The following is a 72,089-nucleotide window of genomic DNA, read 5'->3' as shown; positions in this document are numbered from 1 at the left end:
CCCAACTATTCTCATGTTGAGACTCAAACCCTAAGTTGATCTACCCAATTCCATTTAAACCCAACTCTCGCTGTGATAGAAACAATGGAATAATAACAATACTAATTATCTCTAATCTAGTAGTGGCTTAATCACAATCAATTTAGCATAAGAAATTGCAAAAGTCATTAGAGAATATAAAGAATTAATTCATGCAGCAATCATAATTGGGCTACCCTAGATCTTGGAATAAAGAAACTACTCACTCATAATGGAATAAACAATAACAAAAATAATTAAAGAAAACATAATTAAGAAATAAAAGATGAAAAGAAAATACCGAATCTTGAATTAAATGGAGAATTGAAAGTAGAAATCATGAATCTTGAATTACAAAAGCTAAAGCAAAATAATGGATAGTACTAGGTTTTAACAATGTAAAACTAGACTAATAAAAACCTAATGATCAAATAAAACAATACTTACTGTATTTATAGCCCTAGAAAGATAAGAAGATAATTAGATTTCTTGGCGCATAATCCTTCCAGGAGGCACGAACGTGCCTACAAGAGGCACGGAAGTGCCTCTGATCGAGTACTAACTTCCTTGGCATCTGACTTCCAAGCACGGACGTGCCTGTTCTGGGCACGGACGTGCCTCCCCTGCTGCGCGTATCACTCATCTTAAATCAGTCATAACTTCATATCCAAAGCTCCGTTTGAGGCGTGTAATATTATGTTGGAAAGGCCTTCAAGTCTACTTTCCAATGCAATTTGAATCACTCCATTATCATTTTTATATCAAACGTTATGCGCATAATAGTGAATAGGTGTCATATTTGTCATGTATTTCATCAACGTTTTGCTTCATTTTCACTCAAGTTCGTCTCGAACGCATGATTTGATATTCTTAAGCAATATGTTTTCATACTCCATGATTATTATACTCAATATTAGCCAACCATACTCCATTTGCATATAAATCACTGTCGTAGGAATCACGATTGCATTTAGCGTATGCAACAAGCCCTTTAAACCCTTAGGCTACCCTAGTGGACGAGTAAGGTCTCGTGAAGGTTCGTGGGCCTCGGCTTAGCTTCGTGACTTCGTAAAATCTCCAAATTAGCTCCGTTAATCCTGAAATACATCAAAAACAACGAAACTACCCATAAAAGCACCGAATCATCGAAACTAAACCAAATTACACCAAAATGGACTAAAACACTCGACTAAGCTAATAAAACCAATGATAGGCGTGTCGCGTACCTAACAAAAATAACCTGAAATTCATCAAAACACACAAACGAAGAGTAGTAGAGGACAACTTAAGGAAATAATGCAAATACACACCAAAGATCTCTAATTTTATAATCAAATGAACTTAGATACCCACCTAAAACATGTGAAAAATAAGACCTATCAAATTCCCCCAAGCTAAACCTTTGCTTGTCCCTAAGCAAAGCAATGAATAAATAAATCAAAACTTCACCCCAAATACAATTTCAATCAATAAATATGATTCAAGGTAAATCCGATAAACATGCATCACAGTCAACCAATCAAATCCACCCAACTACCAATCTTCCCTAACAATTGTCAAATAGAGCAAACCACAAGAGCATATAGAATTCCAGACTAGTGCTCACACACTCAACTCTCATTTATGTGGCAAGTAGAAATTGTACTCGATCGCTCTCCAACCACTCCTTTATATGTGAACAATGCCCTCTCAACTCATGCACTCGTGTGTTTAAGAAAACAAGCGCTCAACCTAATAGTCGACTCGAAATATATCAAATCATTCTTTGCATTGATAAACAACTAATTTCACATTCATACAACTCTATGCACAAAGGTCAGAAGGTCTTCAAAGCTTGTAACGTAAGGCTAGGGTAAAGGGTAGGAAATATTTGGGAAAATGTGAGAGTAAAGCCATGCTAAAGGGAGCCAAATCCTAATAATAAAACCAAGGTCAAAATTAAATAATGACCAAATCATCTCCAATACAACTCAACCCTACCAAAAATTCACCAAACCTCCAATTATAATAAAAATTCCCAACACTTACAATTTCACTCATATATTCAAAATATAGCACTATAAAACTAGAGTGAACAAAGGAACTTTGAACTCTCTTTTTTTTTCTTTTCAATTTGAATTATTCCCTTTTTTTTTCTTTCTATTGAGCAACCTTCATTAGAACACTTGAACATTGAAACAATTTCTTTTTTTTCAATTACTCTATTTTTTTCTTTTTATCTCACATTGGAAATTTTCAGCTTTGAACATTAACTTTTCAATTCTTTTTCCAATCCACAAAAAATTAGAACAAATAAATAACTTCTCAAATTCACCCAAAATTGTGCAAATTATGTGCACACTACAAACTCCCTCACCTCACTCACTAATAGCTCCCCCAAGCCAAGCTTGGGACTAGTAACCAATGGGGCAAATTAGGCTTGTAATGTGGCTAAATAAACAATAAAAGGGCACAAGCAACAACATGGGTAGCAAGAAGGGAACAAATGTATCTAATAATTTTGAAGGCTACCTAAAAGAACAAATGCCTTCGTCCTCCTCAATGTGCATAATAATGAGTCGTATAAACATTACTAAGAGTTATAAACCAATACTCAACTTCATTGACATACCAGGAACTGACACACATTCCTAACCAAATCAACTAGTCAAGCACTATATTCACAGGTAGTTGGACAAAACTGACACATGTTAAGATTTCATAGAAATCAAATTCAAATCATGATCAACTAATCCACAATATTTATCATCAATAACCAAGAATAAAAACAATTTCGAAAAATTTTCATCAAGGGGCACAGGGAAGCATGATTCATAATTCATTGGAACATATTTTTGGAATTTTTTTTTTTTTTTTTTTTTTTTTTTGAAAGCACTAAATCTTACTACTAATCTAAACACACCAAATGAAAAAAAAATATATATATATATATAAATATGTAAATAAAAGAGAGAGAGTGAAAGGTATACCATGCGTACACGAGAACCTCCCCCCAAGCTAAATCAGACAATGTCCTCATTGTCTTAAAGGAAAGCTAGTAGTCAAGGTGACTACTCCTCATCATCATCACCAAAATAATGTCACCAAAGCCTCGAGGATTGCAAATGCATCTCTTTGGAACAAATTTGAGCAAGAATGAAACAAAGTGTTAGTGGGAAAAAGATAAAAATTGAGTCATGTGCACTATTCTGATCATAACTTTTGATGTATAATTCATAATGCAGTGATTCCAATTGGATTGGAAAGTAGACTTGAAGATATTTCCAACTACAGGTCACACGCAAAAATCCAATAAGTAACGAGAAAGTTATGGCCTGTCGAAGTTGAGCAGTTTTGCTGATCCGTACACGCGCCCGATCGGGCGAGCTCTGCCCGAGCGAACCCGAATACAATCCAGCTTTATTCTCCTTTTAAATCACCCTTCTTAGATCAAAAACTACACAAATATAAACTCCCACTAGCATAATATACACTCTCCTTACCTCTCTAAGAACCAAAAAAACGAAAACACACAAAAATTAGAAAAGACTAAAATAAAAAAAACAATAAAATACGGGTTGCCTCCAGCAAAGCGCTAGTTTATTAAGGTCCCACTCAACCGTACTCCATCCCTCCTCAATCGGAAGAATTCAACGCCTTGAGTAACTTATCAAACGCTCTTGCAAACATTTCATTAAGCACTAGATAGGGCTTAATTGCAAGCACACTTATCTTTACATAGAGAAAATTGGGAGCACACAAAGAAAACTCAAGGTAATAGGAAAAATCAAAAGAAAAAGACAAAATACACCATAACTATCTACTTCCTCCGATAAAAATTTAGAATTAATAGAACGAACATGGAGGTAGTCTTATTCTTTATCATCACCCAATAACGACCTATTATTTTACGCTCACGAATAAGTTCATTAGCAAAAGAAAAAGAATTTTCGACCATTGGTTCTACAACCATTGACTTTTCAACCAAAGGTTCTACAACTATTGATTCTTCTTCTATTGGAACCAATGATACCTCAACCACTGATTCTATAGCCAATGACTCTTTAACCATCGGTTTTTCAACCAATGATTCTTCCTTCAACGTATTATACAAATTATGATAATATTCATCATGAATCCTCCAATAAATTTCATTTAAAACAAACCGTTTTTCTGAATAATCATATATAAATGGAAAGATTCTAAAATCGTCCAGCGCTTGAACAAAATACACGCTATAAGGGCAATCAGGATTTTCATGATAAAGATAATAACAAGAACAATGCCTAGATGCAAGACGTGAGAATAAATCATCCATCTCTAAGGCATGTATATCTTCATCTCATAAGCAACAAGTCAAAAACGTAGTAAAAATGAATCACAAATAATCTAATGAAACCGTTAGTCCCCGGCAACGGCACCAAAATTTGATAGGCGTGTCGTGTACCTAACAAAAATAACCTGAAATTCATCAAAACACACAAACGAAGAGTAGTAGAGCACAAGTTAAGCAAATAATGCAAATATGCACCAAATATCTCTAATTTTGTAATCAAATGAACTTAGATACCCACCTAAAACATGTGAAAAATAAGACCTATCAACCAACCAAAAATAAGCTAACAAATATGCACAAAACACGACTTATTAGAAGCAATTGATACTCGAGAGAGGTCCTTGGTATTTATTAGGGTTTGCTTTTCCCTGTGTTAATTGGATTTGTATGCTAGGGGTAGATAGATAATTGCATCGATCGTAATTGTGGTGATACTTGATCTTGGAATGTTTTAGTTTATTGATTCATTATATTCTTTTGATTAATTCTAGTTTTCCATAGAGTATTTCCTAGTTTATTCCACCATTGAATTGATTCTTGCTGAGTGATTATTTGAGTCTAGATAATTTAGGTGAACCTTAGTCTCTTGGGATTCAATCCTTACTTGCCCGTCTACATAGTAGTGGTCTAGTTAGGTTATTTTTGCTAGGTGTACGACCGCCTATCACCATTCCTTATGAATACTCAAGTTTTGGGTTTATAAGGCATCTCATCATTAGTGAGAAAACCATTAAGTTCGTTATACTCTAGTTATATTTGGTCAAGTCCCGACTAACCTTCAGGATTAAGACCGCTCGGGTCGGGTCGAGGGTGCGAGCCGTATGTAGGAGGTCGTCGCACTGGTGAGGTTAAGCTTTCAAGTAAGAGCTCGAGATCGAGCGAAGTACGCGTCGAGGGTAAGAATGTCTTTTCTCCTTCTCTCTCTTTTGTTGTTAATTATGTGATTGCATGTTTAGTTGTTTTAATTAGTCGGCGGGTCTTGGGCGGGTTTCTCTTCCGCATAGTGTTGGACACTACGAAACCCAACAGCGGTATCGAAGCCGCGCTCAATACAATTATTGTAACTAATAATTAATTGAGGTGATTTAAAATGGATTTAAATTTTGGTTTTGCTTTCTAATTAGATAAGAAGCTCGTTCTAATTAGTTTTAATCTCGTATTTTTACTAATTTTGGCTAACAAACCCAGATTTTGACTCAAAAATAGTGATTTTTGGGTGGAATCGATGTTCTAAATCGTTTTTTATTCTCATTGAGGGCTTTCCAGAAGCCAAAATCCACCCAGAAACTTGTTTTTTGAGGGGTTTTTCGTTTTTGACGAAAAAAATTTAATCTTTAAACCTTGATTAATTATGACATTTTAAAGGTAGATTAAATGTATGGTTGCGTCACTAATCTACTGCAATTATAAACCTTAATAAGCATGTTTATGAAGTCATAATTGGTGATTAATTTGGTGAGTTCATTTTTCACATAAACTTGAAATTTTCACACTTTTGCAAATAAATTGCTTCAAGTGTGAATGTTTATGGTGAACTTGTAATTTTGAAGTCCCAAATATGTTAAAGATCCAATCTTTAATTGTTTATTTGATTGGAACTTTGATTGCTAAATTCCATGTTGAACTAATTTTTGGATTTAATCATTTTTGGGTTAATTAAAGTCCTAAAAGTTCAAAACTTGTGATTGAAGTTTAATTAATCTTCATATTGGAAGATGTAATTTTTCAATTATACACAAGTTAGTGTCAGAAAGTTTTCATTAGATGAAAGGGTTTATTTTTCCAACCTCTTTAATTTTGTCAAATCTCATTATTAATTTATGTATGGTTAAATTAACTATGAGTATAGCCCTTCAATTTTGTAGCATCAAGATGGACCTAAATTGATTTAAAGAATGTTTCTTGAATAATTTAGGCTTGTCCACTATTAAAATTGAATTTAATTATGTTGAACTTGTTTTATTTTCATTTTTGCTCTAAATTGGTTCTAAAATAAATTTAAAATTAATTTTTATCACACATAAACCGAGAATCAAAATCTCGAGAGTAGTGCACGCTATTCGAGGCAAGGACCTTTCAAAAACGCACCTTTGGGCTAGCCGGGCTGCTCACGCAACCCACATGTGGCTGCCAAGATGTGTGTGTGTGAGGTGCCTTGCCCCATTGATGCACAAGTGTGTGGTGTGTGCAAGTTAGCGCACACTTGGTGCTACGGGTTTCATGCTATTTGCTGCGTTTTTCTGAAATTACTTCGGTTTGATGCGGCACTAAGGTCAGTGAGCAGCCATGCTGGTAGGCCACCCACAAGCTGCCAGCACAAGCAGCATGCGAGCATGCGAAGCATGCTGCGAGGCTATTGGTGCCAGCAGGCAGTGAGCGCGTTGCTGGCTGGGCAGGCCAGCTCCCTAGGCATGCGAACCTCGAGCCATGGTGCCTAGCAAGCCTAGGCCCGTGGCTTTGATGCTAGGAACTTGGGCTTGCGATAGGCTATTGTTTTGCGTAATTAGGCCGTTTCAATTATTTATTTAATTATTTTAACGAGGCTAGGCCTCGGTTCCTCCGGCACTTGCAAAAATAATTTGACAAAATATAGGTTAACCGGCTTAATTAATTGGATTAATTAAGTAGGATGCAGAATTTAGTGGGAGCTTCGTTAATTACTTGAACTAATTGCATCTTAATCACATAAAATGGTAAACAACTTTGACTAGTTCTAATTAGGCACGTTAATCGGATTAACCACCTAAGTTAGTTACTAGTTCATGCGTGTTAATGCATTGTTACTTGTTTTTCGTTGTAAAATTCATGGGCCATTCAAAAATAGTGAATGGATGAATGGTATGTATATTGTTTCGCAAGTTTTGTGAAAATGGCAACTAGTTGGGCCCGATTAGGATAGTAAATACGAATTGCGATCCGTTATGTACTTTTTTAAATCTAAATACGGTCTGTGTATCGTTGCGTATTTTTGTACCTTAATATTTAGATTAATCTCGGTCGTAGTAACTAGTAATTGCATATTTGACGGAGATGTCTCAAAGACAGCGTTTCTAAGAAGACGAGCCAAGAGGATGCATCGAAGACCATTGAACACTCAAGGGGTCATGCTTGTTTCGGGGTTTTTTGATGTCCTGCGGGAGAGTTACAATTCCGAGACTGGAACCGGACGCCTGTACCTGCAAAACAAACGGATGCTCCGGATGATTGGAGATCCGCCTCCGACGGTCAAGTTAGTACTTGATTAAGGAGTAATTAATGCGGAAATTAAAGTGATTGGGTCTCTCTAGGTGAGAGTGTTTAATGTGTGTAATCTGCGTTTTTAGCGTAATGTCCCTTAATGAGGATTAAGGGAGGTATTTATAACCTCGGGAAACGTGTCAATCTAGGTTTAGGTTAACCTTGGGCTGATTGGGCTTCCCTCGGAAGTTGGGCCTAGGTGACCGGTTATCCCAGGTGTCATGGGAAGGACACGTGTCGTGTCATAATTGGTCCATAGTGGACGGATCATTGCTTGACACGTGGCAGGCTCCTATTGGCCCATGTGACGGACACATGGCGGAACCTGATTGGTCCACTTGTCAGATGGTGATTGGTGGGGAAAAATCCCCTAATCATTTGCCCCTCACAGGTGGCACGTGACTGGTCACGTGTTACCTGTGACCGGTATCACCCTGTAACAGGTGACGGCCTGCTACAGGTGTCACTCGGCGAGAGGCCGAGAGATTCTCCCGCCAAAATTTTGAATTCTGGAAGTGACCCTTCGCCTTCTCACTTCGCCTATATAAAGGAGTGTTGACTTCGGTCATTTTCACACTTGAAAACTTTGTGAGAGAACATTCGGACCCCTGAACTTGCTCCGACATTTTGGACCCTTTCTGCCTACCGCCTGCTCTGACAAGCCGACTGCAAAGGATTTTCAGAACTTCATCAATCGTCACTCGTTCAGGTAACCGTCGGTTCTCTTACTCTTAATTTTCTCTTTACTTTATTCTTTTTTGAAATGGCACCACGGAAGCACACGACACGACCTAGGTTAGTGATCAGCCGGTCACCGGGGACGGCTGAATCTAGGACTAGGAGTGCCGCCTGCCCTTTTCTGGACCCATCTTTGCCCTTTATACAAAGTCCGACTGTATCTGTGTCTATGCAGAGCATGATGGCCAGAACAAAAAAGACTGCCAGGATCTCAAACTCAGACGGCTCCTCCCACAGGGTGCCGATTAGTGAAACATCTGACCAGGCGCCAGATGTGGAAGTGAAACAAAGCGGCTTGAAAGCCGGCAGTTCTGAGGGAGGAGCCAAAGTGGCCCCTCCGGAAGAGGGGAAGAGTCGTCCTCTTCGGACTCGTCAGAGGACGATTCCGAGTCTAGCTCTTCTGGCCATGCTTCCCTGGACACAGAAGAGAAAAACAGTCGCCTACAAGAGGCGAGGCTTTCTCACGCAGTTGAGAAGGGGGACGATTGGGCGGAGCCATCCGCCTCTCACCGAGAGCAAAATACCCCCTACTACTGCACGGTACCTCGGGGCCGGATCACGGCCATGCAAGAGAAATGGGAGAGCTTTATCGCAAACCACACAATGGGCCCCGGCTTTTTAGTGTTCGTGCCGGATCCAGAAGACAAAGTCGTATGGCCGGCTGGTACCAGTTATGTTGGCGCCTGCTTTGGCTGCTACGAGGCGGCCATCAAGGCTGGGCTGCGCTTCCCACTACATCCAGCTGTTCCGCGGATCTTGGATGGGTATGAGTTGGGGTTATGGTAGTTAGCCCCGAACTCCTGGGTCAACGTACTCGGCTATCTGGCCGGGTGCGAACTGCACGGGGTGGAGCCGAGCTTCGAGGCTTTCGCCCACATGAACTACCTCAGCTGACGAGAGGTAAAGCAAACAAATGGAAGGACTGGCGGAGCACCTTCCTCATCATTGAGAGTTCAGACACAGAGCTGAACAAGCGCTTCAACAGGTGGAACAGGAATCCGCCCCTTCTTGCAGGCGGCCGCAGCATGCCGCCTGTTCCCCCCAAGTCTAAGAAAGAGATCCTAGATAAAGGACTCTTCAAAGTAGAGTCGAAGGTGAACTCTACTTCAGGGGTACGAGAGCAAGTACCCCTGCACTGCGTCCCGAGCTTAAAATGGCTCTACGACGAGTACTTTTTGGCCGCCTGTGGCCTCAGCAGTCGGTGCTCAAGAGGAAGCCGGCCTGTCGAATACTCTGTTGTTCCGTGCATTTCTTGTTATGACTTTTATTAACTTTGCTATTTGTTTTTGCAGCGGACGCCATGAGCAAAATTACCGCCTCCAAGACTGCGGCGGCCATGTTGCGGGCCTCCATCATGCAACAGTCTTCAACCGACTCCCCCAACAAGGGGGCACCCTTGGTGGGCTTCGAACCTTTCACCCTCTTTTTGGAGTTGTGTTTATGCATATACTGACTCTTTTCTTCTTTTTTAGACGGGCGCTCCAAGAGCTTCTTCTTCCCAACAGCCGGACCCCAAGGCCCGGAGGACGACTGTTGCGAGCTCTCCTGGTTCTGCCAGGAAACATGCGGCGGCTGAGAAACAGCCGGCCACTTCTTCTAAAACTCCAGCTAGGCCACCTAGAAGTATGAAATTGTCCTTGTAAATTTTAGACTTGCTCCCATCTTTACTAGGTCTAATCCGTTTGTTTATGCTTGATGTAGCCGGCCCTCAGGAGCCTCACTTGGTCGAGGTGGCCAAGTCTATGATCAAGGTCGTTCCTCCAGCTGAAAGGGAGGCGGTCAGGGGTGTCGGCACCCTTGACCTAGACGGGATTGCAGGGGTCCTTGCTGAGGTATACTTAGCATATTTTTGAGTATTTGAATTCCAGAACGCCTGTTTTCTTTTTGTTTGGAAACTGACGCCTGTTCCCCTTTTTACTTAGGCCCTGCTCCGAGTGAACGGCCTTCGCAAGCCGCTTGACCGGAAGAACAAAGAGGTAAAGGCTGCAAAAGCTATGGCCGCCTCTGACTGTGATAAGGCAATGTTTCAAATTGCCCAAAATGAAGTTCTGACCATTGATATTCTTTATTATCAGGCGTAGGCTACCGCCGCTATCCGGGCTCAGTTAGAGGCGGACCAGAAGAGGAATAGCGAGCTGGAGGCGACCATCAACAACCTCAAGGCCGAGCTGAGACCTCTTCGCCAAAAGATGTCCTCATACGAAACCTTTGAGAAATCCTTGGCGAGCGTAAAGGAACGCCTGGTGACCCAGGAGAAGAGTCTTACTCAGGAGCTCTCGGAAAAGGCCGAGCAATAAAAGAAAGAGCTGGTCCGGGAGATGATGGAAGACTCTGCTCAAATCCAGCGCATGACTTGGGGCCGCCTCTTCCACAATGCCGACTTTGCCTCATGGGAAAAAACGTACCGCCAGTGTTCTGATAGATATAATCAAGAGATCCTGGCGGCTGCTGAGGAAGAGGCGTTGGAGGAGGAGGAGCATCCGGTAGTGGCGCTTGTGCCGCTTGGGGGTAATGCATCAAAGAAGGATGCAGCTGAAGCCGAGTCCAGCAAGAAGAGTGCTGACTAGGCGGCAGCTGCTGATATTGAATATCTGCCCCCTTCTTAAGCTTTATGTCTTCTTCCCACGGCCTGCGTGCCGTTTGTTTGTATTTACCCGGCCAGGGGGCCGGGGCTCTGAATATTTTGCCGGTCTTTAATGACCGGCTTCCTTTTAATGAATATTTTTGTTTTGCTTCAAACTTGTTCAAGTATTGAATATTCTGATATCCAATTGTACACTATACCGACTGTTTTACATGGCCGATAGTTGCAGACAGGTACAGATAGTTAGTCACGCCGCCTATGCCCCTGGACGACTTGTCGTCTGTTTCCAGGCTAGACGATCAGTCGGCCATTTATCCAATCAGTATTCGAACCATTTTAAAGACTGGATCCCCTTTAGGCAGGCGGTTCTGTCATATAAAATTAACCAAGTAGGAAAGTGGTTTCCTACTTGTCATGTTTTTAGGCTAGAGACTTTAGGCCGTCTAGGCCGACTATTCCCCGCCATATTTAATCTAGTGTGAGTCGGTGCTGTATGAACACCTTTTTAGTTTCATACTAAATTTTTAAGGAGTGACCAAGTAAACATGATTGTTACCTAGTCGCCAAGTAACTGAGTAGTAGAGGTATCAAGCGGTGGGTACCGGTTGTTCCCCTTTATTCGCCAATGTTTGATGGCTTTTAACTCATAGGTTGTTAACCTAGCAGGAGTAGTGGTTGAGAGCCCCTGTTTGCTAAAAACAGGCGGACGACTCATACCTTTTAGGCTCCATACTAAGTTTGAGAGAGTGGCTATGAGTTAACTTTGGTGTTACTCAGTCGCCGTCATTCCTGCTTGAGTAGTAAAGGTACCAGGCGGCGGAGGCCGGCTGAACCTTTTGATTCGCCAATGTTTGTTGGCTATGAACTCAAGAGGTACCCCTGCATTTATCCCAAGTAATACAGGCGGTCATCTGACTCAGATGTCCACTGCTACCACTGGTTTGGTTAGTGATAGAGTTATCCTTGTCTCAAAAACGGCTACGTGGTTGCCCTTGGGGACAGTCGTATAGGTGCCGTGTAATTAGTTTATAGAGCAATGTTCCACCCAAAAGGGAGCTGCTCTCTGCGACGAATTTCATCCGGAGGGATGCCGCCGGACGCCTGCTATGATGTTGGGACAGGTCGTATTAGTTTTGAACATTGGATCAGTTGGCTTGGCGCCTGGTCTGATCATTCGGCCTGTGACCTTGGTTAGTTCTTGGTGAACGTAGGTGCTAAGTAAAAAGAGGGTAGCCGCCTGTTTAGGCACAGGGTCGGCCAGGCCCTGATCATTTTTAGTTAAGTATAAGGGGGGTGGCTGTGTGTTTCGAACCAGTCGACCCTCTTCTATGGAGAGTAGCCGACTATATGTCCAGACGGCATGCCCCTATGGTTATAGAGTAAAATATTCAATGGAGAGTAGCCGACTTTAAAGGTACAGGCGGCATGCCCCTCTGAAGATAGAGTAAAATACTCAATGGAGAGTAGCCGACTGTTTGTCAGCAGGCATGCCCCTCTTAAGTAAGAATAAAAACTGAGTATGGAGAGTAGCCGACTGTTTGTTAGTAGGCGTGCCCCTCTTAGTACAAAATTGAATATTAAGTATGCAAACTTTTATTAAGTAGCCCTTGACTATTTACATCATTCAAAAGAAATATTTCTTAAGATTATCTACATTCCAAGTTCGAGGCAACGGTTGTCCGTCTGGTGTTCCCAGACGGTAGGTACCGTCCCTGACCTCTTCACAGATTCGGTAGGGTCCTTCCCAGTTGGGAGTTAGTTTGCCAGACTCATTTGCCCTACCAACTGCTTCCATTTTTCTAAGTACAAAGTCCCCCACTTTGAGTGGACGCCTGTGTACTTTTTCGTTGTATGATCTAGTCATTCTCAGGCGGTAAATTTCATGGCGCAAGACAGCATTGCCCCTCCTTTCAGGAAGTGAGTCTAATGCCAGGCGCATGGCTTCCCAGTTTGCCTCTTCGTCATATAGCATTACTCGAAGAGTCGGCTCGTAGTGTTCTATTGGAAGAACAGCTTCCGCACCATAAGTTAGGAGGAATGGAGTTTCTCCAGTCGCCCCTTTTTTAGTCGTCCTAATGGCCCAGAGAACATGTGGTAATTCATCCGCCCATAGGCCGCCTGCTTGTTCAATCTTTTTCTTGAGACCGTCTGAGATGATTTTATTAAAGGCTTCTACCTGGCCGTTTGCTTGTGGACGGCCGACAGATGCAAAGTAGTGTGCAATTCCTTGGTCACCCAACCAACTTTTGAGAACAGGCGTCTCAAATTGGGGACCATTATCAAAAACCATAGACTTGGGAACCCCGAACCGAGTGATGACATTTTTCCAAATGAATGAAATTACATCCTTCGTCTTGATTCCCTTTACAGCCTCCGCCTCTACCCATTTAGTGAAGTAGTCGACGGCAACAAGTATGTACCTCCTTCCGCCTGTAGCAGGCGTATATGGACCCAGAATATCCATGCCCCCACTTAGCAAACGGTAGTGGGCTATGAATGGTAGTGAGGTCAGTAGCCGGACGGTGAATTAGTTTGCCAAACCTTTGGCACTTGTCACATTTTTTCACCATCTCCATTGCATCTGCTTCTAAAGTAGGCCAAAAGTAGCCCTGCCGCCTTGCCCGTTGAGCAAGCGTCCTACCGCCTATATGGGAAGCACAGTAACCAGAGTGAAGATCGTCCAGTATCTCTCGCCCCTTTTCTGGAGTAACACACTTTAAGAAGGGTTGAAGGTACCCCCTTTTGTGAAGTTCTCCCTTTATTATTTCAAAACTGGTTGCTCGTTTTTTCAGTGCTGCCGCCTGTTGATGATCATCCGGCAGGGTACCATTTGTCAGATATGCCCTGATTGGATCCATCCAGGTTGAGCTTCTATCTAAGATTCCAATAGGTTCTTCCTCAATGCTTCTCCTCTCCATTACTTCCCAAAAAACAGTTCGAGGAGTATCACCGGAGGCGGATGATGCTAATTTTGAAAGTGCATCCGCCTGGTTGTTTTCTGATCTCGGCACTTGGGTCAGATGGAAATCCTCAAGGGAGCCGACTGCTTGTCGGACCGTCTGTAAATACTTGATCATGGCTGGATGGGTTGCTTCGTATTCGCCATTGTACTGACTCACTATCAATTGTGAATCGGAACAGGCGTCTATTTTTCTTGCTCCTGCCGCCTTGCACATGCGGATTCCGGCTAGTAAAGCTTCATATTCTGCCTCATTGTTTGAGGCCTAAAAACTGAAGCGTAAAGCATACTCGTACCTGTCGCCCTCTGGCGACTGACATATGACTCCTGCTCCACAATCATTTTAAGTAGAGCTTCCATCCACATATACCTTCCAGACTTGGTCTGTAACTTGAGAGTCCGGAGGACGAGTCATCTCAACAATAAAGTCAGCAAAGGCTTGCCCCTTCAATGCTTTTCTAGGCTCGAAAGTAACTTCGAGGCTCTGTATTTCTATGGCCCATTTGATCATTCGGCCTGACGACTCCATGATGGTCAGTGGCCGCTTGATAGGTTTGTCTGTATACACGACGACTGCATGTGCCAAAAAGTAGGGCTTCAATTTTTTAACAGCCATGAAGACTGCATGTGCATTTTTCAGTACATGACTGACAAAGTAGACCGGAAGCTGACAGCCATCTCTTTCAGCAAGGAGAACAGCGCTTAACACATGATCAGAGACGGCCAGGTACATGTAGAGTACTTCTTTGGGCAAAGGGCTGACCAGCCTCGGCAAGGAATGCAAGTGAACTTTCAATTTCTGGAAGGCCGCCTCAGCATCCGGCCCCCATTCAAACCTTGCCTTTTTCTTAATTGCCTGGAAAAAGTATAGGCATTTGTCGCCTGATCGGCTTAGAAATCTTCCCAAGGCCGCCAGACAACCTGTTAACTTCTGAACCTCTCGGATGATACGAGGCGACTGCATGTTAATGACCGCCTGCACCTTCTCAGGGTTCGCCTCTATTCCTCTCTGATTGATAAGGAATCCGAGAAATTTCCCAGACTCAACTCCAAAGACACATTTCTTGGGATTGAGCATGACATGGTGCCGCCTGAGTGTGGCGAAAGTTTCTCGGAGGTCCGACAGATGATCTTTCTGAAGTTTAGACTTGACAATCATATCACCAATATATGCCTCGACATTTCTCCCAATTTGATCAAAGAACAAAGTGTTTATCATTCGCTGGAAAGTGGTCGGGGCATTCTTAAGACCAAACGGCATGACCGTGTAACAGTATAACCCCTGATCAGTGACGAAGGCCGTCTTCTCCTGATCTTTCTTCCATAAAGGAATTTGATGGAAACCAGAGTAGGCGTCCATAAAGCTCATCAAAGCATGGCCAGCTGTTGAGTCGACAAGGTTATCAATTTTAGGCAGAGGGTAACTGTCTTAGGGGCACGCCTTGTTTAAGTCTGTGTAGTCTACACACATTCGCCAGGTGCCATTCGGCTTTTTAACAAGCACCACATTTGCAACCTAGTCTGGGAAGTAACATTGCCGAATGAACCCTGCATCAAGTAATTTTTTAACTTCGGCGGCTGCCGCCTGACTTCTTTCTTCGCCATGGTTCCGCTTCTTCTGCCGTACCGGCTTCTTTTTCGGATCCACGGCCAGTTTATGTACCGCCAGATCAGGACTAATGCCTGGCATTTCATGGACTTCGAATGCAAAGATGTCCTTGTATTCTTTCAATAGTTTGTGAAAGTCGTCACCCAGGTCCCTTAGAGAAGTCGTCCCAACCTTGATTGTTCTGTCAGGACGCGAGTCATTTAACATCAGGTCCGTATGCTCACCAGCTGGCTGAGGGCGGAATTCATCCTACCGCTCCTCTGCTAATGATTGTTATTTTCTTTCTTTTCTTGCGGCTGACAAGCGCACTTTAGGGCGCGCTTTAGAGCATATTTTAGGATGATTTTGGATGTATTTGGGGCCGCTTTGGCCGATTATTACCTTGTTATGCTTACGTTCCCCATATTACGTGCTTCACGGGTTTTCGGTTTGTTTTTTATGTGTTTTCAGGTAATATCAACCGAGTTTAATCGGATCCCGAGCCCTTGATGCGTAACCGAGCTAGCCTTGACCGGAGTCCGAGGAGTTAAGGAAGTTCAAGTGCCGTGCATTGATTACATAGCACAGGCAGCACGACCGTGTTACCATAGGCACACCCGTGCTGGCCTATAAGCAAGCAACCCCTGGCAAGGCAGCACGGCCGTGCAAGCCAATAGCACGGTCGTGTCAGTATCCACGCACCCGCACGGCCGTGCAGGCCATTAGCACGGCCGTGCCAGATGTTGCACGTGCCCGTGTCAGCTTCAGTATGAGCCCCGTGCTAGAGCATATTTAGCACGGCCGTGCCATTTTTAGCACGGCCGTGCAAGGAAGCTGCACGGCCGTGCCATATATAGCACGGCCGTGCCAATTTGAAGAAGAAATCCGGTTTACTTACTGACAAGCTAGCACGGCCGTGCCAAATACAGCACGGCCGTGCTGATCTAGGGTTAACTGCGCGCTTGACTTCTCCGCATTAGAAGACGTATATAAGGCCCAACTTTAAGGGGATTTAGAGAGAGTTTTAGAGATAGTTTTTGAGAGCCTTTGTAGAGAGTTATTGGAGAACGTTCTTAGTTTTAGATATTCATTAGTTTTCTTAGAGATTATTCTAGAGATTTTAGTTTTCTTGGATTGATTTGAAGCAAGATTTGCGAAGATTCTTTGTATTATTCATTGACGACGGATATCAAAGTTCTGAACTTTTCCATTGATTCGCATCAATACAATTGGTAATATTCATTCTTGTTTATTAATCAAGCTTTATTATTCCTTAATCAGAATTCATGTTTATATCTATTATGCTTTTGGAATTCATTATTGCTTTGATTATGAATATGTGTGAGTAGTCTCCTAGCTAGGGTTTCGGGATGAAACCCGGCCTAGGTAATCTATGTAATTGAGGATTGATTTTGATAAACGGATTGTGATTAAATTGATTATATGCGATTGCATGTTAATTCATTATAATAGGAGTAGCTAACCTAGAATCTTTAATTTGATTGCATGATATTCTAGATTTGAACAAGAGATTGTGAATTGAGTATTTCATTATTGAATGTGGTTTGATTATGTATCGAGTAATGTTAAGTGCATGAGAAATCCAAGCTTAGTATTGCCCGTTGTCTTCCTATCACATGATATTGATCAGACTTATAGTTTTTGCATATCCCGTTTGTCTCTGTGATTCCTTGTTGCTTAGTTACCAATGGTTAGGCGGATTCTCGTTCTCCCTAGTGTCTTAGTTTATTGATTTATTCCATCTTATTAGTAGTATTTTAGAACACCATTTTCCATTGATTTCGAACTAGCTTAGGTTTAAGATTAATTTGCAATTACTCTCGTTCCTCGTGGACCGAACCTTTATTTGCCATTGTACTTGGTTATAGGGTGTTCGTATAAGTATTGTTTGATTGAGAGTTAGATTGTAGCGACCGATTTAATCCTTGTCAAAACGGCGCCGTTGCCAGGGAGCGGTGTTTGTTAATTGCTTTTTGATTTCTTGAGTCTAGTTCATCATAAAAAAAGCACAAAAAGATTTTTCCCTTTTGGCTACACTTGTAGCCCTGCTATTTAATGGGTTTGGTTAGTGTGTATGCGCAGGTCTAAACAGAGAGAATTAATACCCTTCGATCCAGAAATCGAAAGAACTTTGAAGAGCAATCGTAAATCTCGATTGACGTCATCAAACTCTCAAGGAAAGGAACACAACACACAACAGGTTCCAATGGCAGACATACCGCGCCAACCCAATCGGCCAGCACCACGACCCCTTAAGGAGTTGGGAACTCCTGGGGCGTATAGAGCTTCAAGTGGGATTGCTCCACCCACTACTGAGGCCAATGATTTCGAGATCCGGCCGGCTATGATCACCCTCATCGAGAGAAGGCAGTTTAGTGGTGCCAAGCATGAGAGCCCTTTGGCTCATTTGAACGAATTTGAGAAGTACTGCAATACCATCAAGGTTAATGGGGTGAATCAAGAGTTCGTCAGATTGAAGCTTTTCCCCTTTTCACTTATTGGGAGAGCTCTCGAATGGTTAGAGAAGGAGGTGAAGCCGAACTCTCTACACACTTGGGATGATGTCACGACAAGATTCTTGGGAAGATTTTATTCCCAAAAGAAGACGGCCGATGCTAGAGCTTTGATCCAGGGATTTCGGCAAAGGAGTGGGGAGTCAATCTACGAAGCATGGGAAAGGTACAAGGAGTATCAAAGAGAGTGCCCACACCACGGAATCCCAACATATCAAGTTTTACAGATTTTCTATGGAGGATTGAGTCCTCAAGGGAAGACCAGTTTGGATGCGGGAGCAGGTGGCCCCATTATGAACAAAACCGAAGAAGAAGTCATTGATATCATAGAAGATGTGGTACGACACCACATGGATTGGCAAGATGGAGAGAGAGAGGCCATGAGCAAGAGTGGAGGAGCGGTCTATTCGGTAGACCATCTTAATGCAATCGGGAATTTGACATCGCAAATTGTAAATCTAGGTAAGGAAATGTCAATTATCAAAGAGAAGCTCAACGCTCCACCGCATCAAAATCTTCCATCCTATTCTAAGGGAGCAGGTATGCACTCTAACTCTAATAATATGCCTGATGGATGTATATTCTGTGAAAACTGTGGGTCTTATGACCATGATACCTCTGCTTGTAACGTAGATTCCCAATTTCAATCCAACTATAATGATGGTAATGAGTGTGATAATGAACAAGTCAATGCCTTGTCTTATGATAATAGACCTAGGAATGACAATAACAGATATTTACCACCTAATCAAAGAGGGAACAATTATAATCAACAGGGTAATAATTCTGACTACCAACAACAAAACCAGTGGGGAAACAGGAACCAAAGGGACCGAAATCCCCAAGGGTCTTATAATCAACATGGTAATTTTGGTAATCAGAATAATTACCAACAAAATGCAGGTAATCAAGGGCAATACAATCAGAACATGAATGCCAATAACAGGGGAAATTGGAATAACAATGGTAACAGGAACAACATCCAAAATCAAAATCCCTAACAGTCTAATGCGCGTGGCTCCCGAGCCTCTAATGACAACTACAATGCTCAAGGACCATCGCAAAGGACTAGTTTGGAGGAGATGATGGAAGCACAGACCAAAATGTTCAACACTTTCATGGCCACCAGTGACAAAAAGTTTAATGAAGTGATGACACATAATAAGATGCTTGAAACCCAGATTTCTTAGTTGGCTAGTGCTATAAAAGATGGGGTTGGAGTTTCAAAACTACCGCCTCAAGGTATTGACCCTAAAAACTCTGTAAATGCTATCACCACTAGGAGTGGAAAGACATTGAGGGGGAGCGATGAAGTAGTACCCCCTAGGAGTCAACCTGTGACTCCACCTATCACTGATAATGTTGTAGGAAGTGAGGATGAGAGGACTAGAGAAAAAGATAAAATTAATGAGGTCCCAAAGGAACAGGTGGGAGCACAAACCAATGAACCCGACCTATTACATAGACTCCCCTACCCCCAAAAATATGTAAGACATAAGCTAGATGCCCAATTCGGGAAGTTTTTAGAGACCTTGAGAGAAGTCCACCTTTCTATACCATTCACTGATGCTATCAAGCAAATGCCTAACTATGCTAGGTTTTTAAAAGATATATTGAGTGGTAGAAGAAACTGTGAAGGGGTAGAAACTGTTAACCTCACTGAACACTATAGTGCTATAATAATGAACAAAATGCCTCCTAAGTTAGGAGATCCGGGTAGCTTTTCAATCCCTTGTGCTATAAACAAAATGAATATTGATAATGCTTTGTGCGATCTTGGAGCTAGTGTTAGTCTCATGCCATATTCTGTTTATCAACGATTAAATATAGGAGAACTTCTTCCCACTAACATATCCCTTCAATTAGTCGATCAATCAATCAAATTTCCAAAGGGTAAAGTGGAAGATGTTCCCCTAAGGGTGGGGAAGTTTGTCATACCTGTTGACTTTGTGGTCCTAGATATGGATGAGGATGTTCATATACCTATAATTCTAGGACGTCCTTTCCTAGCTACTTCGGGGGCCCTTATTGATGTAAAGGGTGCCAAGATTTCATTGAAAGTAGGAAAGGAGGTTTTAGATTTTGATTTAAATAAAACTATTAAATATCCTTGTTCTAATTCTGATAATTGCATGATGGTTGACACTGTTGATTCCATTGTCTCTGATATGCGTAACGAATTATTCTATACTAATCATGATTTTGAGTTGAATGAGAACAAGGAAAACAGGGACATGGAGGAGAAATTTCTAGATGCATTAGATGTGGCCACTGCAAAGGATGCTAATGAAGCACCAAAGGTAAAGCTTAAACCCCTTCCAACACATCAAGGAAGGGTTTCCCCTGTGTTTGTAGTACCTAAGAAAGGGGCGGTGACTATTGTCAAGAATAAGAATGGTGATCTTATCTCCACTGCAATGGCAAGTATTGATTATGGGTAACCTATAATCCATGTGTTGCGTCAAGCTAATGACGTTAAAGAAGCGCTTCCGGGAGGCAACCCGAGACCCAGTCAATGAGGTACTTTTCTCTTTCCCTTTTTGCCTTCTAGGTAGTCTCTGGATGCCTGACATTGAGGACAATGTCTATACTAGCTTGGGGGGGTGAATGGTTTCCTTGTTGATTTTCCCTTGTTTTTCTTCATATTCCTATAAAAAAATAAAAAAAAAACGAGTTTCTTTTGGTTTCGTTTTGGTTTGTTTCTATCTAACCTGTGCAGATATGAAGACTCATGGAGGTAGCATTAGAAGCTTCGCCGCATCTCATGTTGTCTTAGTGTGTTTTCAAGAAGCATTTGGTGAAATCTTTCCCTTTTTCCTTTAGTTTTTTTTGTTTTTGTGTGCTTAGGATAGTTTAGTTTAGGAAGAAGTTGAATGGTTCGAGGATGTTTGATCGGTTCTAAAGAACCTGGGATCATTGATGTTGATATCAATTGATCACTTGTTTGTCGATTGGGATTATTATGTGATTTTCATGCCTCTTTATGAGCCATTTAGCTTGTTTAGATTACTTAGTTGTTTATATATGTGTGTAATATAGGAAAAGCTTCTGTTATGAGAATGTGTAGTCTAGTTTATATGATTTGCCTCATAGTCTTTTCCTATATTTTTGGATCGTGATAAACTTGTCTAATTGCATAAACTTTTGGAATAATGCTCATATTTGGATTCGAAACGTGAATGAATGTGTGTGGAATATCTATTTCTACTTAAGCCAGTGATGAATACACAGTTTGAGTCTATTGTTGATCAATGTAGACGAGTCTAGGCGAAGGTAGTTGGTTAGAACGTTTGTTATCATGTGAAACTCTAAGCCATTGAATTGTGGTAAGATGGAGTCGCTTCCCATTTGTGGATTTGATCCCCTTAATTGGTAGTTGCTTTATTTGTTAGATCCCGTGAGGTTTATTTGTTCTAGCCTTCATCATTCTTGTTGAGTGGCATATTTGGATCCTTGATTACGCATTTTCGATCTTTGTGTTGACTAGTAGCTCCCGAGACCGACTTGACACTTTTAAGGGAGGAAGAGGGCACCTTTTTCATTTTTCTTATTTTGTTCCTTTTGTTTTGTTACAAATTGATTTTCTTTTTACATCATCTTACTTGCTAACCATGTTAAGCTGTAATTCCATTCTTGGTTAACCGTGTTACAAACCCGATGGCCAATGTTTTACCAACCCTTAGTTGTGAAGCGTTTACCTAGATAGGTTTGTTGAGCTTATTGTTTACTAATCAAGAAATAAAGTTAGATAGTTGGTTTGAGCAGGTGTGAAAGTGAGCCTAATTGTAAATATGTAATGTGAAAGTCAGTTTGCCATCAATAAAAAAAAAGAAAAAAAAAAGGAAGAAAAAAAAAGAATTTAAAAAGAAAAAAAAAAGAAGAAGAGAAAAGCCGTCCGAATTGTGAAAAAGGCAAGGACACATAAATAAAGTTTTGAAGTTTGAAAGAGGTCATTTGAGTGTGTATTATATGGATAATTTGGGATGTGTAAGAATGTGAATCAATGAGATTGTGGAAAGTGAATTACATATTTTGAACTATTGTTTTTGAGAATTGTGATTCTTGCGCTTCATTTAGGAATTAACCCCACTTTTTTTTAAATTGTTTTCACCTACCTTACCCATTGCCAATACATTACAACCCTTTAAGACCCTTAGACTTTAGAGGTGTTCGGTTCTCAAACGTTGGACGGAGATACCTTTCAACCCTATGGAAAGATTATGCGTAATCGAGATGTCGGGATACCTTTGTTATTTCCTCAAAACATCACTTCTTCCGGTTCCTTCGAGGAATCACGAGGGGCCAATTAGGGTGGTGATTTAAAGCAAAAGGGGAGGACGTGGCCGGTTTGGTCGGGTTTAGAGGGAAGCATGATTTCTTTGTTCTCTATGCTTGGTTTTAGGTCTTGTTCGCATTTGATCAACGATATCTTGGATTGTGTGTCTCGTTGCTTGTTTGAGTGAGTTTTCCTTCCGTGCATGGTTGTTCTAAGTAGGATCCATTGATTTCATTCCGTGCTTAATTTGATTTGTTCGCAATGGCATAGTTTATTTGATCTTGTGTGTGTTTCCCTTGTTTTCTAATCTCGGCACTTGGGTCAGATGGAAATCCTCAAGGGAGCCGACTGCTTGTCGGACCGCCTGTAAATACTTGATCATGGCCGGATGGGTTGCTTCGTATTCGCCATTATACTGACTCACTATCAATTATGAATCGGAACAGGCGTCTATTTTTCTTGCCCCTCCTTCTCGCCCTGCTGAATTGTTCCTAAATCAAGGGTCGTCTTCTTCGCAGGGATGTTCATGGCGAAGTTGGAGGTGAATAAGTAAGCAACGTCTTGAAGTTATTTACACAACCAGTCGGCAGGTTGCCAAACCATTGTTGAGCGATTCCTTTGAGAGTCGCTGGGAAACACTTGTACCAAGTGGGATCATCCAACCCTTGAAGGTACATCAGGTTGGTGAATGCCATCATATGGTCTTCTGGGTTAGTAGTGCCGTCATAGGCGCCTACTAATACATTTTTCACTTTGGCCGGCTGAGCGGCTTCAGTAATTTCCTTGGAGAAGGCCGACGGCTGTTCACCAAGTCTAAGCAACTGTAGCTGCCAGTCCATAGGTTGGACATTTTTTGCTGCATGTCCACCAAACGGAGGTGGCTGTAAAAAATACTGTTGTTGCGGTACAAACGGTAAGTTTGGTACCGCCTGGTCGCTATGAAAGCCGGACTGACGGGAGGTGCCGCCTGACTGACTCTCATGATTCGACTGAGTATGCCTCATCGAGGTATTTCGCAGACTGTCTTGGATGTTTGAAGTAGAGACCGACTCTGACAATCGGTCACTCTTCTTCTGCTCTAGCAGTAGCCGAGCGTCTGTGTATGTTTTCCTCGACCCGTCCGCCTGAATATGACGAACAGGTTTCCTATTTCCTGGAGTAGGAAAACGGTATTTTGTGAAATCAAGGGCAGGTGGCTCCCACTTCCTAGATTTAGGATGAGGGGTCGCCTCTCGCCCTTGAACTGGTTTCCTCTTCCGTGAAGTGGAGGGTTTCTTAGCCGACTGCTCCTTGTCCAGAGCAGGCAGCTTCTTGTTGATCAACTCTTGAATTTCTCCCTTGAAGTCCCTCATGAAGGTCATGAGTTCGTTCCTTGTGATGGGAGCAGACCCATCAGTCGGCTGCTGCCGAACAGGCGGTGCGCCTGCTGGCTCGCTTCCAGTTTGAAGATGTTCCCGTTCCCTCCTTTCGGTATGACGGGTACGTCGGGCCCTTAGGGTCCCGTCTGAAGCTGTGTGAGCTGCAACTTCAAATTCATTCTCAGTATCGTGGTCCGACTGAACTAGAGGGTCGTCCAGGGGACGTCTCTCTTCAGGAGCCGGTACAAACGTGGATGCCATCTCATAAGTACTCTCCCCACAGACGGCGCCAAGATGTTTCGGGTTTTTCTGATGTCCTGCGGGAGAGTTACAATTCCGAGACTGGAACCAGACGCCTGTACCTGCAAAACAAACGGATGCTCCGGATGATTGAAGATTCGCCTCCGACGGTCAAGTTAGTACTTGATTAAGGAGTAATTAATGCAGAAATTAAAGTGATTGGGTCTCTCTAGGTGAGAGTGTTTAATGTGTGTAATCTGCGTTTTTAACGTAATCTCCCTTAATGAGGATTAAGGGAGGTATTTATAACCTCGGGAAACGTGTCAATCTAGGTTTAGGTTAACCTTGGGCTGATTGGGCTTCCCTCGGAAGTTGGGCCTAGGTGACCGGTTATCCCAGGTGTCATGGGAAGGACACGTGTCGTGTCGTAATTGGTCCATAGTGGACGGATCATTGCTTGACACGTGGCAGGCTCCTATTGGCCCATGTGACGGACACATGGCGGAACCTGATTGGTCCACTTGTCAGATGGTGATTGGTGGGGAAAAATCCCCTAATCAATGCTAGTTGCCAAATGCATCTTTTACTTATGTTTTCTATATATATAATTGTGTTTATATATGATTGAATCGTATGATAGATGCATGTTTAGCATTTCAAATGTTGCGATGATTAATTAAGTTCACTTAAATCAACCAACATAGAAACCCTAGGTCCCTATAATATTGAGCCAAATTTGCCATTCCAAGAACAACACTTACCGAACTAATGCGCGTAGTGATAGGCTACGCCAAAGCGAGGCATCACTACTTCCATAGTAACGTAAGGCATACTAGGTATACAAGTTGGTCTTAATTAAGCTCAACGATAACAGTAAAGATTCCTTAGATATCGTGGCAATGGATATAAATTGTCAAGGAAGCATTAGATGCGACGTTTTGTCGGACCAAGAGTAGCTTAGAGCTATTTGCAATTGGATTTCTTACCCTAAAATATTAAGTGTTAAGACAAACTAAAGCATGCCTAATCACTTTTTGATTTTTGGGATCCTGGAATCGTTTTATTCTCGCTTAAAAGGGACTAATATTAATGCGTGGATAAAACGCTCAATAAGATTAAAAATTTGCATGTATGCTTTAAATTTCAAGCTTATTGGTTTATGAATGATTTTTCATTTCAAATTCTTTCAATTGAAGAAACATGTCTGCAAATAACTCAAACAAACAGATAGTAACTAACAGGTTTTTTTTTATTGAGTTGGTTCAACAACAGTTTTCTGCTTCGCCTTTTGGTTATTGTACCCATTTTCTGCCAATGATTTGTACCTAGTTGACTTTGGTCGTCCACATGGTTTTTTTCTAGTCTTAGGATCCTTAATAGCAACATTGGTCTGCTGCGAACTAGGTTAAGTAACAGATGCCAGAGTAACATGTTGGCCTTCTTGGGTGTTAGAACATGGATTGTTTAAACCTATCTCAGATGGAGGGATGGGTGCTTTTGGCATGGAGGAAGAACCTACTTTTCCTGAAAAGAAGCCTTTCTCTTTTTAACTTTGTCTGCAAGCTGAGTTAGCCTCTGTAAAACAAGTTCAATTGTCTCCTCATTTGCAGTGGAAGCTTCGTTACAAATAGACTCAAACTGACTCATCAAACGGTTGAACTTTTAAACCTGTAGCGTCTCATAAGGGTCATAGTAAGGGACTTTAACTCTAGTGTGCTTCCTCACGATGTCTTTTCTCCACCTATCAAGGATGTACTTCTTTGGAATCTCAAACACCAAGTTCTGATCAAGAACACGAATTCTATACTTGCACAAAATACCAAACGTTTCAAATTTCCTACCATCACATGATACATCCTTAGTCAAAGTGTTACAAGTTACACAATATAACCTGGGCCTGTAAGTCAGTTTTTCCATCTTTGATCCTTCGGGGATCATCCAAACCCGATCCCCCAACGTGTACTGGAAAACATTTTCTTCGACTTACCACTCATCCCTAGGGTAGACATACATCATACGGGCACTCTTTTGGACTTCTTGGAATTTGGCGTCTGTATAAATTTTCTGGAACAATTTCTCCACCTTGAACCCGCTTACAAGGCGCCGAATGTACATGGAGCACCCGGCGTCAGCATTAGTTTCGTCCTTCACCCTCTCTGTCATTGCCCTGGTGTACTTCATTGGAAACTCATACAACTTTGTACTCCTATTAAAAAAAGCCGTCAAAGAAGCTATTAATACTTTCCACTCGCTGTGTTGTTTTCATTCTGGCCCAAAAGTGCTCCTTCATGAACGAAGGAACCCACATATGCCACTCGTCGTAAAGATCGGTTAACCATTGATTTTCCTCCAATTTGTATGTTGTAATCAATGAGTTCCATCTGTTTTCAAATTCCTCGTTTGAAACTTTCATATACAAGAGCCTTCAGCGAGCTTTTAAAGTCCATGTACCTGGATATTCCATAACCCTCAAAGAAATTATATCACAGAAAATATATCAAATAGACAATAACAAAAGCATAAAAACAAAGATCCAGGAACTGTGAAATATCAATAAGGGACTATGAAACATCAATACGAAACAGCAAATATCAAAAAGTTCAAGAAAATTATGAACCAGGACATTAATACTCTAACACCAAATGTGTTACATCCAACACAGAATATACAAACTAGAACAACACAACAATATAGAACTTCAAGCAAAGACCAAACAGATTTTACATCCTAGCACAGAGGAGACGTGATTTTACACCTGACAGACTTGAAATTTAACACAGCCCAGAAGATTGGCAATACCTAGAAATTTTTTTAAATCACATTATACCTATAGACAATGTCAGTCTCACTAGCCCAGCGCAAGTCTGACTTCCCAATTACCTTAATTTCAATTACATAATTCAAACAACAAACACATTCAGGTAAGGCAACTAATTATTGTAAACAGGCACATTGAATTTAGATTTGTTGAATGCAAGCATATGTATATGATAAAGTATTAGCGATGCTTACTATTAAAAAATAGCGTGTTGCAAAATAACTTATTGTGAAGTACATATGGGTTTTGGAATATTTAAAACACATATTCTAACTTACCCATAACATTTTCCTAACTTCTCAGGGATTTTCCGCATGATGTGCCAAATGCACCAACGGTGACGAGCGGTTAGCATTTCCAGCGTCAACGCCTTTCGAATGGCTTATTACTCATGCATGCCAACCATTGACGAATTATCCAAGCATAAGTGTCCGTGTCTTCATGTGATACCAATGCACATCCTAACAAAATAGATTGCCGATGATGATTTACACCAACAAAATTTACGAAAGGAAGCTCATACTCATTGGTCAAATAAGTTGCATCCATGCACACCACGTCTCTAAAACACTCATACGCTGCCCTACTACGAGCATCCACCCACATGACATCTTTCATCTGTCCCTCATCATCTATATGGTGTGAGTGGTAGAAATTGGAATTATCATCTTGTATTTTCTCAAAATACTACATCATAGTAGCACAATCGCCACCGGCCACATTCAACCGCGCTTTCCTCTCCTTGTACACCTCATGTTGTAAATCCTTCACTGTTGGCATGTTCTCACCATCCTTACCCATGCCTAAGCATCCATGTATTTGTGAAACAGGGACACCCTCATCAAAGTAATTAATCAAATTCTTTCTCACATTGGTAGTACAATTCTTCATACGGTATTCTTTCGCTAACTTGGACTTGCCAGGGGATACTTTGTGGTTATGATCAACGAGAACCTTTCTCAACACCCAAAGCCCCTCATTATTCACACTAGCATAAACTTTTGCTTCACATTCACATTTCTTGGATGTTCTTTTCCCACGCGCAAGCTCATCCTCCACAACAACTCCATCTACATCAGCACTAGTCCCACTTACATCCATAGCCTTAGCCCTCATCTCTGGATGACCCCAACATTCACATTTCCATGTTGCCCCCCTCCTCTCCTTATCCTTCTTGGAAAGATATCCTTGAGCCCTAGTGACACCGAATCCTTTTTGCTCAGCATATTGTTTAAAGTAGCATTCCACATCTTGCCACGATTTAAATACCATGCCAACTCTAGGAGTTTCAATCCAAGAATACACAAAAACTTTGTTAGTTAATACAACTGTCTGTATAGTCTTCATTGGAGACACTATAGCACTAGGGGCACATTCTTCAGACGGACGCTGCTTCAGAAACCATGGCAGGAACTAAATACTCCGATACTGGATCAGACAAGGTAACATGCCCTACCTCCTCAACAGAATTCAGTTGAAGATCATTGTTTTCCATTACTTTTCCCTATATTCACAATTGGGTAATTAATAGCAGTGCACATATTTGACAACATAACTTATCAAAAATTTAAAAGATACTATAAATCGCAAAATTTAATAAGCACAAAATTAACAGCAGACCAAATATTTGCCACACAACCTAAATTCAATTCAACACTTAAATTCAATTCAACACAACCAGGGAAATTATCCAATCCCAAACCTAAATCAGTGGAAAAACCAATTCTAAGCAATAATATACGATTAAACCCTAAACCCTACATTACACGAACTCATGATTCCATCAATTAATCCTGCAATTATTGTATTGAATTTATGTGAAATTGACACCACTGTCTGCTTTCAGAGCAATTACATAACACAATTTCACTGATATCGTAAACAAATTATAACTAAAAGGTACAATTTAAGGAGACGAGCAAGGAATTAACTTACCGACCTTATTGAGCAATGCAATGTCGATTGATTTTAAGCTAGCTGACCGATCTACAACATCTTCTCTGGTGCGAGCTCTGTCGTCTCTTCCAATGGGCAATTTGAGTTTTTTTCTTTTTTTTTTAGGGGGGGGGGGGGGGGGGGGGGGGGGGGGGGGGGGGGGGGCTGGGGTGGGATGGGCCGTTAGTTTAGGATGAAACGACATTACTAACAGCCTTTCTAACGTTGGAAATTTGATTGTCATCTTATCCAGGTCACCATCAGTACATATCAATATAAAAGTAATATTTTTTGTGAGGAAGGGCCCACAAATGCAGCTGATTAACAATATTACCTCCGGTTTTTTTTATGTGCAACTTTTGCCATTTTATTCCGCTCACTATTATGTGCAACTTTCTCTTTTATATCTATTTTGGGTTCAAAAAAAATACTGAAAATTACTATATTACCCTTAATTAAAAATTCAGATTTTTATACTTTTACCCCTTATTACCCATAACCCCCACTTGACTCCATTAACCTAAATTACCCTAATCTAATCACTCCCTCCATTTATTCCTCCCAACCGACACAACTCTCCATCTTCCCAACCACCTGATTAAAAGTGATCTAGATTCTTCTTCTGAAGAACCCTAGATCTGGTTCTTCATCTTCCTCCTTTCTTTCGCCTTCCTCCTTTCTTTCGCCTTCCTCCTTTATGTCGCCTTCCTCATTTCTTTTGCCTTCCTCTCCAGTTTACATCATGACATCTCCCATTCCCTCACCTTTGCTTCGAAAACCAGATGCCACCATTCCCCTGAAAGACCTTGATCCACTAATTGACGCCTACATTGGCACCGACGACAACAGCGAGGCCACTCTTATCAAGTCCCTCATTAATGATATCAACAGAGGCGATGATTTTCCCCGTCACCTATACGCACATGAAGATGGGCCAAGCTGTTGTTTGTCGACCACTTTCAAGGCATTAGGGGAAGTTCTGAAGAATATTAATGAGGTTGAGCAGAAATCGAAGGAGGAGGGTGTAGGCGAGTCCCGTGGCCACAAAAAGCTTGATTTTGATGTATTTCGTGTAGATCTAGGGTCCCAAAGTGAGGATGGCAGTGCTGCGCCCCCTCCCAAGGCCCGATCTGAGCCTTCCAGGCCACCGGCGAAGATTAGGCCACGTAGGAAGGCGGCGTTGGTGGCTCTGAGGCGTATTCGGGGTTTGCCGGAGCGAGACTTCATCGTGCTTTCCTCTGATGAGGAGGCTGAGCACTGACCCTTACGTAACTCTTCCTAACCCTAACTCTTTAATTTTATTTTTTTAAAAAAATTCTCCTTAATTTTTTTATTTTTGCCATACTGTATTGGTTTGCTTTGTTGTTTGGTTGTTGTTGTGGGAATGTTTGACTAGATCTGGTTTCATGATGGGTTTTAGGGTTTTTGGTGTTACCCTGGGTTATGTTATTTTTCTGTGTACTATTGGTAATTTGATGGGTTGATGCGTGTATGGATACTAGGGTTGGTTGAGTATATTTAATGACGTTGTATGAATTGCTTGTTCTCTTCTTTTGTTGGAATGTATTGGCTTTCAAATACTCCAATTCGTAGTGATTTTTATGTTGATGATTTGGAAGTGAGTTGATTGGCATGGACTATGTTGGCTTATGTATTGTGTTGGGTGTGTGTAGTTGATTGTGTTGTTGTTGACTGCCATGGACTTAATTGGGTTATGTTTGAGGTTGGCTGTGTTGAGTTTATTGTGTTTTTGTTGATTGGGATGTATGATGTTGGGTGCGTTGTTTGAAAGTTCTGTTGTTAAATGGGATGGACCATGTTGGCTGTGTGGCTATGATTGTGTTGTTGTTCCTTGGGATGGACTATGTTGGCAAAGTTGATTTGATTGATGAATGATGAGGCTGGTATCTTCTACATGTTCATTGTTGCCTAGTCAGTCCCTTACAATGAGTCCCCTGTTAATAGGTTCTGTACCCTGGTTTGTTTTGAGTCCCATAATTTGATTTGACATTCACCTTACCCAAATCCACATGATGAAGGGACTCCATTGAATTTGACTAAGCACAAGTGAATTGCTCCAACAACATGCATAATGCTGTTGTTGTTGAGGTACCCTTGTGCATTAGTGTAGTATTCAACAATGACTATTAACTCCTCTGATGGATTGAATGGCCCCATAAATTGTCTGTTTTGTCATTCATTGCTACCATTTAAAATATGGGTACAAAAGAGCATACCTTTGAGTAATTAAGAAAGCACATTACAAAAGACCATACCATAATCTAAAGACTTTACAACATACTGCCTTACATGTTTTGATAATTGTAATCAACAAAATACACCTAACCACTTGGTAATTCAACATTTGAAATAAAACACAAATAAACAAACTTACATAGGTAAGTGGTTATGTGTGGCAGTACATATGTTGTCTTTTTCTTGTATTGAGTCCCCTAATCTGCATCCACCTCCAATTCTTCTGTGACTTCTTCATTCCCCTGATTAGCTGGCCTAAACATAGTGTTTAGATACTCCACAACCTCCACTACTACCTCCTTCTTGACTACAACTATTTCTGGTAGAATGCCAATATTCTCAAGCTTTTTCTTGTTCATATGTGGAATCTTGTACTTGTTACCACCTTCTGCCTTCAGTATTTTAATCATGCAATTTTGCAAAGTAACCCAGATGTACTTGTTAACCTCTGGATTGAATGTGTCATAAGAGTCTTTCACCTTTTGGACTAGCTCATCTAAGTCTTTAGGAAAAGACTGATATTGCAATGATTGTATAGACCTAAACAGCCCTAAATCAAGCACATTCAAATTAGGTGATTATGCTGGCTGAAAAATAAATTGAATGTTGAAACCATTTGTGGTAGTAGCTTCAATGAACTCTGCATCCCTTGGAACTTGGTGAGGCCTTGCATTGTCCCATTGGATTACCACATCCTTGGCCAGACTTTCTGGCCACTTTGACTTGATGGCTGGGATAACTTTTGTGAGTAACATCTCCCTGATAACTTCTCTGTTTATATTCTGGAGTGCCTTTGTTTCCAAAGTCCCTCATGGCCTTTTCTTGCTTGATTTCTGTGCTAATTGCTGCATAGTGAATGGGAAGATGACATACTTCCCATCATGTAACATTTCTCCATTTATGCCATATAATGGCTTCCCTATAATTGCCATGAACATTGCCTTGAGCTTGAATCTTCTTCACTGAACTGCCATATAAGGATCCTCCTCACTTGACAGCAGATAAAACCTCCTTTTATCAGGGTTCAAGTAGAACCACTTCTCATCACAGTGTATGACATTCCTCATGTCAACAAATGTGGGGTCCTGATTTCCTGTAAATGGATTTATGTGTGACAAAATCCATCTAAGTCTGGCCACCCTATGGTCTGATGACAGTGTTGGCTTGTTGCAGGCTGTGTGTGTTCTTAGCCTTCCTCTCCTCTTCAAATTGTGAACTGTGCTATGACTGATCTTCAGTGCTCCTGCATAACTCCTTTCAGTCTGCCTTAAATGTAATGGGACTGACTGTAGAATTTCATCAGAAATTTCCATTGGCTTTCTCCCTGTTCTGCCAATTTTTTTAGTCCTGACATCAATCAAGTCCCCTTCTGCCAGCTGTTTGTTTATATCTGTGAATATTCTTGTTATTGTTGATTTGTGTACGTTGAATTGAGTTGATAACTGCTTCAAGTGACCCCTAGGTAATCTGCCATTGTTCATTTTCACCAATATTGCATCTACAATTTGCCTTTTCTTTTGCATTGGCAGTTGCTTCCTGCATACAATTTGTTGTTGCATTTGTTGGGGTTGTTGTTGCATTTGTTGGGGTTGTTGTTGCATTTGTTGTGGTTGTTGTGGCATTTGTTATGGTTGTTGTTGCATTTGTGAGGAATCAACCTCACCTTCACTATGTGAATGTTGTTGTTCTTTGTCTTGGCTACCATCTATGTTGTCATCTTCTGATTCATACCCCCAAAAGCCTGCATCCTGCATTTCTTCTTCTTCTTCAAACCACAACTCTGACATTTGTTCTTCATTTAGTATGTGTTCAACATCGAAAAAAACAGAATCACCATACTCTGCCATGTGTTTGTGTTAATCAGCACAGGGAGATGATGATGAGGGGCCTGCTGATTTTTGCAGGAGTGAAGATGAAGATGAAGATGATACCCATATGTGCTTCAATGACAGCAGAGCAGCCTTTTTTTGTAAATCTTTGAACAGTGTAGTTAGTGTGTAATTAAACTAACCGTAGCGGTGAACGTAGAAATCTGTAATTTTTTGGGATGAAACTCTGATTTTTGCTGGAATGTTTCACCCATCTGCTAACATTAATGGCTGTAATTAATTTAGTGACAATGGAGGCTGCCTTTATAGCCTCATTAAATGTTGAAATTTTGGGGGCAAAGTCGAAAAGGAGACTGATTTTATAGCCTCCCTTGAAATTTAAAAAAATTTCAGTTTGGCAGATTTTTTTGAAAAAATGGGGGGAAACAAATTTTACATGAAAAATTTGATTATTGTTTTTGGCAGATTCAATTGAGGGGGAAAATTTGGCTTTGTACTTTTGGCCAGATTTTCCCACCAAAATACTTTGTGGGTTGCCACACTTTCTCTCTCCTTCTCCTTTAATTAAATCCACTCACTTTTATTAATCTTTGCCCTTCAATCTTTTGCTTCGTGAACCGCAAAAAGCGTCAAAGTTGCACATAAAAAAAACCGAAGGTAGTATTTCGTTGATCAGGCTGATCAACTGGGACGGCCCCCTGGTGATACAACCCATACAAGTATTCAACACACTAACCCACCCAAAACTCCCAATAAATCCAAATATAATGGCCCATTTTGCATGCCCGAGCACGCTAGCTTAACCAGTACACTAATCCAGTACGTCTATTAAGAACTAAGTGGAATTTGATTCCTTTGGGATACATAGGCAATACAACTTTTTTTTCTTTGTTTTTTTAGAAACTACAATTTAATTGTAAAATCAATTTTAGTTTTCTCAAGACATGTTCAAGCCCCCAAGAAATTTCCAAACAAGTACAAAATAAGAGCTACGTTAGCTTTGTTCCTTATTTAATTTGTGACACAAGGATACGTAATTTTATTTACAAACAAGCTAGCCATAAATATTTTAAATTTTTAAGAAAATTAAGTGTAATTCTAAACATATGTACATTATATTGGTTAAACTAACCAAACCACTTTTTTTATTACAAATTTGAACTTAAAATAAATAATTAAGAGTTTAAACTATTTTTAAAAACAAACTACTAGCTCCGTTAATTATTATGTATAACTTTGAAATATTTTATATCTCACGAATAATACCCTAAAGTTGCACAAAATAAATAAAAGAGGTTATTTTATAATTTGACCCATCACCCAATTAAAATACTCACCTTAGTATGTATATTCAATTGAACATATTATAAGTGATAGATAGGGAATCGATCACAACCCTTAGGTATGTAGCATAATTGAGGGACATTTGAGTGATGAGGTCCTGACTTAGGATATTGCATTGAGTTTTTTGGAAGAGGTTGGATAATTAGACATCCTCCAGTCAAGTTAAAGGCACAGTTGGGCCGTTTGTCAATGTTGTATCTTAAAAGGGTTATGTAATTGATATATAGATTTCTTTTAGGAACCTAATGATAATTTTCAAAACCGACCGGCCGCTAATTATTTCAACCCCTTATAACCCGAAACCAATAAACCGTACCCAACCCAAAAGGCCAAAATCAAATCGTTTACCTGAATTGATACCCCTATTATTCATTTATATAGTTCCTTTCGGGTGTCATAAAATGTTGAACATATTTGAAATATTTTCTCTTTTATTATTGCACTAACGTTTTCCAAACTTTTTTCTCAGTTTACTTTTTAAAAATAAATGCATATAATTATTATTGATAAAATAAAAACAATTTTGTAATACCCACACGGCCACACCTATGCATGATTAATTGTTCAACATGTTACAAGATCACATTAATTAATCAATTGTCATGCTATAATTATTTTCCATGAAAACCAATAAAGGTGTCAAATGAAATTGTCTTCCATTGTACCTATGTCATGAAAAGGGGGAAAGATTACCACTTGTTTCATGGAGAATGAAATTGAGATTGAATCTGCAAATAAAATTGTTGCACTCTTTTGGTTATTTTCTTAAAATTATTAAAATTAAGAAATGGATGGACATTATATTATGGGAACGAAGAAGTATTGTTTCGGGGTTTTTTGATGTGTCTTACGGGAGAGTTATAATTCCTAATATGCGCAGTCCGACGTCTGTACCTGCAAAATCACGGAGACTCTGGCTGGGGGTGGAGTTCCGCCTCCGACGATCAAATTAGAATGCGTCTAAGGTAAAATGTACGGAACAGTAAATACTTCTCGCTGATTGGGAGAATTCTGCAATTATTTATTGCTCGGGGTTGGTGTTTCGATTTGTGTGTGTAATAAATGTGGTCTCCCCCACTATTTATAGTGGGGAACTTCATTTCCCAGTTTAGGGCTCAAAGGACACGTGTCGCAAAGGGATTGAAGCCTTTGCTTGACCACTAAGGGGATGACACGTGTCAGGGGCCTATTAGGCTACGTGTCTAGGGTAATTTTTACCCTAAACATCTGCCCCTCACAGGTGGGACGTGGCATTGCCATGTGTCACTTGTGACAGGCGTCAGACGCTTGGGTAAGTGACGGTTGGTCTACTTTCCCGCTTCTTTTCTTCTTTCTTTTTTTTTTTTTTTTTGAATTTTGAATTCTAGGGCAGAAGGCGTCTATTCACCTTCTGCTATTTTCCTATAAATAGGGAACAAACCCTCTTTCTTCAACACTTTACATAAATTTTTCAAAAAATTTCTTGAGAGCTTTGACCCCGGCTGACTCGTATTTCCTAGAAATTCTGTGCATCCGGCTATTGAAAATCAATCGCATCCGGCTACCGGTTAGGCATCTCCTAGATCATCTTACTAAGGTACCAGATGACCCCTCTTTCTCTTTTATGCTTTGTAAACAACAACCAGTAAAACACCGCCTGGGGTACTTTATAGCAATGCTTTTCAAAAACAAACCCAACCGGTACCAGCTGGGGTCCCTTCAGCTTGTTTTCCAAGTGATTCACTATACCCTAAGCCGGGGAGATTTCTCTTGAATAATCTTGCACCTCAATTGCTTACTTTACCCTCAGCCGGTTATGCACCGCCTGGGTTATAACTAGACAATTTAGACTTCCTTTCCATACGCCCCCATCCGGTTTTGCACCGTATGGGATACCTCTGAACAATTTATAGCTGCCCTTTGAATAGATACACAGCCGAGAACAGACTGCCTAGGACCCTCATCCGGTTGTAGGCCACCTAGATTATTTGAGAACAATTTGCTATTTTATTTTCGTAGACCCTCATCCAGTTGTATACCGCCTGGGTACTTCTGAACCCATCCACTAGATACCGTCTGGGGTATCTTGGAGTGGACTTCACAAATTGCCTCTTATCATTCTAAACAACCACAGGCGGTTAATTCCGTCTGTGGTATTTTTGAGTGAGTTTATAGAGAACCCGCTGATTTTTATCTTGCTTTTTCAGCTTAAAACACATCCGGGTTCTACCATTCGAGGCATCTTCGAGCCACTCTTTTCAACTATGGTTGTCTTCATCAACTATACTTAAAGGTACAGCTTTCATTTTCGCTGTTCTTCTTTTAAACTTCCCATTTCCCGGTTGTGTAGTTTGTATAGAGTAAATGGGGTCTTTCAAAACACACACGGCACAGCCTACGACTGAGGTCAGCCGGTCACTTGAGACGGCTGAGTCTAGGACTGGGGATGCCGTCTAGGGGTATTTGGATCACCCTTCATCTACCTCGAATCCGACCGTCTCTATTCATGTGCAGGACAGAATGGCTCGGACTAGATGGACGACAACAGATCCCGACTACAAGTCTGATGACGCAACCGCCGACCCGACTGTACCCTTAAACGAAGACCAGGCCAAAGTGCCATCTGATAGAACATCTCATGATGCGCCGGGTGCCCCTAGTACCCCGAATGACAGCATCCTTTATGATATCTGACTCAGCCGACGAGGAATCCGGCGAAGAGTCTAACTCTGAGTCTGCAGAGGCAGCCGCTCCCATTGATGAGGAAGCCTACAAGTGGCTGCCTGCAGGCAACCCAACTGAGGCCAGCATGACTGTCAGAGATGTGGTCACTTTAAATGCCACATTCCCTGCTTTTTTGGAGAAGAAGTCGGTTGGGGAAGGATGGGAAATAGTAGTACCGCCTGTAGAGGCAACTGTTGTTTGGGAAGACGACATTGAGCATGCCGACAACTATTTCGGCTGCTATGAGGCGGCATTCAAAGCCAACCTCCGGTTCCCCCTCCACCATTGCATAAAGGCTATTTTACGAGGGTATAATCTGGGTGTTTGGCAGTTGACCCCCAACTCATGGGTCAACATTCTTGGATATATTGCCGCCTGCGAGATACAGGAGGTTAAGCCCAGCTGGGAAGCTTTCGCACATATGCACTATCTCAGCCGGGCGCCGGGTGGATGGAATGCGTGGTATACTCTAACCACGCACCCGGAATACATGATGACTTTGGACAAGCCATCCAAATGGAGCAGTTGGAAGAGAAAATTTTACGCCGTTTCTTCACCAACTCCTCAACTAAACCGCCGGCTACGTAGATATAATAAGAACCCGACTTTGCTCGGGAAGAAGTGTGCTCTCCCAAAAGTGCCGAGTGAGGCGTGGGATCAGATCATGGAGAGGGGTCTCTTTAAAAAGACAACTCTCCGCCTGAATGATGGGAGCGAGATTATAGTTCCCTATTCTGGGTGCCCCACCCAGACTGGTTCAAGGATGAGGCATTTCTTTTTGCCTGTAACCTTAGCACCATGTTCACCAAGAGTAGGTTTTTTGAATTTAACCGGCCTTTGCCGCCTGATATGGCTAACTTGTACTATATTTAAACCAACTTCTTTGTGTTTGCAGAAGTAGCTATGGACAAGCTACCCAAAAAGAAGACTCCGGCTACAACAGCCGCTTAGCTCCGGAAGGAACAAATTGAAAAGAAGAAGTCGCAACTTGCGGCTAAAGATGGCGGGGTAACATATTTCTCAAACCTTTTTCGCCGGCTGTAGCACTTGTATGTAAATTGGCCACTAACCGCTTGTCTTTTGCACATTTTCAGGCCGGGAACAAGACTGTTCCACGCTCCCTGTCCAAAATGATGAAGAGAACGGCTGGGGAGCTACCTCAGCCACTGGCAAAAGTGCCAAGGATGCCGACTCTTGCCCCGGCTGCAGGTGCTCCTACTAAACCGCCTGCAGTAGACAGGCCTACTTCTGCAGGCAAGAGCCTGCGAGGCATTGTCCCGACCTTCGAAATGGTGGTCGAGGAAATAAGGGAGCCGGAGACTCCGTCTGGCGAGGCCCAGACGGGCACTGGCTCCAATGCGGCTGGGGGTGATCTTACCCCACAGTCCGATAAAGGTACGACTTTTGCCTTTGATCCCCCCTGGCCGTTTGGGCCTATGAGGGTCAAGACCCAAGCTTGCCAATCCGGGGATTCTTTTGGCTGCCGTCAGAATATTGGCACATTGTATGCTGAACACCTGATAGATCAATCTCTAATTGCAGATGCTTCCTCCAGCCGGCCTAACTACCAACAATATGCCAAGAGAATGATCCGGACCCTCACCCGGTCTGAGAAGGAGGCAGTACCGGCTGTGCATCAAGTGAACATCGATCGTATCATTTCCCTTCTGGCCGAGGTAATTGACCGGTTGCACCATCTTATAATTTCATTGTTTGCCGTTTGGGTTTGTTTGGATAATTCTAACATTTCATCACCGGTTGATATCTCAGGTGATGCTAAGGGTTGATGGGCTCCAAGTTCCCTTGCGCAAGAAGCAAGAGGAGGTAAGGGATGCCTAGAGATGGGCATCTGAGCTCATTCATGTTTCCCAATTCAATGCCACTAGATATGAAATGGAAACTAAACGAAGGGAGTTAAAACAGGAGGAGCTTTTAAAACAAAATGTTGTTGCTGCTGAGGCGGCAAAATTGAAGGCAGATGAGTTAGCGCTGCAAGTCGAAGACCTCCAAGCCGATCTCAAGGCTTTGGAGGGAGCTGACAAGGAAAACACCGACCTTCGCTTGGAAGTCAGCCGGCTCAAAAATGAACTTGCTTCCAGTCAGGCGGCTCACAAAGATGAGTTAGAAAAGGAACAACGCCGCCTGATTGCTGAGAATGAAACCGACTGCGAGGAGCGCATGAAGCTCGCCTGGGGGCTCATTCACCCGGACTTTGACTATGAATTCTTCGATCTTAGGTACAAGTATGCCTCAGAGGTATACGATGCCAAGGTACTTGGCCTGAACCCGCCTGTTCCTTTCGAAGAGTGGGTCGGGCTAGTCGAAGAAGGTGATCAGCAAGAGGGTGAGCAGCAGGCGCAACCTCAAGAGGAGGTGGCTGTCATCCAAGGTGAGTCGGCTCAGCAGCAGGAGCAGCAAAAGCAACCATAGACTTCTTTATTTTTCTTTTACCGGCCTGTGAGCCGTGTGTTTTAATGTATTTTCCCCGGACAAGGGTTCGGCTGACATTTGTTCATTCCTATATATATTTACCGACACAGTCGGTTTGCTTTATTTTGAAATTGTCTTGCAATTTTACAAGTACTATAACTACAAATCTTAATTTTTTCTTAATTAATTTTTTCGGATGTTGCAATTGTAGTATGCCCCTAAACGATTGTTGGTTTTTGATAAACTTTAAATAAACAGCCGTTCATAATAACACTGCAAATACTCTGTACATGGTTGCAAAAAAGAAGACCGTCTGTGATGTTCAAGCAGCCTAGACCGTCTGTACTATTTTTGGGTAAGGCCCGTATGCTATGTGTTTGAGTAATGCCGGTTACTTTGACCAAGATTTCAATATGCCGTCTAACCTGTTTTGTAGTAAAGCCCGGCTGTCTCTTGAGTACAATGAATCATTAGAACGACTTTTTATAACCTCAACTGGTTTATGCCGTTCAAATTTGATTACTAGAACGTATCACCCGGATGGGGGATTTTCTGCTAGGCGACTTCACCCAAGTAGGTGTCGTCGGATGTCTATTTAGTTAAAAATAGACTTCAATATTATTGTTTATACTTCTGCCAAATTTAGGCATTTACCGCCTGTGTGTTTCACAGGACTTTTTATCTTATGTACAAATGGTTTATTTTAACCGTTTTCACCAAGATTTCAAACACGCCGTCAGTACTACTTAGAAGTAAATACCGGCTGTATCTTGGATGCAATGGATCATTCAACCGGCCATATATTTTCTATAACCTCAGTCGGTTAATGTCATTCGAGTGGTGATCGCTAGAACAATGTACCACCCGGAAGGGAGCTGTTCTCTTCAACAATTACCCAAATAGGTGTTGCCGGATGTCTGCTCTTTTTGGAGAAGACGGTTTTAATTAATAATATTGATCTTTCGGTGTTTGTTGCACCGGACGAATACAAATACAACAAAGAAATAATGTATTTCTCATTCAATATACAAATTTACAAAAAATACGAAAATACAATTTTTCTCAGAAGTAGTACTTTTTCAAGTTGTCTACATTCCAAGTACGAGGAAGTTCCCTGCCGTTTGGGGTTTCTAGATGGTAGGTACCATTTCTAACTTCTTCAAAAATCCAGTAGGGGCCTTCCCAATTGGGAGTTAGTTTCCTTTGTTCATTAGCCCTACCGGTTGCCTCAAGCTTTCGTAGCACCAAGTCCCCAACTTTGAGGGGCCGCTTGTATACCCTCTTGTTGTAATCTCTCGTCATTCTCAGGCGATAAGTCTCTTGACGTAAGGCAGCATTGCCCCTTCTTTCCGGGAGAGTGTCCAATACTAGGCGCATGGCTTCCCAGTTTGCTTCTTCATCAGAGAGCATGATTCAAAGTGTTGGTTCATATAACTCAATAGGAAGGACAGCTTCTGTGTCGTATGCCATGAAGAATGGGGTCTCGCCGATTGCCCCTTTTTCAGTTGTTCTGATGGCCTAAAGGACGTGAGGTAGCTCATCCGCCCATAGCCCATAGGCCGTCAACCCTACCAACCGGATGTACTACTCCTCCCCCAAAACCAACTAAAGGGTGAGGAGCTTGATGCATGCTTCCAGACTTATACTTGAGTTTTGTCAAGCACTGATAGCTTATGAGATCAAACGAGCTCTCGGTATCTATGAGGATCCGGCCTACTCGCTGATTAGCTATCTTACATTCAATGACTATGGGATCATCATGAGGCTGCCTGACCTGGCCCTGATCTTTTTCAGAGATGAGAACCTCTGGGAAGGCGTTTTTAGACGACTGACCCTCATCAACTGAATTAACCAGCCTCCTAATATTGTCCTTGGCTCCCCGGATTGTAGGATCCCTACCAGCGAAACCGCGTGCTATGGTGAAGATTGTTTCCTCATTCGTGTTAGAATGGCCAGTCGGCGTTTTTGACGGCTGTCCTTTGATCTTCTTGGGGGTATTCTTGGACTTGGGTAGGTAAGATTTCAATGCCCCCTCATCAGCCAAGCGGTCAAACAACCGCCTAAGACTGAAGCAACCTTCCGTATCATGACCAACATCCTCATGAAAGTGGCAGTATTTACTTTTGTCCCGACTGTTGACGGGACTCTTCATTGTTGCCGGCTTCTCAAGTTTCAACCGGTCTCTTACTTCCTTTAGAATGGAGGTGCAGTCCTTTGTAAATTCATACTTCGGAACGTATGGGTCTGATCTCCTTCCTTTTTTCTGGGATGGCTGACCAGCAAGTTCCGCCGCCCATACTTCTTTCCTTTTACTTTTCTTCTTTGCCGGCTGAGTAGGCCGGCTCTCTCTCTTGTCAGCTTTCTTGAACTCTGATGGAATTTTTACAGCACAAAGTTCTATCGCCTGTATATAGGCCTCGGCTTCCATCAAGGCCTCGTGGAGAGTGGAAACCTTCTTTCTAACCAGATCAAACTTAAAAGTAGACCCGTCTTTCAGACCCTTGAAGAAGTCTGTGTAGGCAACATCATCAAACAGCCCCTGAATCTGGATTCTCATCATATTGAACCGCCTGACATAGGACCTTAGTCCTTCCTTCTCTCCCTGTTGTATTGCCCCTAAATCAAGGATCGTCTTTTTAGCAAGAATGTTCATGGAAAAGTTTGAAGTAAACCAGTAAGCCAACGTTCTAAAATTTTTGATAAACCCGGCTGGCAAATTGCCAAACCACCGCTGGGCAATGCCTTTTAACTTAGCCGGGAAGCATCTGCACCAGGAGGCGTCCTCCAAACCCTGCAAATACATCAGGTTGGTGTAAGCCATGAGGTGATCTTCCGGATTAGTGGTACCTTTATAGGCACCGACCAATACGTTTTTTATTTTGGCCAGCTGTGCCGCCTCAGTTATATCCTTCGAGAACGCCGTGGGCTATTCACCAAGGTTTAGCAGGCGGAGCTGCCAGTCCATAGGCTGGGCATGTGACGGCTGACCCCCAAAGAGGGCCGACTATCTGTAGGGAGATCCATACGGCATGTATGGTTACCCATACGGTGCCGGTTAGATGATATTTGGGCCAAACCGCACGGAAACCTCGCGCGACTGACTTTCTCTGTTTGTCTCAGAATGCTGCATGGATGCATTCTGGAAACTGTCCGAGTAGGTCGACGTCGAAGCCGACGCGGATAAGTGGTGACTTCTCTTTTCCTGAATCAGAGTTCGAGCATCAGAGTAAGTCTTTTTTGATCCATCCGGCTGTATATGCCGGATGGGCTTCTTTATTCCCTCTGCAGGAAACAAAGTTTCGAAATGTTGATGATCCTATCCGTCGCATTTGTTTTTGGGTGAGGTGTAGGCATGCGATCTTTCAACGATTTGGGCGTTTTCTTTCCAGAACGAAGTTTTTCCTTCGCTTGACCCCCACGAGGGTTGGCTGATTTTTCAAGGAGGCTTTTGATCTCCCCTTTGAAACTCGTCATGAGGTTCAAGAGTTCGTCTCTATAGACTGGAGCGGCTCCTGCCGCGTGGGTTAACCCATGTGGCCTTCTGGTCGGGCTGCTAGGAGCAGCCTCCGTCTCACTCCGTTCCTTCCTTTCTTTGGAACGGGTGCGCTTAGTTCTCAAAGACCCGTCTGGGGCAGTATAAGTTTCAACCTCATAATTGTGACTTGTGTCTTGGTCCGAATGGACCTCGGGTTCGCCAGGAGGCCGCTTACCCCCACCAGGCGGTACAGGCTCAGAAGTCATCTAGGAAGTACTCTCCCTACAGACGGCGCCAGATGTTTCGGGGTTTTTTGATGCGTCCTGCGGAAGAGTTAGAATTCCTAGTATGCGCAGTCCGACGTTTGTACCTGCAAAATCAGGGAGACTCCGGCTGGGGGGTGGAGTTCCGCCTCCGATGATCAAATTAGAATGCGTCTAAGGTAAAATGTACTAAACAGTAAATACTTCTCGCTGATTGGGAGAATTCTGCAATTATTTATTGCTCGGGGTTTGTGTTTCGATTTGTGTGTGTAATAAATGTGGACTCCCCCACTATTTATAGTGGAGAACTTCATTTCCCAGTTTAGGGTTCAAAGAACATGTGTCGCAAAGGGATTGGAGCCTTTGCTGACCACTAAGGGGATGACGTGTGTCAGTGGCCTATTGGGCCACGTGTCTAGGGTAATTTTTACCCTAAACAAATAAATGGAAAAATAAATAACAAATTAAAATTTGATTCTGGTCTTCAAAGCTCGTTGACCTGGTAATTGTGAGCAATGCTTTGACTCTGAAGAATTCAAGCTTCTAATTCGGAATAATATCATATATGTTCTTAATGACAAAACTTAATTGTCAGTGTATATCTCTTACCATCTACTTCTTCTCGGCTATTCAAGCATCTTCATAATGACAACTAGATAGTAGACCAAATTTTAAAATTCTACTTTACTAATTAGTATATAAATACAGTGCTTGACTGACTCGTACACATAAATATATAATACCTTCTTTACCCACTATATAAATCTACAAACCACCCCATCTTAAACAATAGAAAAAAAAAATGATGAATCTTATAGAGTTAAGTACCAATAAAACATGGAAACTATACATAATTGGGAGCTTATTTGGAGGTTTGTTTCTCCTCATTTTCTTAAACCAAAACAACCAAGGTTTTAGCTTTTCCATTGCTCGAAACACCGTGCAATTTCCTTCACTTGATGAAGCTATTGCACCCATGTCTTCCTTCATTTCCGCGTCTCCGAAACAGTCTATCTTTATACCTTACACTCAACCACCTATAGCTAGCTTCATCGCCAATTTTAGTTCAATTCCACAAGAGGTACAAATAAAGTCGTCAACTCAACTCAATTATGTCGAAAACTCGAATTTCCTTGTAAACATAACAAAAGACGTAACAAACAAGACTAATATTGGTACGAAAAGTTGCAATATGTTTGAAGGGCGTTGGGTGTACAAACCGGATGAGAGTCCTAGTTATGATTCGATTTCGTGTCCGTTTGTTGAAGAGAAAATGAGTTGCCAAAAGAACGGGAGGCCGGATTTTGAGTATGAGAAGTGGAGATGGGAAGCTAACGATTGTGATATACCATTGTAAGTATGTGAATTTGTTAAATTTTGAATCAAATTTTGTTACAAATTACTCTTTTGAAGTATTATCATAATTACTTTTTAATTGCATGCATGAATATTAATTTAGTTTGTTTATTTATTTATTTTAGATTCAATGGAATAGATATGCTCGAAAGGCTTAGAAACAAGAGGGTGATAATTGTTGGTGATTCGTTAAACAGAAATATGTGGGAGTCTCTTGCTTGCCTTATATATTCATCTGTTCCTAACTCCAGAGCTGAAGTTTATAATAAAAATTCACAATTTTATTGGCTGAAAGCAAAGGTAAACAAGAATCAAATAGTTTTATATAATTCAGTCATTCTTAATTTTTTCAATTAGCTAAAATAATTGGATTTTTTTTTTTACTTTTACCACCAAAAAAAATCAAAAAATTATTTTTTAGTCAAAACTTCTAAACTTTTATTTTACCACCAAATAAAAAATTAAAAATAGTTTTTTAACAACCTGCCATCAAAAAAACCGATAAACTTAATGAAATTTTTTAAAATTTTCGATTTTCGTGCCTACAGAACCAATTTGAAGTCAAAATTGACAAAAAATGATCGTAAATGGCTTGTTTTTTCTACTTAAAAATACCTCATTTTGCGTGAAACACACAAAATGAGACATTTTCAATCATTTTTTTTGTCAATTCTGACCTCAAATTGGATCCAAAGGACCAAAATGCCCCCCTAAACCTATGAAGAACGTGTTTTGCGCACGACGATCGAATATTTTTTTTTAACCGTTAGATTTAACGGTTTTCTTGACGGTATGTGGTAAAAAATAATTTTTACAATTTTTTCGGTGGTAAAATAAAAGTTATAGAAGTTTCGGTGGTAAAAAACAATTTTTTGATTTTTTTTTTTATGATAAAAGTTAAAAAATTAAAAATAATTTACATAATTTTTTTTAAATGGGAAAGTAAAATGAGATCAAAATAGTATCATTTGGTTTTTTAAAGGTTGATGCTCATGTAATTCAATTTATCTTGTATTATTGAAGGATTATAATACGATAATCGAGTTCCATTGGAGTCCATTCCTAATCGAATATGATGTAAACCATAGAAGTGGGAAAAGAGTTCTTATACTTGATAAGCTTTCGCCCAATTTCAAGCAATGGCAAGGAGCCGATGTTATGGTATTCAACTCTGGGCATTGGTGGAATCACAAAGGAAAATTCCAAAAGTATGTAACTATAGCCTTTATTACGTTCATAATTTACTTTTGTATTTTGAGTTCATAAACTTATCTATATTGCTTTGTTTTATAAATAATGTTGTAGTTAGAGGTGTTAAAAACTGTCCTGATCAATCCGATTCGAATTAACCCTAATAAATCCGGTTAAAATTTCGACTCATCATATAGATACATCAATTTAGAATCACTTAAATTTGAAATAGGTACCAAACTCAATTAAGTTATTTAATTTGACACCTTTAATTGTAATATACAATGACAACTTTTTGTTATATTTTGTAACCTAATCTTGTGATGTAGAAAGATGCAGAGAGTTGATGCATGTTAGGACAAATAGAACTAGATAAACGTAAATGGGTGAAATGGATTATATTAATCTGTTTGGATAATTAATTAATCGAGATAAATTTTTAGTTCATGCTATCAATCCAATAAAACTTTGGAATTGTCACCGCCTTTATTTTACATGAGCAAATTTCATTATGTGAGTGGGAAAAAATTGTGTAGGTGGAGGCAATAAATATGATGTAGGTGCTTAGCTTTTTCAAAGTTATTAAAAGAAAGCCTTGGCTTTTCCATATTCAAATTGTGAACAGAATTGAACAACTTTATACAAAAGTGTATCATTTCATCAACCTAAAAAGTTGACTATCAAGAATAATGTACTTAATATAGATATTCCTTAAATTGCTTAAAAACAATTATACGTACTCCGAGTAATATATAGGTAAGTTGAGTAGGAGTAAACACTTTATCTACATGACTACATAATTCAAGAAAACTACAATTCCAAAATGGTTGAAAAAGTTAATTAATATATGTGGTTGAATAAAAGATTCATGTGACAACTACACATGTAATTAGCTTTTAATTTACATGAAAAATGATTTTGTTAGGGATAAATATAAATATACAATAGTAAGTTTAAGAGTTAATATAAAATCCTCTCATACTCTACATAATCACCCCACTTATTCGACCAATTGTCATTGATCGGTCACATTTCATGAAATCATAACCTTGCCAAGCTAATGACACATTGGTATTAAAGGTATCACCGACGTAAAATTGCAAAAAAAAAAATTAGCAATTTGTGACAAAGTGGTGTATAATATATTATTAGATGAAATGCGTGATGCACGATTTATTTGTATTTTTAAAATAAATATTTTTTATATTTATGTGATAATGTTTGTTATATATTTAGATAAATTTAATAATCTCAAAAGATAATATTTTATATTTATTTAATTTAAATTTGTTTTTTTTTAAAAATAAATGTTTTCTGTATTTATGTATTCGTTGTACGTAGTATATCAATTATTTTTTTTTATTTTAAAATAAGTTGTGAATTTTCTCTCATTCGTTATATATTTTGATAAATTTTCTAATCATAAAAGATAATGTTTTATATTTAATTAATTTAAACTTTAAAATCTCATTTGCCAATTTTGTTTATGTGGCATTTAAATTAATTAATTCTAAAATATTTTACAAATCTCTTATCTAATTAGTTCTAAATAACATTTATAATCCTACATGGCGCGATAAGAAAATTAAATCCTACGTGGCTCTCCATAAATTCGGAAAAAAAACTCCCCTTTATATATATACTAGTTTTGTAGCCGGACGATGCCCAAATTGTTGATAAAATTTCAGTATAAACTTTTTTGCTTGAATGTTAAATACGGTTCTGCAATCCCTTTTGATAATGTAGGATATTTAGACATACAATATCGTATGGCTTATATTTATACAACACTGATTTTTTGTAGTTTTGTTTGTATTTAGATATCTATGTTATTATTGACTTGAAATTATTTTTACTAAACTGAAAGTATTTTTACCAAACTAAAATTAATTTTACTAAACTGAAAGTAATTTTACCAAACTAAAATTAATTTTACTGATTAAAACTTTTTTTTATTGATTATATAAAAATTAAGCTATATGATGGAAATAGAATTGAGTTATAGGATATTTATTAAAAGTTATGATTAATTTTGTATATATGAAATATTAGAAGTATATCGATAATAAAACTCTATACAACTTTTTTATCTTTAAAAATCTATTAAATTTCGTTTACTTAGCATCATATGTGTCACAGTAATACCTATTTGTCGCCTACATGGCGTGACACTTGGCGAAAAACTGGAATGCCAAGTGTTACTGTTTCAGGGCCTGGCTACGAGACCGGCTTTATTTATTAGTGACTAGTTTTATGCTCGGGCGATGCCCAGATGGTTGATTAAAGTTTAGGATAAACAATTTGAATTAAATGTTAAATAAGATCATATAATCCTTTTTGATAATGCAGGATATTTAGACATATGAATTGAAATATATTTTAGTGAACTTAAATTATTTTTACTGAATTAAAAGTATTTTTACCAAAAACAAAAATTATTTTTCATGATTAAAACTTAATTCACTAATTCCCTACTATTTTTGTAAATAAATTAAATATATTATAAATGGATCTTATTTTAAAGAACTTTTTAAAACGAATTTTATGATGGAAATAGTACCGAATTATAAGATATTTATTAAAAGTTATGATTAATTTTGTATATATGAAATATTAGAATTATATCGATAATAAAACTCTATACAACGTTTTTATCTTTGAAAATCTATCCAAACTTCGCTTACTTTTGTGCCCGACCGATGCCCGGATTGTTGATAAAATTTTAGAATAAACCTTTTGGCTCGAGTTAAATACGATCATATAATCCCTTTTGATAATGCAAAATATTTAGACATATGATATCATATCTCTTATTTATATAATAATGTACTTTTTGTAGTTTGTTTGTAAATAGATATCTATGTTATTCTTGAATTTTTTTTATTGAACTTAAAAGTATTTTTACCAAACTAATTTTTTTTTTATTCATACTTATTTTTTCCGATTTTCTATTATTTTTATGAATAAATTAAATATATTATAAATGGATCTTATTTTAAAGAGTTATAGGATATTTATTAAAAGGTATAATTAGTTTTGTATATATGGAATATTAGAAGTATATCGATAATAAAACTCTATACAACAATTTTATCTTAAAAATCTATCCAAAATCCTTACTCGGTATTATATGTGTTACAATAATATCTATTTATCTCCTACGTGACGCGACACTTGACGAAAAACTGAAATGTCAAGTGTCGCTGGCTCATAGCCTAATTATAAGATCGACTTTATTTGTTAGTAATATAATATAATATGATATAAATACCATATACTACTATTAGATTCGATCTCTGTTAGGCGCTATCTATAATTTTTTTCGTTTTCATAAATTAGTATCCCAAAAACATTTAAGTGGTAATATCGTGCAGTATGTAATAAATCGGTGCATTTTCTGAGCCTTATAACTAATTTATGTCTTAAATTCGTAGCACATGCATAGTATCATCTCCGTAAATATAGAAAAGGTAGTAAAAAAAGACAAATACTACATGGATTTGTCTTTGGAAATTGAAATCTTCACTTAATCATGTGCAATAGAAATTTTATTCTGTCCAAGATATTAAAGACAGACACAAGTGGGCACTTATTTGCAACATAAAGTTAGGTACTTCGAAAGTTGTATTTTAAATTTCATAAGAATCTCAGTTATCGAAATATAACAAAATTTTATTCAATAGTAGTTCAGTACTCCGTACTCCGTAGTTCTTAAGAAAGTGTTGTTCAGCTTGTTCTAATTCTATCTGTCAACAAAGAAAGAAAAGAGTTGACTCGATTGTTTTAGTGTTGAAAAATATTTATCATCTAAACCGTTTATTGTGTTTTTGTTTTGATTATAGTGCATGTCTTATGTCTTAAACTTTGAACATTAACTGTTGGGTATGGCCCAAATTTTATAAGCCCATTATTTTGGTCGAAGTATTATCCATATTCTAGAGGCTTTCGAAATAATATCCTACTTGAATTTTCTAGAATATTATGGACACAAGAAGGATGAAGAATTGAGGAAAAATCTAGAATAATTAAATGCCAATGAAAATTCTAGATTTATGTGGAGAGTTTAAAAATATCTACATATATGGAAGATTCCACACAAATCTTCCAAGCTCCATCTACACCTATAAATGTAGGTAAAGGGCATTCAAAACAACAACACAAATAACAACAACACAAAAACACAACACACGAAGCCATACCAAATACAAGCCTTTCTACAAAAATATTCTTCCTCATAATATTCCACTACTATCGTAATACTCCTTTGTGAGTACTTCTTATAATGAGAGTTCTCTTGTAATACTCACCCTCTCAAGAGTTCTTGTACTCTCCTACTTTCAAATAGTGGAATAGAAGTGTTCGTTGTTACATAAAATCGTGTGTTCATTTATATTAATTATCTTGCCAAATTATCAATTCAATTTATACTTCTCAATCAAACACATCTTCACCTCCGTTGTGCACTCACCAACCCTAACATTAACATATGTGAAGTATAATTAATTATGTTTAATGAAAATTATAAAATTTGATATTATTAAACAATTACTGAGACAATTTAAATATCATAGCACCTTTCCGACGAACTTTCCGACGGATATACGTCTGTCGGAGCTGATTTTGACTTAAATTGAAAGTCCGTCGCAACATTCCGACGAACTTTTTTCCGTCGTAAATGGGAAGGCTTCCGACGGAAAAGTCCGTCGGAATATCTTACGTTCCGACGGAATTAGTTCATCAGAAAAGTGGGTGTTCCGACGGAATTGTTTGTCGGAAATGAATACCTTCCGACGGATTATTTCGTCGGAAAGTAACAGGTTCCGACGGAAATATCTGTCGGAACCTGTTACTTTCCGACGAAATAATCCGTCGGAAGGTATTCATTTCCGACAAACAATTTAGTCGGAAGGTTCTTGTTTAATAAGCAGTAATTTAGCAATAATTGAATTATATAATTCGATTTTTCTCACCTATATCCTGCACCTAATTTGTGTTAATTTTGAATTGATGATTTAAATATGAAAATATTTTCATATATATATTAACAATTATATTAACGTATATATTTTAATTTGTGCAACTATACAACATAATTTAAAACTAAATACATGTCCAATTATGTACACAAATTCTAAGCTACAGTACCTATCCCTGCACCGCCGCTACCTGGGTCGTCGTTCGTGGGGTCTCGACGCTGATGTGGAATGTTGGAACATGAGTCGTTGCTGGAGAATCGACGCATCATCTCTTCATACTTCTCTTGGTTTCTCCTTTCTATTTCGGCCAATCGAGTCTCCATCTCGACTTCCATTTCACTCTGCATCGCTTGCACCTTCTCCTCCAACCTCTGCTCCACCCTCTGGTCCATCTGATCTTGCATCTGGGAAAGAAAGGAAGGCGTGTACTGCTGGGGAGACTTGGAACTCTTCCGGCTGCCGTAATACAGCTCCGCACCTTGGCCAAGTCCCTTCACACGACCCTTCTTGTTTCGACCACCTACAGTTTCCCAGCACAACTCATTTGGACTCTTCAGAATCCCTTGGGTGCTTGCTTCTTCAGCTTTCTTCTGGTAGGCCTCCTACAAGATAGACATATGAAAAGTTGCACAAATTAAATATGTAAGCTAAAATCAAAATCCTTTGCCTATTTTCTACATTTGTTAATAAATGAATCATTTCTTTGTCATACCATGTTTATTATGGATAGATTTAGATGTATATGCCTTGAAATCACAAAAAAAACCAAGTGTCAAAGGTTTGGGAGCGAATACGGCCAAAATCCAACCAATAGACCCCTAAATGACCTATCCTTTGTCTATTATCTACATTTCTAACTAAATGATCCATTTATTTGTCATAAAATGTCTATTATAGGTATTTGGGATTGTGTATGCCTTGAAATAACAAAAAAAAAACCAAGTCTAAAAGGTTTGGGAGCGAATACGACCAAAATCCAACCAATAGAGGCCTATATGACCTATCACTTGCCTATTTCCTACATTTCTGACTAAATGATCTATTTATTTGTCATAACATGTCTATTATAGGTATTTGGGATTGTGTATGCCTTGAAATCACAAAAAAAAAAAACCAAGTGTAAAAAGGTTTGGGAGCGAATACGACCAAAATCCAACCAATAGAGGCCTATATGACCTATCACTTGCCTATTTCCTACATTTCTAAATAAATGATCTATTTATTTTTCATAAAATGTCTATTATAGGTATTTGGGATTGTGTATGCCTTGAAATCACAAAAAAAAACCAAGTGTCAAAGGTTTGGGAGCGAATACGACCAAAATCCAACCAATAGACTCCTAAATGACCTATCCTTTGCCTATTATCTACATTTCTAACTAAATGATCCATTTATTTATCATAACATGTCTATTATAGGTATTTGGGATTGTGTATGCCTTTAAATCACAAAAAAAACCAAGTGTCAAAGGTTTGGGAGCGAATACGACCAAAATCCAACCAATAGACCCCTAAATGACCTATCCTTTGTCTATTATCTATAATTCTAACTAAATTATCCATTTATTTGTCATAAAATGTCTATTATAGGTATTTGGGATTGTGTATGCCTTGAAATCACAAAAAAATCCAAGTCTCAAAGGCTTGGGAGCGAATTGGACCTAATTCCAACCAATAGACCCCTAAATGACCTATTCTTTGCCTATTATCTACATTTCTAACTAAATGATCCATTTATTTATCATAACATGTCTATTATAGATATTTGGGATTGTGTATGCCTTGAAATCACAAAAAAAAAAACCAAGTCTCAAAGGTTTTGGAGCGAATACGACCAAAATCCAACCAATAGACCCCTAAATGTCCTATCCTTTGCCTATTATCCACATTTCTAACTAAATGAACCAATTCTTTGTCATAACATGCATATTATAGGTTGTTTTACATGTATATGCCTTGCAATCACAAAAATAAGCACGTGTCTAAGTTTTTGGACCCTAAATGACCAAAATCCAAGCAATAGACCCTTAAATGACTTATCACTTGCCTATTTTCTACATTTCTTACCAAATGAACCAATTCTTTGTCATAACATGCATATTATAGGTTTTTTTACATGTATATGCCTTGAAATCACAAAAATAAGCACGTGTCTAAGTTTTGGGACCCTAAATGACCAAAATCCAACCAATAGACCCCTAAATGACCTATCACTTGTCTATTTTCTACATTTCTTACCAAATGAACCAATTCTTTGTCATAACATGCATATGCCTTGAAATCACAAAAATAAGCTATTTTCTAATAACATGCATATAACAGTTCTAGGTGTTATTGAAGTTAATACCGCAATATGTTGTGCTTTGGTGTTGACCGGTACCGTACCTTTCCCAGGCACTTCCTTGAAATGCGTCTTGATAAACAGCTCATGAGCTATTGGGAGCTACCCTTTATTCTTCACTGCCTTTGATTATACATGCAGAAAATGATAAACTCTAAATGTTAGAGCACCTATAGAAAAGAATAAACCCGACTCTCCAATTTAAACGGAATACTCAACAAACTTACCATTCGTTTAGCATGTTGTACAGCAGACATCGAACCCTGGTAGTGGGTAGCTTCAACCGGATTCTCCATTGAACCACCCCTCCTGTTCTTCTTGTTTTGGGACGACCTTGCCTTGAAAGTTGGATCGGCAACAACATTATCCATCATCTTCTTGTGGACCTCCTCGCTGAGCCAGGCTGGCCTTGCGCCTCTCATCTTGTGCGTCACTGTGTAGAACATGTCACGCAACCGAGTAGCAAGTCTCTTTTCAAACGTGTGCTTCACATCCTCGGCCAACTCAGGGGCCCACGTGAATTCCTTCTGCAATTGATAAACGTTATGTCATAATTTACAAATTCAGCTCAACATTTTAAAAAAAACATGTTTTCAGTTAAGGTTATAATAGCTTACGCAGAATAGGTTCCACCAATGTTCCCTAGTCGCTACATCCACCTCGCCGTAATTCCTCCATGGTTGTCGATAGTACCCGATTATCAACCCGGATACCGCAGTCCTGACCTTGTTGTCGTCAAACCTACATTCAATGAGGAAACCACAAAGTTAGATGACCATGAACTGCAAGTATTGAACAACTTGTTACAGGTAATAAATGGTTTTTTTTTAACAAATAATAAACTCCCAATGCACAAAATGTATGTACGTACCAGAGCACAGTAGGGTCTAAAACCGGCAACTATGAACGCTCTTGAGTCTGACCTCGTGATGAGCTGGAAGTCGGCTCCTGAATATTATCCAAACCAGGAGCATCCTCCATGTCATCATCAGAATCGTCGATCTGCATTCCCCGTTGACCTGTGTCTTTACCGCCCACCATGATGACCTGCAGCTGTTGATAATAACATTACAACATATTATAAGTTACAAGGGACTCGGGCAATGCAATAACATTTCAGCGTAAAAGTAATGATCGATTTATTAAAAGACCAATCCATTTGTCTAGTGTACAATAATAAGCAAATTCAAAGACGGAGAGTAACAAATTCCCCTATTGATTAATGTCATCAATACTACTATCACTACAGGAATCATCGCTACTATCATCTAATAATACATCGATATCATCATCCTCGTCACTATCACTGGAGTTGATGCTAGATTCATCATCTTCATCGCTCGAGATAACAAAACCATCGTCATCTTTCATCATCATCGTCTTGTACATAGTCTAGAATATCATTCGGTGGGCATAATGTTGCATGTAATTGGGGGGATGGTGCTTGCAAGAACTCTAAGTCCACCGGAGCATCAACCACTGATCTTGCTTGTGTTTTAAAAACAGCCCACCATTGTATTCGATCCCGTTTCAGGCTTGGGTATGATACGTATTACACTTGAGTCGCTTGGTAAGACAAGACAAAGGGATCGTACTTGGGGTATTTCTTAGTATGATTCACTTCGACAAGCTTGTACAGTTCATGTATGCTCATTCCCCTACCACAATCCATCCAACTACACTTAAACAAAATAGTCTTGTATTGTTTTTTGGGACCAGTGTAGACCAGTTCTATAATGTCGTCTAAAATGCCGTAGTACTCTCCACCGTCCGAACTTGCTACACACACCCCGTAATTCATCGTAGATTTGTGCTTGCCATGGGCATATGTATGGAAATTAAAGCCACCGACAAAAATCTGCTTCCAAGTTCGAACACGCTTGAAAGGGCGCATGCACAACGCTCGCAGCACATCCGAGTTTTGTTCCTCCTCAATAACCTATAAACGTTTTAAATATAACAGTCACACTTCCCGAAATGAGTTAATTAAATAGCAACGAATGGTAAATCATAATTATCCTACGTTTAGACAGTGGACATCACCTTGCGATGAAACCAATCAGGAAATTCAGCTTCGCATTTCTCCATTACTTCTTCTCTACGGAGATTAGGTCGAGTACTAAGGACATAGTCCTCAAACTTCCTACAAGGCCAAAATCAATGTAAGTAAACATTGAAATCATTTGAGATGATCCTATCATCCAACTACACTTCACTCACTAAACTATGTTATACCTTTCGTATTCACCAAGAATGCCGGTGTTTCGTAACACGAAAAGATGAGCACAATTCAGTTCTTTTTCATCCAAATACTGAGTTTTACCCTCAGTTGACACACGACTGCTATCCTCCTTGAACAACTCTGGAATTTCAGCGTCGTCCACTATGGAGTCCACATCGGCATTCACATTGCGACTGAGATCTCGTGTTTTAGTGTCAACCGTCGCCTGGAAGTAGTTACTGCAGAAGTTTGCTATCTCCTCGGTAAGATAAGCATTGCAAATGGATCCTTCAACTCGAGCCTTGTCCAATTTTTCTTTTCAAATGGTTGAGGAACCTGTAATAATATTTATGTAAATATATAAACACATCATTACAGCGAATTTGATGTATTAAATAGGATGCGCATGGGTCTTTGATTTACCTTTCGAACGGATACATCCATCTATATTGCACAGGACCACATAACTTCCCTTCATAAGGCAAATGAATGGGTAAATGCTCCATGGAGTTGAAGAATGCTGGGGGAAAAACCTTCTCAAGCTTGCAGAGTATCTCAACTATGTTATTCTCTAATCGCTCCATGTCACTAACCGTTGTTGTGTAGCAACACAAATCGCGAAAGAATTGGCTGATCTCTGTTATTGCATTCCAAACATATGTAGGGAGCAATTCCCGCAGAGCAGTAGGCAACAACCTCTCCATGAACACGTGACAATCATGGCTTTTCATTCCGTGGAGCTTACATGCTTGTAAATCGACGCATTTGCTCAATTTGGAGGCATAACCACCAGGAAACCGCAGCTGTTTAAACCACTCACACAAAAATTTTCTCTAGGCCTTGTCAAGAGCAAATGGAGCCATTTGCATGACCTCTTTTCCCCTATCATCTTGCTGAAGATGAAGCTGCGGACGTTTACAATATTTGGCAATGTCATTTTGAGCAGATGGCGTGTCACACGTGTGCTTTTTCACTGCCATTACAGTGTGAAATAACTGATCAAAGAAGTTCTTTTCAATGTGCATGACATCTAGGTTGTGACGAATAAGCAAATGCTTCCAATATGGAAGCTCCCACATTATGCTTTGCTTGAACCACCCCTTCTTATCTTTTTTGAGGCATTGAAGTGACTCGGGCCCATCTGTAGCCTTCGGAAGGTCTTTCACACATCCCCACAGCTCCTCTCCTGACATAATGTGTGGAGGGGCACCCTTTTCGACTTTGTTTCTGCAGAACGCAGTTCTACTATTCTGGAAAGGGTGATTCCTCGAAAGGAACTGGCGGTGGCAATCAAACCAAGACACCTTACAACCATTTTCTAGCCAAAATGCTTTGCTTTTGTCCATGCAATATGGACAAGCTTTCTTACCAGATGTGGCCCAACTGGACAACATACCGTAAGCCGGGAAGTCACTAACGGTCCATAGGATGGCTGCTCGAAGATTGAAATTCTGTTTCATGGAAATATCGTACGTATGTGCACCAACTTCCCACAACTGTTTCAACTCCTCAATCAACGGTTCCATGTACACATCCAAGTTGCCCTTAGGATTTTTAGGACCAGGAACGAGCAACGAAAGAAACATAAATTGTCTTTTCATGCACATTGAGGGGGGCAGGTTGTAAGGGGTCAAAATGACAGGCCAACAAGAATATTGTCCCCCAAACTTGCCATGAGGAGCGAAACCATCTGTACACACACCAAGTCGAACATTACGAGGCTCGGAGGCAAACTCTGGAAAGCAGTTGTCCAGGTGTTTCCAAGCTTCAGTATCACTAGGGTGTGCCATAGTGCCTTGCACTCGAGGATTTTTCGAATGCCATGTCATTTCCTCCGAAATAGTCTTGGTTGTAAACAGCCTTTGCAGCCTGGGTGTGATCGGGAAATAAAACAAAATGTTCAAAGGCACTAGGCTACCCTTGGAAGTTTTCTTGTAGCGATCGCTGCCACACGCCCTACATGTAGAAAGCTTGGCATCATCCTTCCAAAACAACATACATCCTTTAGGACAAGCGTGAATCCTTTCATGAGACATTTCCAAGCCCTTCACAATCTTTTTCACCTCATAGAATGTGTCGACCATTTGATTGTTGTTAGGAATTGCTTCACTGAGAAGTGAAACAAACCCATCGACACATCTGTGCGGAAGATTATACTCGCACTTTAGACTTGTGATTCTAGCGGCCATCTCCAACACAGACAACGAACTACCTTCGTATAATGGCCTTTCAGAAGCCTTCAACAAATCCAAAAAATGCTTAGCTTGTGCATTAGGCTCCTTTTCTGATGAAACACTAGCCTCTTTGGAATGCACATGATCCTGACTTTGACCAAACGCATCGAGAACCATTTCACGATATTCGTTGGACCCTCTTGTAGGAACTGTCGGAAACCCTTCCCCGTGACACATCCACTCATATATAGTAATTAGGTACAAAACCCGCGCGAAACAAATGAAGTTTAACCGTATCTGGGTCCCAAAGCCGTTTGTTCTTACATTTAGCACATGGACACCTAACTTCATTCGGGTTACTAGTTTCGGGATTATCTTTGACGTATTGCATGAATTCATCAATCCCTTTCTCGAACTCTGGATTAACATATGGCCCGACCTTCCTTTCATACATCCAGCTACGTTCTGTTCGTTTCATGATTACAACTTCTACATAACTCACGCATATTAGTCACAAAGCATACTTCCTAACCATTATCCATTAATCATTCATGAAAATGCAAATGAGATATGAAATGCTTCCAAAGGGTCCTTATCACTCTAACCTAACCCATCCTTGTACGTTTAATCCCACTAGTGAATGTAAGCCAGGTTTTCAATTCTATGGAAAATCCGTCAGCGTTTATCTACAGTTCTCCAAGTACACGATGTAGGAAATTAAACACACCTACATATGTACCCAGAGAACACTGTAGAGAAATGAAAAGACACTATTTTCCGTAGAATAAAAAATAAGGCTTACATTCACCACCTAAGTGAGAATAAGCGTACAAGGACAGTCCCAACTGGGGACTATTCAAGACATACTCCTATTGTGTATGCCTTGAACGGGTATCTAGGCAAATGATTATGCAAATGATTCATTTATTATATATATATAAAGTGAAGGTCACATGCATTATACTAAATAGAGATTTATTATACTTAAACTAAATTAATATAAGCAAAAAAAGAAGCACAATTATTAAATGTTATAACAAACATTATATCAAACAAAAATATTAAACTAAATTAACTAACATACACAAAATTAAACTAAATATTTTAAAATAAACTAAACTAAATAAACTAACAAACACTACATTAAAATAAATAAACTAACAAACACTACATTAAACTAAAGTAATGGTGAAATAAACATAACTAAAATAAAATAAACTAAACTAACACACATTATCATAATGAACTATACAAAAATATGTTAACATGTTATAATACAACAATTAAAAACTAAACTTAAATAAACTAAATTAAACAAACATATCATAACATAAACACATTCATTTCAAATATTTCAACATATTAAAATATAAATAGAACTGATTGTATACACTACACAGAAAACAATAATAAACTAACATATATCTAAATACATTTATCAACTAACATGCCGAGTATAAAATAAACTTATAATTTTTGGTTTTATATAGTCTCTAACCTGTAGATCTGCACTAATTAGTGACAAACAACCAAGAAAATCTACAAATCCTACAAAAAAATGCAAATTAAAAAATTAGGAACTAAGTTTGTGCTGCCTATGTATATTAATAAAATTTAAATGCTATAAACATATAATTAAAAAAACCAAAAAAAAAAAAAAAAAACCAAACACACAACCTGCTGCCGGCGGTGGTTGGGCGTCGCGATGGTTGCAGACTGGCGGCGGCCTGGTGTCGCGGTGGTGGCTGTTTAATTAACAAAAAAAAATTATATAAACACCCCCAAAAACCCCCAACAACACCAAAGCAGTAAATAAAAAAAAAAAAATTTAGCTAACCACTTACCAAGACGGCGGTTTGGATTAATTCCGGTCAGCAATTGGTGTTTGTGGTGATATGCGGCGCAGCTGTGGAAATCTCTGGCGAACCCTACGGTGGTGGTTGTGGTTGTTAGGGTTTGCAAGATTTAAAAAAAAATAAATAAATAAAACAAAGCCTTACCTGCACCGGCGGCGAACAGGGGCGGCTGGTGGTGGAGCCGGAGGCGAATTCCCCTCCTCCTTTTCTCCTTCTCTCTTTCTCTTTCTCCCTTTCCCTCTCTTCCTCTTTCTCCCTTTCTTTCTCTTTCTCCTTTTCCCTCTCTTTCTTTTTGCTGGGTTTCTGTCGCAAAGAGGGCAGAAAATACAAGGGTTTTTTTTTTTTTTTTTTAATTTACTGAAGGCTTCCGACGGAATTAATTTCCTCGGAAATAACTTGTTCCGACGGAATATTCCGTCGGAACAAGTTATTCCGTCGGAACAAGTTATTTCCGAGGAAATTAAAATCTGTCGGAATGATACCTACGGATTTTTCCGTCAGAAGGTTCCAATTCCGACGGAATTTTCCTACACATCCAAATTTCGCCGGAAAGTTTGAAATTATCGAGGGGATTGAAGTCCGTCGGAAGAATTCCGTCGGAATTTAACCTTTCTCTAGTAGTGTTGTATGGAGTAAAGTAGGCACCAAAGCAATGGTATGAAAAATTTCATAGTACCATTCGTAGTTTCGATTTTGTTGTCAATGGTAGTGATGCACGTGTTTATTCTAAAATTTTTGGTAATCATTGTGTGATCATATGCTTGTATGTGGACGACATGTTGTTATTCAGTGCTGATTTGAGTGCTATAATTGAAACTAAGAAATTACTTTCCTCTAAGTTTGAAATGAAGGATTTGGGAGAAGTAGATGTGATTCTTGGTGTTAAGGTTGTAAGACCAAGAAGGGATATTTTCTGAATCAATCTCATTATGTAGAGAAAGTGTTGAAAAAGTTTGATTGCTTTGATGTTGTGCTTTTGAAAACTCCCTATGACAGTAGTATAGCTCTTGAGAAGAATCAGGGAAAAGTTGTTTCTCAGGAGGAGTATGCCAAGGTAATGGGGAGCTTGATGTTCTTGATGAATTGCACTCGCCTTGACATTGTGTTTGCTGTGCGCAAGCTTAGCCGATACACTCATTGCCTAAGTGACAATCATTGGGTAGCTTTGAGACGTGTACTAAGATATCTTCGTGGAACCATGAGTTGGGGTTTAGAATTTGTTGGTCGTCCTTTGGATCTAGAAGGGTATTGTGATGCTAATTGGGTAAGTTCCATTGATGAAGTGAATTCTACTAGTGGGTATGTTTTTACTCTTTGTGGTAGTGCTATATCATGGAAGTCTGCAAAGCAAATCATGTATTTCCAGGTCTACAATGGAAGCAAAGTTCGTTCATAGCTTTGGATCTTGCTACCTAGGAAGCAAACTAGTTGAGAAATTTATTGGCTGACATCCCTTTGTGGGGGAAACCAACACCACCGATCTCTATGAATTGTGATTCACATGCTGCTATCTGTGTTGCTAAGAATAGTGTCTACAATGGCAAGAAGCAGCACATACATGTTAGGCAAAAGTCAGTGAGACAATAGGGTTGTGTCTTTGGACTATGTCTGGACAGAGAAAAACCTAGCTGATCCTTTTACAAAGGGCCTATGCAAGAGAATGGTGATTGAATCGTCAACAGGAATGGGTTTGAAACCTTGCGCTGAACGGATGTGAGCTTTGTAAGTATTGATTAAACATTTTAATGTGTTATGATATGAATAAATCCTAATTTGCTGAATATTGTCTAATTGATAAATATTAGCTGGATTTATTGCCTAATTGTTTATACTTACATTTGATTGAATCTGATGACTCTTTTTGAGTGGTTGTTAACCAAGTAGATTCAAGGAACAAGATGAGTTTAGCTCTTAATACCTCTATCTCGGTAATCAAGAGTGAGGAGTGATGGTGGTCTTAAGTGACCTGGACTATCAGAGACTGTTTGAGTAGGGAATATGAGAGGTACCGAGGAGAAGAGGTTGGGTTTAGCCCTTAATGCTACGCTAAGCTAGATAGGTGTACTGAAAATAATGTTGAAAGGGGATGAACTTAATTGTTCTTAATGTTGAAACTCCGATGCATGAATAGTGCTTGAATTTGCAAAGTATTGTGAGTTGCACATATTTGCATGAATAGTTCTTAGCTTTACAGGAGTTGTGAAGTAGTTCACACGGAAACACCTGCGTGAGTACGAAGAATGGCGCTCTTCTAAGGAGAACAAGTATGGTTCTCTTGAAGTACTCATTAGTTCCTAAGAGTAGCCAAATTTGCGGAGTTTCTTAAGCTCTAAAGTCAAGGTATGTGTTTACAAGGTCCCTTCCTCGCTCCTAGAAGTTCAAATCTTAGGATACTCACTAGGGAAGTGTTGAAAACCTTGTGCATTAATGTGTTAGGTCAAATCTTCGGATACTAGCATTTAAGAACTGAGACTTTCATTAACTGTTCAGATTTATGTTGTTAATCTGCTCACATTAGTGGGGGATTGTTGGAAATGGTAATACAATCGGAAGGTTTGCAAAGCCGTAACAAGCCGCTCTCGTGAGGGATTAAGCGACACTTCGAAGGTACACTCGCGCCTGACCAGGCGGGCTTAGCCCGACCGGGAAAAATTGACAGCAGGAAAAGGGAGGCTCTCGCACCCGGCAGGGCAGTGGTTCGTTCGACCGGGCGGCAAAATCTAGTTTTGACGAGCCCGGCAGAGCGACCCTTGCCCGGGTCGCGAGAGTGAGATCGCCCGATCGGGCACGACACCTGGTATGGGAGTTCCATTCTCGCGCCCGGCCGGGCGGCCGGATGCCCGACCAGGCGTGCCTTTTCTTGGGTCGGTTATTGCTTACTTGTTTCCCTCCTTTGGGACTCATATAAATACGAGTGTGCTCTTCTTCTTTAATAATATAATATACAAGAAACCATATATACAAGACTACCCTTTGAGATCTGAACAGTTCTTGATCAATTCCAACCTTCGAGTTCGGGTACACGAATTGCGGAGGTCGTTGTGTAAAACTTGGGGGCGTGTGTCACTGGAGAAACTGTACCAGTGGTGGCGTATTTTGCTTCTAAGGCAGTAGGTTCCAAACCATGGAACAACAGAAGGAGGTCGGATCTTGATCGATTATTACGGTATTGCTTGTCTTTGTTCTTGCTTTCAACAAGTATTTTTCCAATAGAAACTAGATTTTTACTGTTAGCATTTATAAAAGTCTGACACTAGTAGATTTTTGACCATATGTTTGATACATAAGTATTTCATTTGTTAAATGTACCTTGTTATTTATAATGGTAAGGAAAATAGATTACATTGGAAGCAATCATGACGGAATTTATAATAAAAGTGTATATATTTTTTAATAAGGCAAGGAAAAGGAACATTAGGAGATCCTTCTCATAAAGGTAACACCTAATATATCAGAAGCAATGTGAGAAATAAACGAAAATTATTATGTATGTGGAACAATATTTGAAAATAAACTTGGTAAAATAGAATGCGTACCTTTTACTTATGTATTTTTTGTATGATAAAGGTAAAGAAAAGAGGAAGGTGAGGAGATATTACATGTCAAAAATTACATATCAATTTCAAATATTTCCTATATATATTTATGCAGGTGGGATCTAATACAATACAAAGGACAATTATACGACGCAATGTCTGTAGAGCAAGCATACGAAAGAGGGATGAAAACATGGGCAAAATGGGTAAGGAAATACGTAAACCCGAAGAAAACAACTGTGTTCTTTAGGAGCATTTCAGCACAACACAATGGAAGGAAAGGGTGCTATAATGCTACCCAACCTACCATGGACGACTCCTTAATAAACCATTTTCCGAAATCGTTGATTGATGTTATTGAGAAGGTGATCAAAGGGATGACCAAATCACAAGTAAAATACTTAAACATCACAAAACTTTCCGAGTATAGGATTGATTCACATCCTTCAGTGTATAGAAGTAGTTGGAAATGGAAGATTTATACAACAAAATATAAAAGTATGATTCCATCTTTTGCGGATTGTAGTCATTGGTGCCTTCCTGGATTACCCGATACTTGGAATCGTCTATTGTATGCTTCTCTTTTCTTTGATACTTCAAGGAATATGTCAACTTTCTAACATAATTTACTTTTCAAGATTTCATTGGCATTTTAAAGATGTGTAAATTTCCAATGTTTATTAGAAATTCTTAAAATTTGAGAATTTAATTTGTTACCTTAGTTTTGTATTGAGAGATTACATTACTAAGAGTCTCTCTCTTCATGTCTTTCTGGGTTTAATATTCTTGGCCATTTAGGCTGGAAATGGTGTATGTAATTTCCGCATGTTTTTATGTTTTTCTTTAAAATATTACAATTAGTTTCAACATTTCTGCACATGTTTTTTTTGTTTCATAAGAGCCACTAGGGCGGGGATGAGAATCGATCCTAGGATCACCTGGAACCGGGAGGAAAGCTCTTACCAACTGAGCTATCCCTCTCTCTATAGTTATTTCTGCACATGTAGTGTTAATGTTCCAATCTCCTTAATGTAGAGTTGTTGATTGTTCGTTCCTCTTATAGTTAGTTGTGGGCTAAGGTTTATTAATTAATCTATTTTTTCCCTATAACTGATTTGTTGGTAAAATATGATATGAGGTCGTAAAGGTTGTCAAATTTTCAAATACATTCTATTAATTACATGAAAATCATCCTCTTGGCAACAACAAATCATTAGATTGTATCTTCGAAAAGTTTATGTACTCTAGTGATGTGTGCGATGCATTTACCACATTGTAAAATTTATTTAACTAGTTATATATAATCATGTACTGATCATGTCCCTATTGACTGAAAAATTTCTAAGCTATTTGTATTTGTAGTAATAATAATAGTAGTAATAATCTAATATCATATCATATCATATCACTAATAAATAAAACCGGTCTCGCAGTCAGGCCACGAGATATCGACACTTGGCATTCCAGTTAGTCGCCAAGTGTCGTGCCACGTAGGAGATAAATAGGTATTATTGTGACACATATGATGCTAAGTAAGTGATTTTTTGATGGATTTTTTAAGATAAAATTGTTACATAGAGTTTTATTATCGATAAAATTTTAATATTTCATATATACAAAATTAATCATAACTTTTAATAAATATCCTATAACTCAATTCTATTTCCATCATCAAATTCGTTTTAAAAAGGTCGTTAAATAATATCCATTTATAATATATTTAATCACAAACTTTTATACGTAGCTGGTCAAACCGTGTCACCAACTATTACAATATCAGAGTTACTTCTTTATTGTTGTAGGGGTTACTTGGTCATTGTTATAGTGGTTACTTAATCATGTTATAGATAGGGGTTACTTAGTCAGTTTTAGAGGTTACTTAGTTAGTATTACAGAGGTTACTCGATCAGTTTTATAGGAATTACTTTATCCAGCTAGATGGTGTGGTTAGCCGCGTAGAAAATATATTGTTATTTAATTTATTTAAAAACTATTAGAGAATCAGTAAAATAAGTTTTTAACCAGTAAAAATAATTTTGGTTTGATAAAATACTTTCAGTTTAGTAAAAATAATTTAAATTCAATAACAATAATTTCAACTCCATAATAACATAGATATCTATTTACAAACAAAACTACAAAAAGTACATTATTCTATAAATAAGCGATATGATACGTATGTCTAAATACCCTGTATTATCAAAAGAGATTACACGATCGTATTATTGAACATTCAAGCCAAAAAGTTTATCCTAAAATTTTATCAACAATCTGGGCATCAAAATAGATATCTACTTACAAACAAAACTAAAAAAATTACACTATTATTTTTTACGGAGTATGATATTGTAAGTCTAAAATATCCTGCATTATCAAAAGGGATTAGATGACCATATTTCACATTCAAGTAAAAAGTTTATCCTAAAATGTTATCATCAATATGGGCATCGTCCGGGCACAAAACTAGTATATAAATGGAGTAGACATTTTTCGGGAGCATTCGGCGAGCCACCTAAGCAAAAGTATTATTCTGACGAATTAAAAATTAGATTTTTATTTTATTTTAGAATAAAAAAATTCACTCGCCACTTAAGCAAAAGTGGCGAATGTGATTTAAGAATTTTTCCACGTAGGTAAAAACAACAAATAATAATTTCTTAGGATTTAAATACTCTATTTAATAAAAAAAAACCTAAAAAATATCTTTTTAAGAAAAAAAACTAAAAGTTATCTTTATATATTATGATCTAAATTATTTAAAAACTAATAATTAGATTTTGATATTAGGATGTTATGTAGAAAATAATTTTTTCCCCCTATATATTATGGTAGGATCATCAACAAATTTAGAGTGTGTGTGATTGAGTTGACCATAGAGTCGTGCCGGTCAATCCCTAAAACTCTCATATTGGAGTCGAATGCTCAGCCTTGGTCATCCAGTTCGAACTTATGTCGTAGTGTGGATGACCCAGCAAAGAAGCAATATACAAGAATTAAAGAGCAAGGTGGGTTGAATCCAAATTGGAACCACACCTTTAGCATAAGGGTGAACAAGAATAACCAAAAGTTGTGTACGGTGAACATTGAAATATATTATGTTGCGGTCGGATTGATGAGCAAAGATAGGCTAATCGGCAAGTCTTGGTTGGAAATAACTTTACCCTATAATAATACTAAAGAGGAATTGGGGTATGGTATTTGTACAAACTATGACGTCAATGTAACATGACTGGATTTATTAACGTCCGCTCCTTTGTTAAATTAACTTTGAGGTACGAACCATACTACACAAGTTGATTTTTTCATTATTATTAACTAGTTAAATTCCCGTGCAATGCACGAATTTTACTAAATTATATAGTAAACTACAACATTAATTCCCGTGCAATAGATGCATGGTTGTTTAATACGGAGTGATTATATTACGATAAAATTATAAAACGACATAAAAAATTGAGGACTCAACACCAATTATTAGAAAGTATGAAGTATATAATTAAAAATAACCACATATAAAAATTATTTAATGAACAATTTAATATTTTAGAAAGTTTTGTTTAGATTTTATGTAAAGCAAATCTCATTATTTAGATACAATGATCTTTCATTACGGTAAGAATTTTTTATTTGAAGTAAATACTTTTGGAGGGAAAATACTCAATACAATGTTGCCAAGTGTCATTTTAGGTTCGTCTTTAGTAATATGTAATAGATGTTAGGTACTTTTTGAGTTCAATCTTTTTCGGTCTCTACCAATCAATCTATAACTATACTAAACAGAGGGCACTCAACCTACACCTTGACACGTGTCACTCTATGCTTAAAAACTTTCTCGCTCATTTTTCCACCTCTAAATATATCAAGTAAAATTGTGATATCGCAACATACTATAAATATGTATATTCATAATATATTCATTATATTTACAAAATAACTTTAAAAAATAATCTAATATAATATATTTATATAATTACAAAATATATATAACTATACTAAAACAGAGGGCACTCAAGCTACATTTTGACATGTGTCACTCTATGCTTAAAAACTTTCCTGCTCATTTTTCCACCTCTAAATATATCAAGTAAAATTACGATATCGCAATATACTATAAATATGTATATTAATATAACTAAGAAAATATATTCTTGCAAGGCAAAAAATATAGTATAATATATTCATTATATTTACAAAATAACTCTATAAAATTACAGGAACACCCCTAAAATTACCCTTCTATAAATAGGTTTTTACCCTTCCCTTTTTGGTCATTTCCAAAATTTAGAAATAGTCAACCGTTTTAGAGAGAAAACGTCGCCTGTGTATCAAGCAATTGCCTTCATTTTCTATTAGACACTGCCGGGCTACCGTCTGCATATTTCACAAACGGGGAATCATTTGAATCGCCTGAATATCTTTCAGACAATTCTCTCGCTTTCCAAGGGGTTACAGCCGGTACAACGTATGTGCCTTCAACAAACAGGAGAACTTCTAAGGACTGCCTGGGTACTCTCCAAGCAACTCTTCTTTTTCAAGGGGGTACATCCTTTAACCGTTTGTGCGTCTTGTAAGCAATTTCTTGATTTCTGCCGCTAGCTACAATCGGTCAACGCTTGACTGTATTTCAGCTCATCTTAGAGGTACTGTCTCTCCCCTTCTCAGCTCTTTCATATTTTTTTGTTTGCGTACATTTTGTTCCATAAATGGATTCACCAACATCACACATGGCACAACATAGTTTAGCAGGCAGCCGACCCCTTGGTACGACTGAGTCTAGGACTGGGGGTGCCGCCTCTAGGTACTTGGATCACTCTTGTTCATCTCCCAATCTAACCGTCTCCGTGTTTGTGCAGGACACTATGGCTCGGACCAGGTGGACGGCTGTAGATATGGAGTATAGGGAAGAGAGCACAGAAGGTGCGCTGCCTGAGGTAGAACAGGATGAGGATGCAAAAAGATTGGTGCACCCAACACTCCTAGTAACAGGATCCTTGAATTTGAGAATGGAGACGGTGAAGAAGCCGCCTCTGTATTTGGCTCTGAGGAGGCGGATGAAGATGTTCCTGAAAAAGACGGAGGTGAGACCGCCTCTAGGTCTAGGTCTGAAGAGAGCAACAGCTCACTATCTCAATCTGGTTGAGGATAGTGAGGAAGAAGAGAGGCCAACATGGAATAATAAAGGGGATCCGTTTTAAATCCATGTTTCTGCCAGAGACAGGGTAAATATGGAGAAGCACCTGGAGACCTTTAAATTTAAACATCCTCTAGGGGAGGGATATACCATCCAGATGCCGCCTGAGTTTGGAACCGTAGCCTAGAATGATGACCAGCCCAACGCCAACAAGTATTTCGGCTGCTATGAGGCGGCCTTTTTAGCTGGACTTCGTTTCCCCTTCCATGATACAATAAAGGCTATCCTGCGAGGATATGACCTAGGCGTGTGGTAGTGAACCCCAAATTCTTGGGTTAAGATCCTGGGCTACATCGCCGCTTGTGAGATGCAGGGTCTCCATCCCGACTGGGAGGCCTTTGCCACTATGCATTATCTGAGCCGTAGTCTAGGCGGGTGGAGAGCGTGGTATACTCTGACCACCTACCCCAAATACTTGATGACCCTAGACAAACTGTCTAAGTGGTCAGACTTGAAAAACCGGTTCTATCTGGTGTATGCCCCCAAGAAGCAAGAGAACTTAAAACTTTGCACGTATAACCGGAAATCGGATCTGCTGTGGCAGAAATGTAGGTTTCCATAAGTCCGGGATGAGGACTATGAAAAAATAATAGAGGCGGGATTTTTCGAACTTACAACCACTGCCCTCTCAACCGGGGAGTTGGTAAGTGTACCCTAAAAATTGGGTACCCAAACATGAGTTTTTAAGAGATGAGGCGTTTTTGTCCGCCTGTGGGTTAAGCCCCTAATTTAACTGACGTACGTAAGCATGCATCCGACAATATTATGTCGCCTGTATTATTTTTAACTTGTGATTTATTGCTGGATAATCTGACAGACGGTGACTTTTGCGGAAATCGCCAAAGGAATGCTTTCCCAAGGCAAAACGCCTGCTTATTCTGCCGCAGAGATCCGCAAAGAGAATGTAGAGAAGAAGAGGGATGCACTAGCGGCTAAAGGCCAGGTTTAAACGCCTATCCTTGCTTCTCTCCATTTCCTTGTTTAGGTATGCAGACAGTTATAAACCGCCTGTATGATTAATGCCTGGTTTCGACTGTGCTCTTAACATCTGTCTCTTTTTCAGGATGGAGACAAGGCTCCTAAATCACTTTCTAAGATGATCAGGCCTAGACCGAGTAGGGAGGTCACAAGCTCCAACAAGTCCTGGAAAACAACTTCATCTCAGACGGTCTCCAAGCTTTCGCTTGAGAAGCAACGCCTGATTGTTGGGGGAAAGAGCCTAACAAATGTCAATCTGGGGATTGACCTAACTGTCCAGTCGGGTGCCTCTGAGGCGCCGAAGGGTGGCTAGCCACCCAAAGCTGCAAGCGGTTCTACAGCGGCTGCAGGCGATATGAGCCTTCAGCCTCATCCCCAAGGTATTGCTGACCCCTTCAACTCCTTTGAGCTTCGCTGGCCCATGCAGGTCAAGTCACATTCTCATCTTCAGTTAGAAGGTTACTATGGCAGCCGGCAATCTATTGGAGGTGCATATGTAGCTTTCTCACCATCTCTTTCTGGTGCAGATCTATCCCCCCCAGTGGCCGGATGTGCAGCATTATTCTAAGGCCATGCTGAAGGCCGTCTCCAAGGAGGACAAGGAGGCCATCCCGGGGATACATGCGTTCAGTGTTGACCACATCCTGGCCATGCTGTTTGAGGTACAATAGTTTACTCATATTTTTCCAAGTATATTGTTGGTTGCTCTTCTAACACTGTTTGCATATATACAGACAATGCTGCGAGTAGAAGGGATAAAAAAGTGTATGCCCAAAAGCAAGAAGAATTAAGGCGAGCCAAAAGAGATGCGTCTGATACTACTGAATTTGCTCAGTATCAAATGCTAATTCATGATCTTGAGACTAAAGCCGATCTCTTGTTGCAGGCGGACTCCATCAAGCAGCTCAAGGCTGCCCTCAATAAGGCTAATCTGAAGGCCTCAAATCTGGAGGACAAGCTCGAAAATGTTGAGTTGGAGCTAAAAAATGCTCAGGCGGGTCTTAAGTCCTTGGAGGACACTAAGAAGGAGAACGCCACTCTCAAGGCAGACGTCTACCGCCTGTAGAAGGAGATGGTTGCCTCCCGGGGCAACTTCAAGGCTACGCTAGAGGCTGAGCAAAGCCGGCTCATTGAGGAGAACGAGCAAGACTGCGAGAACCGGATGAGAATGGTCTGGTCGCTTGTGTATCTAGAGGCGGATTATAACGTCTGAGAGCTGCCCTATAGATACGCAGATCTTGCTATCCTAGCAAAGGATGAGGGTCAGCCGGAGCCAGAGTCGTTCCAAGAGTGGATAAATAAGGAGCTCGTAGACGGCAAGGAGGATGATGAGGACACAGAGGGGGATGAGGAAGAAAAGCACCGCGAGGCTGAAGCCCAAGTGAACTCTACCCCAATTCCGCCTAAGACCTTTACTCAAGCTCGGCCTGCAAAGCATGCGTCCCTGGCTCAATAGTTTAGCAGCTCATTATAGCTGCCTACATTTCCATCCTTCGTGCCGTGTATTTAATTTCAATGTAATTCAATAATCTTCTTTTTCTCTGGATGCATATTCGGTTAACAGTTTTCACCTGGTTTTATGTCGTGAGCTTTTAATGAAATGGCCAACTGGGTCGGTTTTCAAGAATTTCATGCTATGTTTATGCTTGCAACTTGATACATGCGGTTTACCGGATGCACCAAGAGTGTTTGCCCCTAGACGGGTGTATGCTTGGATTTGAAAATGAATTGATTGACCTAGAAATTTGTGATACCTAAAAGGGTATGACTGATCGATGGGTCAATCAATCACCAAGGTGATTGCCCCAAACCAAGCGGACAATTGCCCATTAAGCATCCGGACTGAATATCAGACGGTCATTGACAACATCTGAATTACTTTTGAGCTTTATTTCCAAGTTGGAATGATAGGCAGATACTGGCTGTGATTTAATCCTTCTGGGATTAATCAATCTTTGCCAGTTTGTTATGACGAAGTCATTAACAGCAGACGGCCATTGGCCACGTCTAGCTCTTGTAGGAGCAGACGAATTACCGTTTAGTTAGCAGACGGTTATTGGCCGCGTGTGGTTGCTTTAAACGAGCAATGTTTTAGCTGCTAAGGTTCTGACATAGCTTAGATATTCATCCAAGATACCGATTACCGGTTATTATAGAACAAGCGGTTGCCAAGGTTATCCAGGTTTCAATTGATCATTCAAACGCTGCGAGTTATCCTAATTTAGACAATCGGTAGGGCCGCTTTTTTTTTTTTTTTTTTATTGTTTGTTTAGTAGTTTATAGAGTTATGTACCACACGGATGTGAGATTCTCTCTGCGACGAATTCACCCGGATGGTCGTCGCCGGATGCCTACTCATGTTGGAGCAGGTGCTGGTTTTCAATACTATCTACCCGATTGGCCTTAATTAATGTCATCCGGCCATTTGCCTCGTTACGTTGTTCTAAAAGGAACAACACATAGCTGCTAAGTTTTTAGACTTAGCTTATTTCTACTCATGTTGGAGCAGACGTAAAAATTTAACAAATCCGTCTGTACATTGCACAGACGGTATTTTATACAGAAAAAAAAAATATGATTGAAAATAAAGAACAACTTTTCATTGATAAACTTTATTTACAAAATTTTTGAAGTCTTAGAAGTAGTACTTTTTTAAGTTGTCTACATTCCAAGTTTTGGCTAGCTGCCTACCGTCTGGAGTTTTTAGGCAATAGGTGCCGCCTCTCACTTCTTCATAAATCCGGTAGGGGCCTTCCCAATTAGGTGTCAACTTGCCTTGCTCATTGGCCCTACCGGTTGCCTCCGTTTTCCGTAACACAAAGTCCCTAACTTTCAAAGGCCGTTTGTGTACTCTTTTGTTGTAGGCTCTTGTAATATTCAAATGGTAAATCTCATGACGCAAGGCGGCATTGCCCATGCGCTCCGGGAGTGAGTCCAATGCTAGCCACATGGCCTCCCAGTTAGCCTCTTCATCATTAAGCATGACTCGAAGAGTCGGCTCATAGTGCTCAATAGGCAAGACGACTTCTGCACTGTATGTCATAAGAAACGGAATTTCACCGGTTGCCCCTTTTTTAGTTGTTCTGATGGCCCATAGGACATGAGGTAATTCATCTGCCCATAGACCGCCAGCCCTTTCAATTTTCTTCTTAATTCCGTCTGAGATAAGCTTGTTGGAGGCTTCAACCTGGCCGTTTGCTTGGGGACGCAATGTGAGATCCCTTGATCTCCTAACCAATTCTTGAGGGTAGGCGTCTCAAACTGAGGGCCATTGTTAAAGACCATAGACATAGGTGCCCCAAACCGGGTGATAATATTCCTCCAAATGAAGTAGATGACATTCTTTGTCTTTATGCCCTTGATCGCCTCT

The 72,089-nt window shown here is 39.7% G+C and overlaps 3 protein-coding genes across 6 annotated transcripts; 1 reads left to right on the top strand and 2 right to left on the bottom strand.

The window, feature by feature from the left end:
• Positions 1 to 25,654: 25,654 nt before the first annotated feature.
• LOC110739525 (protein FAR-RED IMPAIRED RESPONSE 1-like) lies at positions 25,655 to 28,738 on the bottom strand. 4 transcript variants are annotated; one of them, XM_021919972.1, is made up of 3 exons: positions 28,601 to 28,738; positions 26,944 to 28,169; positions 25,655 to 26,298 (listed from the first exon to the last, which is right to left on the bottom strand). In XM_021919972.1, exon 2 carries the CDS (start codon positions 28,010 to 28,012, stop codon positions 27,353 to 27,355), a length of 660 nt encoding a protein of 219 aa, XP_021775664.1. In that variant the 5' UTR covers positions 28,013 to 28,169; positions 28,601 to 28,738; the 3' UTR covers positions 25,655 to 26,298; positions 26,944 to 27,352. The 4 variants fall into 4 exon arrangements, with proteins under 4 accessions (XP_021775664.1, XP_021775666.1, XP_021775665.1 ...); XM_021919974.1 differs by having other exon boundaries at positions 26,944 to 28,124; XM_021919973.1 differs by having other exon boundaries at positions 28,605 to 28,738.
• An 11,961-nt stretch (positions 28,739 to 40,699) lies between these two features.
• LOC110739572 lies at positions 40,700 to 41,722 on the bottom strand. The gene has a single exon (XM_021920028.1). The coding sequence runs from the start codon at positions 41,720 to 41,722 to the stop codon at positions 40,700 to 40,702; it is 1,023 nt and encodes a 340-aa protein (XP_021775720.1).
• Positions 41,723 to 43,331: 1,609 nt separating this feature from the next.
• Positions 43,332 to 63,410, top strand: LOC110739524 (protein trichome birefringence-like 40). Its single transcript, XM_021919971.1, has 4 exons — positions 43,332 to 44,253; positions 44,382 to 44,556; positions 45,280 to 45,464; positions 62,666 to 63,410. Exons 1-4 carry the CDS (start codon positions 43,703 to 43,705, stop codon positions 63,168 to 63,170), a joined length of 1,416 nt encoding a protein of 471 aa, XP_021775663.1. The 5' UTR covers positions 43,332 to 43,702; the 3' UTR covers positions 63,171 to 63,410.
• Positions 63,411 to 72,089: the final 8,679 nt, after the last annotated feature.

The sequence above is a fragment of the Chenopodium quinoa genome, unplaced genomic scaffold (genome assembly GCF_001683475.1).
Source record: "Chenopodium quinoa cultivar QQ74 unplaced genomic scaffold, ASM168347v1, whole genome shotgun sequence".
NCBI lineage: Eukaryota > Viridiplantae > Streptophyta > Magnoliopsida > Caryophyllales > Amaranthaceae > Chenopodium > Chenopodium quinoa.
This window is presented reverse-complemented; position numbering and strand designations above follow the sequence as displayed.

Coding starts and splice junctions, on each gene's coding strand:
- LOC110739525 (XM_021919972.1), bottom strand. CDS start 28,012: ATGAAGACTATACAGACAGTTGTATTAACTAACAAAGTTTTTGTGTAT.
- LOC110739572 (XM_021920028.1), bottom strand. CDS start 41,722: ATGATGAGAATCCAGATTCAGGGGCTGTTTGATGATGTTGCCTACACA.
- LOC110739524 (XM_021919971.1), top strand. CDS start 43,703: ATGATGAATCTTATAGAGTTAAGTACCAATAAAACATGGAAACTATAC. Junction 44,254..44,381: donor AACGATTGTGATATACCATT/GTAAGTATGTGA, acceptor TATTTATTTTAG/ATTCAATGGAATAGATATGC. Junction 44,557..45,279: donor TTTATTGGCTGAAAGCAAAG/GTAAACAAGAAT, acceptor GTATTATTGAAG/GATTATAATACGATAATCGA.